Source organism: Phodopus roborovskii, unplaced genomic scaffold, assembly GCF_943737965.1.
Source record: "Phodopus roborovskii unplaced genomic scaffold, PHOROB, whole genome shotgun sequence".
NCBI classification, from domain to species: domain Eukaryota; kingdom Metazoa; phylum Chordata; class Mammalia; order Rodentia; family Cricetidae; genus Phodopus; species Phodopus roborovskii.
In genome coordinates this window covers 4,042,871-4,114,959 of record NW_026125554.1, presented here as the reverse complement: position 1 = coordinate 4,114,959, position 72,089 = coordinate 4,042,871, and the positions used below count along the sequence as shown (strand labels likewise).

General features: G+C 38.7%; 4 protein-coding genes across 4 annotated transcripts in view; 3 read left to right on the top strand and 1 right to left on the bottom strand.

Annotated features, from left to right (window-relative positions):
- Positions 1-1,587, top strand: part of LOC127216741 (zinc finger protein 124-like) — an 11,030-nt gene extending 9,443 nt beyond the window's left edge. Inside the window, exons 2-3 of the mRNA XM_051177557.1 lie at positions 1,149-1,275; positions 1,473-1,587. Of these exons, the coding sequence (XP_051033514.1) occupies positions 1,149-1,275; positions 1,473-1,534 (189 nt within the window). The 3' untranslated portion in view covers positions 1,535-1,587. The remainder of the gene's footprint in view (positions 1-1,148; positions 1,276-1,472) is intronic.
- A 434-nt stretch (positions 1,588-2,021) lies between these two features.
- LOC127216533 (zinc finger protein OZF-like) lies at positions 2,022-3,604 on the top strand. Its single transcript, XM_051177235.1, has 2 exons — positions 2,022-2,029; positions 2,298-3,604. Exons 1-2 carry the CDS (start codon positions 2,022-2,024, stop codon positions 3,544-3,546), a joined length of 1,257 nt encoding a protein of 418 aa, XP_051033192.1. The 3' UTR covers positions 3,547-3,604.
- Positions 3,605-28,777: 25,173 nt separating this feature from the next.
- On the bottom strand, positions 28,778-46,118 carry LOC127216724 (zinc finger protein 670-like). Its single transcript, XM_051177541.1, is given in 5 exon segments — positions 28,778-29,505; positions 29,507-30,479; positions 31,352-31,409; positions 31,608-31,734; positions 45,981-46,118. Coding segments are annotated over 5 exon segments (1,698 nt in total). The 5' UTR covers positions 45,984-46,118; the 3' UTR covers positions 28,778-28,968.
- A 9,327-nt stretch (positions 46,119-55,445) lies between these two features.
- Positions 55,446-62,649, top strand: LOC127216531 (zinc finger protein 14-like). The gene is made up of 4 exons (XM_051177234.1): positions 55,446-55,517; positions 58,370-58,496; positions 58,685-58,742; positions 59,884-62,649. Exons 1-4 carry the CDS (start codon positions 55,515-55,517, stop codon positions 61,985-61,987), a joined length of 2,292 nt encoding a protein of 763 aa, XP_051033191.1. The 5' UTR covers positions 55,446-55,514; the 3' UTR covers positions 61,988-62,649.
- The last annotated feature ends 9,440 nt before the right edge of the window (positions 62,650-72,089 follow it).

The following is a 72,089-nucleotide window of genomic DNA, read 5'->3' as shown; positions in this document are numbered from 1 at the left end:
ACTAATATTTTACAATAGTCCCAGAGGACAAAGGACTGCTTCTGGATAGAGGAGACAGACATGACTCATAGCCAGATGGCAGTTAATAAAGCTAAATGGGAGACCCATGTTAGGATGAGATGTTTAGTTTTGATTGGGCATGTTAATTAGGTGAGCCAAAGGGGGCTTTCGATTGCTGAATGTCAACATATTAATAGCTGAGCCTTTGTAGTCAGCCTCAGGAGGAGGAAGTGGGCAAATAAGGGAATAGAACTTGGCAGCTAGTTTTAGGAGTGTAATCAAATGGTTTTTAACCTGACAAAGGGAGTGGGGGTGGGGGGGCAAGGTTGGCTAGAATACCTTTATTTCTACTGTAGGAAATGGGAGTGATGTGAATTGAGTGATCCTTTGTTTATGTGTAAATATTGGTATTCAGTGACTCTCAAAACTATACATTAACTTGTCAAAGTCCTCACTAAGAGCTATGGACCTTACTTCCTGTATTTTGTTTTAAGTGGATCTTTTAAGCCATGTGTTGTTCACTTATTCATGTTTTGTGTACATTGTATCTACTGCAAATACTGTTGTTTTATTGCCTTTTACTTCCATTTCTTTTTGTGTATTGTATTCCTTCATACATTCTATAGAAATAACTTTTTTTCTCTCTTGCAAAAGGAAGTTCATTGTTTAAGAAATATGCTAAGAATGACAATGATAATTACAGAATACTGTTTTATGTTGTTGTAAACTGCTGAATGGCAGTGAGCCCCTCCTTATAGTTTAGCTTGTTAAACCCATTTAATGTAAAATTCCCAGGCTCTAGAAGTGGATGAAGTGTACTAACAGACATATATAACTGTACATGCTCAGCAGAGCTGATGCTCACTGTGGGTTCTAAGTTGTTGAAGCTTGTGGTATGCAGTACAAAGAATAATTGAAACCAGCATCACAACAAAGCACTGGGATCTATATTACCTTTATTATATAGGCATACACTACCCTTAGAATTGTGTGCCAAGATGAGAGAATGATTAGTAAGTTTGTGCTATCCATGATATAAAGTGAACATATTAAGAAAGCATGGAGAGAACTTATCAAGTAACTAATGTGTCTCCACTTTTATCTTTCTTCTAATAATTACATTTTAGTAATGCTCTGAATTATTTTAGGAGCCAGTGAGCTTTGATGATGTGGCTGTGAAGTTCACTCTAGGAGAGTGGGCTCTATTGGATTCAAGTCAAAAGGAGCTCTACAGAGATGTGATGAAGGAAACATTTATGAACCTGATCTCCATAGGTAACAACAAAACAGTATGATTTTTTTTTCCTTATTCAATTGGAGAAAAACTGTTTTTTGGTCATCTGTATAATTATATGGCTTGAAATATTCAAAGGGAATATTCTTGTCATAGCATGACTGGTCATGTTATACAAGAGAAAAAGCTGGAAAATAAGGTTGAATAACATAATGATTTCTTGCTTTTTAATTTCTAGGGAAAACAGAGAAAGAAAATATTGATGTGGACTATCAAAAACTCCAGAGAAATCTGAGGTAATTTATACTTACAGAAAAGGGAAGTTGCATCAGATATTTGAGAAGGAGCGAAAATCTGAGAAATAAGGAAGCCATCACAATAGATCAAATTGTAAATTGACTTTATCTCAAACTTTCTGTAAAACTTCACCAAGCTTGAGACTTCATAAATAGATGAATACTTTAATTCAGTACTCATGTAGATTTTGTGCCCTACACCTGTAACAAAATGTGGTGTACCCTTTAGCTAAGATATTCTCTAGTGGTCCCTTACATAAAATTGCCTGTTGTCTACAGAAACATTTGATGTATTTTTAGAAGGGTTACTTTGGACCTTATAGTGTTTATGTGTGAACTAAAGGTGAGTTTGGGGTTTAGGTTGAGACCCATCTTCGAAAAATTGCCTGAAAGATATTCAGCTATTTAAAATTTGAGAATGTCGGATTCACATTGTATTGTGCTATGAATATTCAGCTTTGTTAACTGTGCCATAGACAGTGTTTATCAAAATGGCACTGTAGAACCTTTTATGGTTGGATGCTGTCCTGAGACCTTGCTGAATGTTCAGTTCTTTTATGTTCATAAATTCTATTGGAAATATACTCAGTACATTTGTTTCCTTCTCAGGACAGGGTCTTTCTCTGTGGCCTTGTTTGCCCTCAGCTTGATCACTATCTGCCACTACCTCCTGAATATTGCACTAACAGGCAGAGACCACAAAATCCATCATCTAGTATTTACCTAGTTATAAAACAGGAATAATGCCTCCCCCCCCTTTTTTTCAGCATTCAGGTCATTGAGCGATTCTGTGATTATGAATATGGTAGTCAGTATGGAAAGACCCACCAGGAGATACCAGAGAATATTGTTAGTGTGGACAATCATCCTGCAATCACAGTTTCTGAAAGCAGTATGTATGTGGAAGACATCAATGGTCGCTCGTCCTCTGATATGCTCAGTAGAAGTCAAACTGAAGAGAAATCTTATGGGTGTCAGGAACATGTGGAGAAGGTTATTAAACATGAAAAATGTTGGAAAGATTTCACTTATCCTGAGTCTTTTCAGACACTTAAGAGTACTCCTGCTACAGAGAACATCTTCGAAAACAAACAATGTAATGAATCTTATAGTAATCTCACTTCTCATCAAGACTGTGAGAGAACTCACACTGGAGATGAACTACATGAATGTAAGCAATTTGAGAAATCCTTGAAGGAAGAAAGTTATGTTCAAATATGTGAAAGGATCCATACTGGAGAAAAACCATTTGCATGTAAACAATGTGGAGAAACCTTCATTAATTCCAGTCACTTGGCCCACCATCAGAGAATTCACACAAGAGAGAAAACTTATTCCTGTAGACATTGCAGTGAAACTTTCATGTATTCCATGGCCCGTCAAAATCATGAAAAGACTCACAAGAGAGAGCGTAGTTACATATGTAAACATTGTGGGAAAGTATGTATTCATTCTTACCAACTTCTCCAGCATGAAAGGCGTCACACTCGAGAGAAACGTTATGCATGTAATCAATGTGGCAAAGCATTCAGAAGGTCCTCAAACCTTCACAAACATGAAAGAATTCACAGTGAAGAGAAGCTTTATGCATGTAAGCAATGTGGAAAAGCCTTCATCAGTGCAGGCAACTGTTACAACCATGAAAGAATTCACACTGCAGAGAAAACCTACATTTGCAAGCAGTGTGGGAAAGCATTTACATTTTCCTCATACCTTAGAAAACATGCAAGAATTCACACTGGTGAGAAACCCTATGGATGTAAATATTGTGGAAAAACCTTCACCCATTCTAGTGCTTATTATAGGCATGAGAAAATTCACACTAGAGAGAAACCATATGTATGTGTGGAATGTGGGCAAGCATTCTCTTTCTCCAGATCCCTCCAAATACATGAAAAAACTCACACTACTAGACAGAAATTTCACAAGTGTAATCAGTGTGGGAAAGAATTTGCATATTTCTCATTCCTTCAAAGACATGAAAGATCTCACAGTGAAAAGAAACCCAGTGGGTAGAACTTATATTTGTGTAAGCCATGTGTAACTGTGCTCAACCTGCTTTTGAAAATATTTATTAATCTTTTATTTATTTGTTTATTTATCTATTTGCATGGGGTTTCAGGCAAGAATACACCCATGCCCTGGTGTACATGTGGAGATTAGCAAAAACTTGCTGGAATCTGTTCTCTTTCCATTGTGTGAATCTCAGGGATGGAGCTCAGGTCCTTAAGCTTGTTAGTGGTCCTTTCCCTTCTGACCATTCCAGCAGTCATTTCTCGCTTTTCTTATGACTGGAGCTTCTTATGTTCTTTTCTGTGGATACTTTCTCCAAAAACAAATGGAGAGTTTGGGCTTGAGAGATAGCTCAGTGATTAAGAGTACCCACTGTGCTTGCAGAAGACCTGGGTTCAATTTATAACACCCACATGGTGGCTCCCAGCTGTCAGAGCTATAGCTGCTGGTGATTTAATGCTCTCTTCTGACCTTTGAATTGTACACACATGCACAAAAATATACATATATTTAGGATTATATATATATATATATATATATATATATATATATATATATGATACACACATAGACTTTTAAATAAAAAGATAGGGATAATATAAAATCTGCAAAAGTGTAACTTCTCCCATGTGTGCAAGTGTACATAGGATGAAAACCTGCTCTTGCATCAGGCATCATAAAATGCCCTTTATTCAAACACTGGGGCTAATAGTGCCTAGAAAATTGCAACACTGAATACAGGGGGTACAAATACTTTTGAAACTTAAGAAAAACAAGTTCCAACCAATTTAAGTTGTCATTAAAAATATGAGCGATCCAGGGGTGGTAGCACACATCTTCAATCCCAGCACTTGGGATACAGGGGCAGGCAGATCTGTCTGAGGTCCAGGCCATTTAGGGATACTCAGATCCTGTCTCAAAAAAGGAAAGAAGGGTGGGGGGTAATGTAGATAGTTCAAGGTCAGCCTGAGTTACACAAAACTCAGAAAAGAAAAGAATGTTGTGTTTTTCTTATGTAATTGAATCTTATAAAAATGAAAAAGGTGAATATCTTGAGCCAATTAAATCTGTAAATAAACTATTCCTGAAAATACCCTGAAAGAAATTAAGTAAAAGTCATGCATGTCTACAATATTTGCCTATTCTTACTGAAGACTTCTTGACTTTGCTTTACTTCTTTTTTCATTGAAAGTATAATTTAGTGAATAATTTAGTATGATTGCACATGCCTATTATCCCTGCTGCTCAGAGCTGAGTAAACTTGAGTTTGCATTTAAAGACCATAAAGACAACTCCTTAAGGAGCAAAACATAAACTGTCTGTCTGGATTGTAGTGGTGATGGAACTTTGCCAAATCAATTGCATTTTAGTCAATTAATGAGTATTTTTTATGGGTATTGTTTTGAAATCATGAGGTGATGCTTTACCCTTTACTATAAAGCTATATTGGACTTACTGAATTGCAGTTATGTGTTGTGCACATATGTGTTTGGGCATGAGTGTTCTGAGTGTACATTTGGATATCAGAGGACACTCCTTATTACACAAGTCCAGAAGTTGGAACTCAGTTTGTCAGGCTTACAGGCATGCTGTTAAACCATCCTACCAGCCCTTTAAGACGTTTTGATTAGTATTTTCTGACCCATCATTACACAGTAGTTTCTTAAAAAAAGAAGAAGATCTTTTCATTGTTAATTCCTTGACAGTTTCCATGTTTGAGTGGGCACTCCAGTTTTCTCAAACTTAGATTTGATGGTTTGTATTTTGTGATATATACTATCTCGAAATAAGAAATTTTTTTGTGTTTCCCTATTAGTGTATGTGTGTCTGTCTGTATGTGTGTGTTTATTGCAGATATTCAGAAGTAGAGGTCAGAAGACAGCCTTCAAGAGTTGGTCCTTTGACAGGCTGTAGTATCAAGTCATTTACCTCCTGAGCCCTGCCCAACCTACATAAGATTTTTTAAATGTTTTTATGTGCTATAAATAATTATAACTATAATTAAGCACTGTAACTATTTCTAGTACTAAGGAATGTTGCACACTGAGATGGTGCAACTGCTAAAAGAATATGCATTGATGTTCAATAGGATCTGAGTTTAGTTCCTAGGACCCATGTCCAGCAGCTAACAGCCCCCTCTAACTCCTGTTCCACTAAATCCAATCCATATGACCTCTAAGAACACATGTACTCACATGCACATACTCACACAAATGCACGTAAATTGATTACAATTAAGTGTGGCTTTGTTTTGTTATTGTTGAACAGTATTTTGATATTGCTTATTCAACTGAGGGGTTGAATAAAATTCTATCACTTTAATTTTCTCACTTGGCTGTAGTAATGTAGCAAGAAGAAGTAATTCATGCTTACAAGTTACTTTCATTTTAAAGATGCCAATGGCAGGATGTGGTGGCACACACCTTGATCCCAGCACTCAGCAGATCTCGGAGTTCAAGTCCTGCCTAGTCTACATAAGAAGTTCCAGAAGATTGGCTTTTATAGGAGTTAAGTCCTAGTTGTGTAGACTTGCTTTTCTCCCTTATTCAGTGTTTCACAAAATATATTGGACTCTGTTCTCTATCACTGTCAATACTTCTTAGCAGCACAAGATTTATAAAGTATGATAAAGGAAAATGTAAATGAGATGTGTGTTTAATACAGCCAAAGTAGTGAACACTAACTTCTACCTTACACTGCTAAAAAACACTTCAATCATTTATTGTAAAGTTGGTTAAAAAAAAAAAAAAAAAACTTGATTCTTAAATAAACTATTCATTGTGTGTAATCTGTATAGTACTAGTTTTGTGCAAGGGAACACATGATTGTCACACAACAGAGATCTCTTGCTTTCCATACTCAACAGAAAGTACAATTCAGTATATTACCCAACCCAAAAAAAAAAAAAAAAATCCAGCTTTAAAAGACCCAGCTTCCCTTGTCTTTTTATCATTTTACCCCCTTTTATTAAAAATAGATCCTTTTCTCATACAATGTATCCTGGTTGAAGTCCCCCCCCCACCCCACTTTCCTACCAGATCCTTCCCACCTCCCCTCCCTTCAGTAGAAAAGAATGGTTTTCTAAGAGATAAAAGTCAAACATGGAGGCAGGACATGGCATTCCAACAGAAGGAAAAGTGCCCAAGAATAAGCACAAAAATCAGAGGTCCATTCTTTCACACACTCAGGAGTCCCATAAAGACACTAAGGTGGAAGCTATGGGGTGCAGACTGATGTAGGCCATATCCCTGCTTCTTCAGTCTCTTTGAGTTCATATGAGCTTTGCTCAGTTGAGTTAGACAGCCTTGTTCTGGTGACCTCTGTTCCCTCTAGTGCTATATATATTCTTTGTGCTTCCTCTTCTTTGAGGTTCTCTTCCTCAGCTCTGAGGGAAGGGATTTGATGGTGACATCCTATTTAGAGTTCTGTGTTCCAAGTTCTCTGTGTATAATGTCTGGCTGTGGGTTTCTGTTTTTTGTTTGTCTTTAAAGACAGCTTCTCACTATGGAGTCTTGGCTGGCCTGTACCTCTTTGTTTAGACCAGACTGTCCTTGAGCTCACAGATCTGCCTACCCCTGCATCCCTAGTGCTGGTACTAAAGGTACCACACTCATCTTTCATGTTTGCTTTTCAACTATCATTAAAAACATACAAACATGCCAAGTCAGACCTTGGTAAGTCATTTTTCTTAGGTCAGTAGAAATACATCTTTTTACATAGCATACAATCTTCGTGTCATTTATGACTAAACAAAAAGTTGAGTTCTCTTGGTTTAAGCCGAGTAATGGCCAGAGACAGCACCACTTGTGTTAGATACTAGTTTTAAATCATCCTTCATATTGTTTGTGTAGCATTTGGTTAATACTTCTTTAAAGATATAGAATTCGGAATGAGTAGCCAGTTTCCAACAGTCTAACCTATCCCCAGCCTTGGAAGTTTTGATGTTACAATCTCACTGTCATTGATTGTTATAGATGTGCTTCAGTTGTTTATCTTTAAGCTTAATTTGGTGGATTATATGCATCTAGAAATGAACAAATTCTTTTTAAGAGTTTCCAATTCAGTGGAATATGCATTTTAAAGGTATGTCATAATGATTTTCTGAATTTTGTTGGTGTCCTTTTTACCTATATAGAACGTGGGTGTTCTATTTTGGTTAGTTTGACTAAGAGTTTGTTAAAGTGGTTTAAGTCTTGACAGCACCAACTCTGCTGTAACAGTACTTGGTGTCTAGCTTATTTCCTCTTCTTATTTCTTTTTAAAACTATTACTTTATATCTCTCCCTCACTCTCTCTCTCTCTGACACTATGTGTGCATGTGTATGCTATGCGTGTGTAACCACTCACCACAGGGCTGGAAGTCTGTTGTTTGAACTATAAAATGCTGTATATAGGTTTTTGTCCCCCATGACATTTCCTGTATTCTTGGACTATTCTTTCAAGACTTCATCTAATTCATTCTTTTTATCCCACTGAGTGAAAGTAAAGAGCATTACTAAGCTAGAGTCAATGAATCAAGCTTTATTTTACTTACAGGACTGACTCTCCAAAGCAGGATTTGGGAGGACTGTATGGATGAACTTTTCGGGCCTCTCTATAGAGGAGAACAAGGTTCAGACTTGGGATTTCCAAAGGAATTTGGTATTTAAGGACCTGACAAGTGAATTACAGAAGCAAATAGCAGATAAGATTATTTGATAGAACATCTTGGAAGAATATCTCAAGATTGCTTGGCAGAGTACTTTATATTATTAGAGCAGAGTTGAGGGTCCAGTCAAATACCATACAGTGCAGAACATGTCCAATTCCAGGAATAGGTTAGAGACCTGAGTTTTGCAGTAAAGAAAAATGAACTTATTTTGACCTTGTAACAACATGGCTTCTAATGTTACAGTTAGAAGGCTGGTCTATCAATTCTCATTGTGATTATTTACTTTGGATTTGATACTTCACAAAGTGGTCATTCTGCCTTGGATTTTAATATTTTTTGTTTATTCATTGGGGATTCTACATCTCAGGTTATTTTGTTAGTTGGATTTTTCTTTCCATACCTGTTGTATTTTTTTCAGGTAAGATTTTTGTAATATTCAAAGAGAGCCAGTCTATAGAAAGTTTTAGGTTATGTTCTTTCTCAGTGGACAGAGAAAATATTAATTGCAAGAATGACACAGCATCTAACTATAGTAGTTAAAAACAATGTCTTCAACTTTTAATATCTATTGAGGTGTTGGCTAAGTAGGATATAATGTATATGAGATAAGAGTTTCTAAGTTAACCCACTGCACAGACAGGACCAAGAGGTGAGTGAGAGCCTCCCATCTGGACCAAACAGCCTCTAGGCCTTAGGCCCTGGAGCAAGACCCTGGGCCCCTCCCACACCCATATCAGCCACACTAGATGGTCAGCAGAAAAGCCTGCACTAACACCCCCCCCATCAGACCCTGTAATCTATAAAACCACCTCCTCCAAACTCACACACAACCCCTTAGATGTCAGAGGTGCCCTTAGACACAGACAGTGACTGTACAGAGATGACCAAGTGCAGCTTCCTATCCTATCTTGAACAGATCACTGAGACATAGACAATGACTGCAAGGATTGGACTAAGTGGCTAAGAAACTGCCTTCACAGACTGGAGGAAGAGATTGGTAGACTCCAATGCAAGAATCTATTTAACAGCCTAAAGAGAACCTAGTGTCTCTATAACAGGAAGCCCTGGACACCCTAATATAGAAGAAGCAGAAGAAAATGACATTAAAAATAACTTTATGGTGATTACAGAGATCCTTAAAGAGAAAATGAAAAAATTCCCTTAAAGAAATCGAGGATAAGACAAACAAAAAATTGGAAGAAATCAGTAAATCTCTCAAACAGAGCCAAGAAAAATCAAACAGGTGAAAGAAACAGTTCAAGATTTGAAAATTGAAATAGAGGCCATAAAGAAAACAAAAACTAGCCAGGTGGTGGTGGCTTACACCTTTAATCCCAGCACTTAGGAGGCAGAGGCAGGTGGATCTCTGTGAGTTCGAGGCCAGCCTGGTCTGCTGAGCAAGTTCTAGGACAGCTTCCAAAGCTACAGAGAAACCCTGTTTCAAAAAAATAACAAAAAACAAAACAAAACAAAATCCACAAAAATAACAAAACAAAAAACACAGAAGGAATTCTGGAAATGGAAAATTTGGGTAAATGAACAGGAACTACAGATGCAACAGAATGTAACAAATGGCAGAGAGAATCTCAGGCTTAGAAGATACAATAGAGAGCTTCCCCTCAGCCTTGGCTCTGTTGGACCCACTGATCAGGATGAGTATTTGGCCAGAGCATCCTCCCCGTGGAACTTCCTGGGTGGGTTCTGCACTGGACCTAACCCATCTGGAGCCTGCCCTAACTGACCTTTGGGACCCTTTGCCTGCCTTCTGCCTTAGTGCTTGAGACCACCCAGACCCTCTATTCCCCACATCATTGGCCCTGCTTGAGAGACCTCCAAGAGAGCTAGGAAAATCCACAGTTACTTAAATGGAACTCCTGATCCTCCTACACCTACTTGGAGAGCAGGGTAGAGAGAGAGAGAGACTCTACCTGTACCCACTGAAAGAAGCAATGGGAAGGTGGCAATACAAGAAAACACCCAATAATAGAAAGACAAGCATGACACCACCAGAATCTAGGGACTCTACACCTAGACCTGAACACATCAAAGCAGATGAAGCAGAAGAAAATGACCTAAAAAATAACTTCATGAAAATGATAGAGGCCCTCAAAGATGGTGTGAGAAAATCCCTTAAAGAAATGGAAGAAAAAAAACAAACAAAAAATTGGAAGAAGTAGAGGAAAAGACCAAGCAAAAAATGCAAGAAATGAACAAATCTCTTAAAGAAAGTAAGGACAGCCAAGAAAAAAAAAAAAAAAAAAAAAAAAAGAAGGCAACAATTCACACAGTTAAAGACCTGAAAACTGAAATAGAGACAATAAAGAAAACACAGACCAAGGAAATGCTGGAAATAGAAAAACTGGGTAAATAATCAGGAACTACAGATGCAAGCATAACCAAAAGCATACAAGAGATTAAAGAGAGAATCTCAGGTGCTGAAGATAAACTAAAAATAAATTCATCAACCAAAGAAAATCTTAAATCCAACAAATATTTAACACAAAAATCCAAGAAATGTGGGACACTGTGAAAAGGACAAACCTAAGAATAATAGGCATAGAAGAAGGTGAAGAAGCCCAACTCAAAGGTGCAGAAAACATGTTCAACAAAATCATTGAAGAACAAACTTTCCTAATCTAAAGACGGACATGCCTATGAAAGTACAAGAAGCATACTGAACACCAAATAGACTGGACCAAAAAGAAGGAGCAGCGTCACGTCTACCTCGGCCAGCAAGGAAACACAACCATGACTCTTCTTCAAGCAGCTTATTCAGGAACCTTGTACATCAGCTTCTCTCTCTCCCAGCCCCAGCAAGCCCTTAAATGTGTGCTCACTGCCCAATCAGCTCATGCCACCTGGCAATCCTGGATAGGCCACAGAAGGAGGAAGCGCACCAGATCCATCAAGCACTTCCAAATAAGGCTTGTTTACAGCTAAGCTCAGACTACCTGGCATCCAGCCAGGAGCCATCTTGGGGCTATGGCTTCCCACAGAGGAGGAGGAGAAGAAGAAGTTGCTGCATAAAGGAAACTTAGCTCAACTTTGAAGACAGATATTATCTCAGAGTAAAAGGTTGGGTCAGACATCTATAGAACATTCCACCCAAACACAAAATAACATACCTTCTCAACACCTCATGGAACCTTCGCTAAAATTGACCACATACTCAGTCATAAAGGAAATCTCAATAAACACACATAAAAAAATGGAATAACACCCTGTATCTTATCAGATCACCATTACTTAAAGTTATAGTTCAACCAACAAGAACACAAATTCTAGAAAGCCTACACACTCGTGGAAATTGAATAATTCTCAACTGAATCATAACTGGGCCAAGAAAGAAATAAAGAAATTGAAGACTTCCTAGAATTCATTGAAAATAAACACACAACCTACCCAAACTTATGGGATACTATGAAAACAGTACAAAGAGGGAACACTAAATGCCTACATAAAAACGTTGGAAAAATCCTACCCTATTGAATTAATAGAACACCTGATAGCTCTATAACAACAACAACAACAAAGCAAACTCAGGAGTAGATACCAGGAAATAATCAAATTGAGAGCTGAAATCCATAAAATACAAACAAAGAAAACAATACAAAGAGTCAATGAAACAGAGTTGGTTCTTCAAGAAAATTAACAAGATAGTTTATCCAAACTAACCAAAAGTCAGAGAGAGTATACAAATTAACAAATCAGAAATGAAAACGGGGACATAAAAACAGACACCGAGGAAGTCCAGAGAATCATTAGATCATACTTCAAAAACCTGTACTCTATATAAGTGGAAAATCTAAAAGAAATGAACAACTTTTTGGGATAGGTACCACATATCAAAATTAAAATAAGACCAGATAAACAATTTACATAGACCTATTACTTCCAAGGAAATAGAAGCAAAAAAAAAAAAAAAAAAATCCCAGGACCATGTCTTCAGCACAGAATTCTACCAGAATTTCAAAGAAGAGCTAACTCCAATACTCCTCAAATTGTTACACACAGTAGAAACAGAAAGAACAATGCCACCGCCTATCTCTGCAGGTCCACTCTGAGTTCCTGTGGGCAAGATCCTTGACCCCCAAATCCTGGCCTCTGCCAAAGAAGGAGGTCTCAGCTGGAAAGCGCCAGTTTCCAGTGAAATCTGACTATCCTGCAAAACCTTCTCAAGTTCCAGCTCAGCCCTTGTCCTCTTCCGCCAGCTATTGGCCAGAGGTGAGTCTGGGCCCAATTGGGGCTGCCTGTCCCCTACAACCTCTTTTCCCCCATCCCCCGCTCAAACTCCCTGGGTTGGCCCCTGATCCTGCTGCTCCTGTCTCTGGTCCCCATCAAGAGCACCTTTGGAGCTCTGATACACCCCCACCCATCCCCACCGCCAGCCTACCCCCCCTACCCTGTGCCCTACCCCACCCAAGGTCCTGCCACTCTGGTTGAGCACTGGGACAGAGGGTGGAGCCAACAGTCCACCCTACTTCAGAGACTTTTCAGAGCAACTCTGAACAAAGGAGACATGACTATCCACGCAGGACCACCCGTAATTTCCACCTGCTTGGTCTCTGACCCCACCTCCAGTCCTCTGCTGGAGTCCTGGTCCCTCCCAGAGATCCACCTATCTCTGCAGGTCCACTCTGAGTTCCTGTGGGCAAGATCCTTGACCCTCAAATCCGGACCTCTGACAAAGAAAGAGGTCTCAGCTGGAGAGCTTCAGTTGCCAGTGAGATCCGACTATCCTGCAAAACCTTCTCAAGTTCCAGCTCATCCCTTGCCCTCTTCCGCCAGCTATTGGCCAGAGCTATTGGCCAGAGGACCACTGTGAGTACCTGCTGGCATCTTCTTCTGGATCCTCATTCTTGACCCCATCCCTGGATCCCTGTCTGCAGAGAAACCTCCTAGAGAGCTTGGACCACACAGAGCTACAGATATTGAATCTCAGACCCACATAAGCCCATCGGGGAAGTACCATAAAGAGAGGGGGGAGACCCCACCAACACCTACTGGAAGAAGCTATGGGAAGAAGGCAATACAAGAAAACACCTAACAACAGAAAGACAAACATGACACCACCAGAATCTAGGGAATCTACACCAACTAGAACAGAACACAACAACAAAGCAGAGGAAGCAGAAGGGTACAACTTAAAAATTACCATCATAAAAATGATAGAGGCCCTCAAAGAAGATGTGAGAAAAATCCCTTAAAGAAATGGAGGAAAAAACAAACAAAAAAAGTGGAAGAAATGAACAAAATCCTTAAGGAAAGTACAGAAAGCCAAGAAAAAACAATTAAGCAGGTGAAGGAAACAGTTCAAGACTTGAAAACTGAAATAGAGAAAATAAAGGCAACACAAACTGAAGAAATGCTGGAAATTGAAAAGCTGGGCAAAAAATCTGCAACTGCGGACACAAGCATAACCAATTGAATTCAAGAGATGGAAGAGAGAATCTCAGGTGCAGAAGATAAAATAGAAGAAATAGATTCATCGACCAAAGAAAATCATAAATCCAACAAATCCTTAACACAAAACATCCAGGAAAAGTGGGACTCCATGAAAAAGCCAAACCTAAGAATAATAGGCACAGAGGAAGGTGAGGAAGCCCAGCTCAAAGGTGCCAAAAACATATTCAACAAAATCATCGAGGAAAACTTTCCAAATCTGAAGAAGGATGTGTCCATGAAAGTATAAGAAGCATACTGAACCCCAAATAGGCTGGACCAAAGAAAAAAAAACCCCTCGACATATAATAATCAAAACACCTAGCATACAGAATAAAGAAAGAATATTAAGAGCAGCGAAGGAAAAAGGACAGGTAACATATAAAGGCAGACCTATCAAAATTACACCCGACTTCTCCATGGAAACCCTCAAGGCCAGAAGGTCCTGGATAGATGTTCTAAAAGTATTAAGAGAACACGGATGCCAGCCTAGGCTACTATATCCAGCAAAACTCTCAATCACTATAGATGGAGAAAACAAGATATTTAATAACAAAACCAGATTTTCCCAATATGTATCTACAAATCCAGCCCTACAGAAAGTATTGGAAGGAAAACTCCAACCCAAGGAAGGTAACTACTCCCACAAAAATGTAGGCAACAGTTAATCCAACTACACCAGAAACCAAGGGTGAAGTAGAACTAATATATTCACAATACCACTGCCAACAACAAACCTAAATCAAACAAGCATGAACAATCAATGGTCCTTACTCATCCTCAACATTAATGGTCTTAACTCACCTATAAAAAGACACAGGATAACAGAATGGATACGAAGACAGAATCCATCCTTCTGCTGCATACAAGAAACACATCTTAGCTTCAAAGATAGACAATACCTCAGGGTAAAGGGTTGGGAAAAATTTTTCCAATCAAATGGGAATAAGAAGCAAGCAGGTGAAGCTATCCTAATATCTAACAAGTTAGATTTCAAACTAAAATTAGTCAAAAGAGATGAAGATGGTCATTTCATATTCATCACAGGAGAAATCCATCAACACAAAATCTCAGTTCTGAACATCTATGCCACTAATACAAAGTCACCCACATTCGTAAAAGAAACACTTCTAAAACTCAAAGCTCATATAAAACCTCACACACTTATAGTGGGAGACTTCAATACACCACTCTCAACACTAGACAGGACCACAAATCAGAAACTCAACAAAGAAACAAAAGAATTAACAGAAGTTATGTCTCAACTGGGGTTAACAGACATCTATAGAACATTCCATCCAAAAACAAAAGAATATACCTTCTTCTCTGCTCCACATGGAACCTTCTCTAAAATCGACCACATATTAGGTGACATAACAAACCTCAACAGATACAAGAGAATAGGAATAGTCCCCTGTATCTTATCGGACCACCATGCTTTAAAATTGGAATTCAACAACAACACAAATAACAGAAAACCTGCAATGAACAATGTGCAATTGCACCACGCCTGGGTCAAAGAATAAATAAAGAAAGAAATTAGGGACTTTCTAATATTCAACGATAATGAGGATACAACATACCCGAACTTATGGGACACCTTGAAAGCAGTGATACGAGGGAAGTTCATTGCACTAAGTGCCCATATGAAGAAAACAGAGGATAGTCACATAAGAGAATTAACAGTGCAACTGAAAGCCTTAGAATAGAGAGAAGCAAACTCACCCTGTAGGACTAGATGCCAGGAAATAATCAACTTGAGGGCTGAAATCAACAAAATAGACACCAGGAAAATAATACAAAAAAAAAAATCAATGCAATGAAGAGTTGGTTTTTTGAGAAAATCAATAAGATAGACAAACCTTTACCCAAATTAATGAAAAAGCAGAGAGAACATGCAAATTAACAAAATCAGAAACGAAATGGGGAACATAACAACAGACACAGAGGAAATCCAGACAATTTTCAGGTCATACTTTGAAAATCTGTATTCCACAAAAATTGAAAATTCAAAGGAAATGGACAAGTTTCTGGATAACTATCACTTACCAAAATTAAATCAAGAACAGACAAACAACTTAAATAGACTTATAACCCACAATGAAATAGAAGCAGTCATCGAAAGCCGTCCAACCAAAAAAAGTCCAGGGCCAGATGGATTCAATGCAGAATTCTACCAGACATTCAAGGAAGAACTAATACCACTACTCCTCAAACTGTTCCACAAGATAGAAACAGAAGGTTCATTGCCAAACTCTTTTTATGAGGCCACACTAACTTTGGTACCCAAACCTCACAAAGACACAACTAAGAAAGAAAACTACAGACCAATATCCCTGATGAACATCGATGCAAAAATACTCAATAAAATACTGGCAAATAGAATTCAAGAATACATCAGAGAAGTCATCCACCATGACCAAGTAGGCTTCATCCCTGGAATGCAGGGATGGTTTAACAGGGATCTATCAACGTGATCCACCATATAAACAAACAGAAAAAGAAAAACCATATGATTATCTCCCTAGATGCTGAAAAAGCCTTTGATAAAATTCAACACCCTTTCATGATAAAGGTATTGGAGAGGTCAGGGATAACAGGAACATACCTAAACATAATAAGAGCAATATACAGCAAACCAACTCCAACATCAAACTGAATGGAGAGGAACTTAAGCCAATTCCTCTAAAATCAGGAACAAGGCAAGGCTGTCCTCTCTCTCCATATCTCTTCAATATCATACTAGAAGTTCTAGCTAATGCTATAAGACAACAAAAGGAGATCAAGGGGATCCAAATTGGAAAGAAAGAAGTCAAACTGTCTCTATTTGCAGATGATATGATAGTTTACATAAGAGACCCAATAAACTCTATCAGGGAACTCCTACAGCTGATAAACACCTTCAGCAAACTAGCAGGATACAAGATAAACTCAAAAAATCAGTAGCCCTACTTTTTTCAGACAACAAAGAGACAGAGAAAGAAATCAGAGAAACATCACCCTTTGCAATAGACACAAGCAACATAAAGTATCTTGGTGTAATGCTTACCAAACAAGTAAAAGACCTATATAATAAGAACTTCGTGACTCTAAAGAAAGAAATTAAAGAAGATACCAGAAAATGGAAAGATCTCCCATGCTCTTGGATAGGTAGGATAAACATAGTAAAAATAGCAATCTTACCAAAAGCAATCTACAGATTCAATGCAATCCCCATTAAAATCCCACCACAATTCTTCGCCGACCTTGAAAGGATAATAATCAACTTTATATGGAAAAACAAAAGACCCAGGATAGCCAAAACAACCCTATACAATAAAAGAACTTCAGGAGGCATCACCATTCCTGACTTTAAGCTCTACTACAGGGCTATAGTTCTGAAAACAGCCTGGTATTGGCATAAAAACAGACAGGTAGACCAATGGAATCGAATTGAAAATCCTGATATTAATCCACGCACCTATGAACATCTGATTTTCGACAAAACAGCTACAATTATACAATGGGGCAAAGACAGCATCTTCAACAAATGGTGCTGGCACAATTGGATGAGGGTGTGTAGAAGACTGCAGATAGACCCATGTCGATCGCCATGCACAAAACTCAAGTCCAAATGGATCAAAGGCCTCAACATCAATCCAGCCACATTGAACCTCTTAGAAGAGAAAGTAGGAGGTACCCTTGAACAAATTGGTATAGGAGACCGCTTCGTGAATATAACTCCAGGGGCACAAACACTGAAAGAAACAATTAATAAATGGGACCTCTTCAAACTTAGAAGATTTGTAAGGCAAAGGACACATTCGACAAGACCAAATGGCAGCCCACAGACTGGGAAAAGATTTTCACCAATCCTATATCCGACAAAAGGCTGATCTCCAAAATACACAAAGAACTCAAGAAACTAGTCAACACAACACCAAATAACCCTATTTAAAAAATGGGGTACAGAACTGAAGAAAGAATTCTCAGTAGAGGAAATCAAAAAGGCTGAAAGACAATTAAGAAAATGATCCACACCCTTAGCTATCAGGGAAATGCAAATCAAAACAACTTTGAGATACCATCTTACCCCTGCCAGAATGGCTAAAATTAGAAACACCAGTGATGACTTATGTTGGAGAGGATGTGGAGAAAGTGGAACACTCCTCCACTGCTGGTGGGAGTGCAAACTCCTACAGACATTTTGGAGATCAGTATGGCGGTTCCTCAGGAAAATGGGAATTAGTTTACCACAGGACCCGGCAATCCCCCTCTTAGGCATATACCCAAAGGATTCACATCCATGCAACAAAGACATCTGTTCAACTATGTTCATAGCAGCACTATTTGTAATAGCAAGAACCTGGAAGCAACCTAGATGCCCCTCAATTGAATAATGGTTAATGAAGATGTGGCACATCTACACAATGGAATACTACTCTGCAGAAAAAAATAATGGTATCTTGAAACTCGCAGGCAAGTGGATGGCACTTGAAGAAACCATCCTGAATGAGGTAACCCAGTCACAGAAAGAGGAACACAGTATGTACTCACTCATATATGGATTTTAGACCTAGAGCAAAGGCTCACCAGCCTATAATTCACATCACCAGAGGAACTAGGATACAAGGTGTATTCTAAGAGATTCATATAAAGTCCCTCACAGAACTGGGAAGGGACAAGTCCCCCAGCGATCAGGTGAAGTGGGGGGGCAGCGAATGGAGAGAGAAGTAGGAGAAAATGAGGGGGAGGAAAGGAAAACATGTGCGACCAAGAAGATTGAGCCTGCTTAGGAATAGAAGATAGGAAAGAGAGAGACAGAGAGAGGGAACATAAATGAGGGAGCCAATATTGGTTTGAAGATAAAATTGAACACAAAGAAAGGTCTAGAGAAGTCCCAGACTAATGTGGTTTGATCACACCAGACTGCCTGAAACAGAGTACAAGCTGATCCTACATTCAAAACAGCTGGACAAAACAACCCTACAGACTACAGCCAGGATATCTGAATCTTCTTTGAATCCCCCAAGACAGCGCCCCTTACCAGCAGGAAGTAGTTTGGAAGGAACGACGCCCAAATTCCCAAATATTGTGTATAAATGTTTGTTTTCATTTAATTGGACTATTATATAAAATTAAATAAAATAAAAAAAAAAGAAAGAAATGTCTGGAGAACTACAAAACTGCTCCCAACTAACAATTTGATCTTCCGTGGAAAGGCCATCATAAATGCCCTTCCTGGAGAGTGAGATCAACAACTAACTTCTCCATGGGGCCCTCAACTAATGCCTGTTGAAAACAGGATCAAACACCCATACATAAACACTGAGTTGAACTAGAACCCAGATGCAGATGGAGAGGACAAGACCATGCGGCAGAAACACATAAAGACAGCTTACCTGAACAAGGAGGATCTAACAGCCACTAGACTGATAGCTGGGAAGCCAGCATGGGACTGACTCAGGCCCCCCTGAATATGGGTCTCAGCCAGAAGGACTGAGCAGTCTAAGAGACCTCAGACAGTGGAGTCAGGATGTATCCCTGGTGCACAAAAGGACTTTGTGAACATATCCCCCATGGAGGGATAACTGCCTTAATCTAGAGACAGGAGAGAAGCCCTAGTCCCTACTTCACATGACCTGTCAGATCTACATGACCCCAACTGGATGGCATTCCCCTACATATGGAATTGGGGTGGTGGGATGGGAGGGGAGGGTGGTTGGAGTGCATGTGAGAGGGCAGAGAGGATAAAAGGTAGGGAGGGAGGGATGGAGGGATGGAAGGATGGTGGGAGGGAGGGAGAGGGAACTGGGATCGACATGTAAATTAATAAATTAAATTAAAAAAATGCTTTGACTCCAAAATTTAAGTTGAAGGACAAGTTACTGGGGGAAAGGATTTCTATTTTTGTTTCCACAGAAAATGAAAAGATGTGGATTCCTTCCAGACTAATGTGGTTTGATCAAGCCAGACCGCCTGAAACAGAGTACAAGGTGATCCTACATTCAAAACAGCTGGACAAAGCAGCCCTACAGACTACAGCCAGGATTTCTGAATCTTCTTCGAATCCCCGATGACAGCGCCCCTTACCAGCAGGAAGTAGTTTGGAAGGAACAACGCCCAAATTCCCAAATATTGTGTATAAATGTTTGTTTTCATTTAATTGGACTTTGTTATATAAAATAAAATAAAATAAAATAATAAGAAAGAACAATGCCAAACTCCTTTAATGATGCTACAATTACCCTAATACGCAAACCACACAAAGATACATCAAAGAAAGAGAATCATAGAACAATCTCCCTCATGAACTAATGCAAAAATAATCAATAAAATTCTGACAAACTTAATCCAAGAACACATTAAAAAAAATCACCATAACTAAATAGGCTTCATACCAATGTTGCAGGGTTGGTTCAACATATAGAAATCTGTCAAAGTAATTCACCATGTAAACAAACTGAAAAAAAAAACAACAACAACACATGATCATTTCATTAGATGCTTTAAAACGCCTTTAACAAATCCAGGACTCCATGATAAAGGTCTTGAAGAAATCAGGGATATAAGGAATGTACCTAAATATAGTAAAAGCAATATGCAACAAGCCAACAGCCAACATCAAATTAAATGGAGAGAAACTCAAAGCAATTCCACTAATCAGGAACAAGACACTGATGTCCACTCTTTTGATATCTTTTCAATATAGTACTAGAAGTTCTAGCTAGAACAATAGGACAACAAAAGGAGATCAAGAAGATACAAACTGGATAGGAAGAAGTCAAACTATCACTATTCATAGATGATATGATAGTTTACATACATGACTCCCAAAACTCTGCCTGGGCACTCCTACAGCTGATAAACCTTCAGTATTGTGTCCAGATACAAGATCATCTAAAAAAAAAATCTGTAGCCCTCCTATATACAAATAATAAATGGGCTGAGAAATAAATCAGAGAAACATAACCCCTCACATTAGCCACAAACAACATAAAATATCTTGGGGGTAACTCTAACCAAACAAGTGAAATACCTGAATGAAAAATACATTAAGTCCCTAAAGAAAGAAACTGAACAAAATATCAGAAAATAGAAAAATCTCCCATGATTTTGGATAGGAGGGGTCAACATAGTAAAAATGTCAATCTTACCAGAAACAATCCACAGATTCAATGCAATCCCTATTAAAATTCCAACACAAAATTTCAAAAACCTGGAAAGAACAATACAAAACATCATATGGAAAAACAAAACAAAATAAAAACCAAAATAGCTAAAACAATCCAATAAAGGAACTTCAGGAGGTATCACCATCCCTGACTTCAAACTCTACTATAGAGCTAAAAGCAGCTTGGTATGGGCATAAAAACACACAGGTGGATCCATGGAATTAAATCAAAGACCCTGACATTAATCCACACACCAGTAAACACCTGATTTTTGACAAAGAAGCCAAAATGATACAATTGAAAAAAGAAAGCATCTTTAATAGTGCTGGCATCTCTGTGGGTTCTAGGCCAGATTGGTCTACAGAGCTAGTTCCAGGACAGGCTCCAAAACAATACAGAGAAACCTTGTATTGAAAAAAAAAACAAAACAAATAAAAACAAAAACAAAAAAAAAACAACAAAAAACCCACACAAATAGTGCTGATGTAACTGCATGTCAACATATAGAAGATTGCAAATAGATTCATATTTATTGCCATGCACAAAACTCAAGTCCAAATGGATCAAGGACCTCAACAAAAATCAATCTACATTGAACCTGATAGAAGAAAAAGTGGAAAGTAGCCTTGAATGCACTGGCATGGAGACCACTTTGTAAATATAACACCAGTAGCACAGACACTGAAATTAACAATCAATAAATGGAACCTCTTAAAACTGAAAAGCATCTTTAAGACAAAGGACATCATCAATAACGCAAAATGGCTGCCTACAAAATGGGAAAACATCTTCACCAGCCCCACATCTGATAAGAGTGCTGGTCTCCAAAATATACAAAGAACTCAAGAAACTAGACATCAAATTCCAAAATAACACAACTGAAAAATGGGGTACACAGTTAAGCAACGAATTCTCACCAGAAGAATCTCAAATGCCTAAAGGGCATTTAAAGGAATTTCTTAACATCCTTAGGTAGCAGGGAATTGAAAATCAAAATGACTCTGAGGTAACATCTTATACCTGCCAGAATGGTTAAAATGAGAAACACTGATGACAGCTTATGTTGGAGAGGATGTGGAGTAAGGGGAACACTCCTCCACTGCTGGTGGGAGTGCAATCTTGTACAGCCATTTTGGAAATCAATATGACTATTTCTCAAAAAATTGGGAATCAATCTACCTCAAGATCCAGCAATACCCATTCTTGGGCATATACCCAAAGTATACTCAATCACACTACAAGAACACTTGCTCAAAAAATTTCATAGCAGCATTATTTGTAATAGCCAGAACCTGGAAACAATCTAGATGCCCCTTAACTGATGAATGGATAATGTGGTACATTTACACGATGGATTATTACTCAGCAGTAAAAAACAATGACAGCTTGAAAAAAGCCATCCCGTGTGAGGTAACCCAGACCAGGAAAGACAAACACAGTATAAGTGTATATTAATGAAAGCAAAGGATTACCAAGCTACAATCAACAACCCTAGAAAAGCTAGGTAAAAAGGAGGACCTTAAGAGGGGCCCTGGAGGGCCCAGGAATAGGAAATAGTTCAGATCTCCTGGCTAAACTGGGAAGGGTTATAGAAAGGAGAGGATGGGGGATGGGAACATGAGGAGTGCAGACATGGAGATGTAGATGGGGATCAATGAAAGAGATATCTTGATAGAGGGACCCTTTAAGGGGTTAGGGAACAACCAGCTGCTAGGGAAATTCCCATGAATCCACAAGGATGACCCCAGCTAAGACTTCTAGCAATAGTGGAGATGGTGACTGAACTGGCCTTTTTCTTTAATGTGATTAGTGACTACCCTAATTGGCATCATAGAACCTACATCCAGTAACTGATAGAAGCAAATGCTGTGATCCACAGTCAAGCACTGGGCTGAGCTTCTAGAGCTTAGTTGAAGAGAGGGAGGAGGGATCATATGAGCAACAGGTGGGGTCAAGATCATGATTGGAAAAACCACAAGCAGCTGCCCTGAGCTAGTGGTAGCTCATGTACTCGGACTGACAGCTGGAGATCCTTCATGGGAACAGGACCTTATTCAGGTGTGTAGGGTACATGCTCCAGTTAAAGATGGCACTGAGGGGAAGACAAGAGGGCAAGTCCTGTGATGTATACAAAAAAAAAAAAAAAATGATTGGTTACCTAGAGTGAACTAGATGAGGTCACTGTATGAACAGCTCATGATTACTAGGTAAAGCATAAGACTGCCTAGGCTCATGATATACTGATCTTTAAAACCATTGGCTGATTGTTTTCCCTGCTCTGTGTTTTTTTTTTTTTTTTTTTTTTTTCCTTTAAAAGATGCCTGCTATGGGACAATGAGTTCCTGTTTGACTAGACTCCCTGCTGTGTCTGATTGTCTCCGTGAATCTTGGAGGCTGGGGAACTGGCGAACATCACATCTTTCTCCGACCCAGTTCAACCTTCCATGGTTAGGCTAAGACCCTGCACAGGTGCATGGGTTTTTGGAGCCCATTCCCTATGGTGGGATACTTTGCTCAGCTTGAATTCAGGGGCTTGGAGCAAAATCCTGCCACATCTTGGTATACCAGATCTTGTTGGCTCCCAAGGGAAGCCCTCTGAGGAGTGGATCGGGGGGGGGGGGGTGGATAGATGGATCCTAACAAGTCACTGAAAAATCTATGAAATGTCTTGGGAACCTGTAGATCGTATTTAGATCAGCTGTTCTCCACCCTTTCAGGGTCAAACTACCTTTATACAGGGGCCACATATTAGATATCCTGCATGTCAGATATTTACATTCATAACAGTAGCAAAATTACAGCTATGAAGTAGCAACAAAATAAGTTTATGGGTCACTACAGCATGAACTATATTAAATGGTTGAAGCATTAGGAAGGTTGAGAAACATTGATCTGAACTTTGGGAACTTCTGCTTCACAATATCTAGGAAATCAGATCAAATCTTAAAAAAACTCAAGAACAGTTTTAAGTTCTAAATAGAGATTGGAGTTTTCTTTCTCATGATATAATATGAATACGAAAATCACACAATTTCCCTTAAAATTGTAATTCACCTCAATCTGTAAAACCTCCTTAGCTAAATGGCTTATGTAGACATGACAACTATTATTATTTATTGCTTAAACTCAGGTTCTAATGAGAACATCTGCTAATGATACTTATGCAGGACTAGACCCATGGTTATGTCATTAATAATTGCAGGTTTTGTACAGGATCTGAAACATGAAAAAAGAACCCAGGCTTGCGCAAAAAAGATAATCCCACAGAGCACTAACTCCATCTTTTCTCTGAGATCAAGAGCAAAGTACCACTGCTCTTTTAGTGTACACTGGCATTCCTGTTATACTATCTTAGAAATATTATTATTATTATTATGTAGTATTGAAAACTGTTTTGTGGGGGCTTGGGAGATGGCTGAATTCAACTTCCAGCAACCACATGGTGGCTCATGACCATCTAAAATGGGATTTGAGGCCTTTTTCTGGTCTGGAGGTAGACATAGAAATGGGGTATTCATATACATAAAATACATACAGAATGTTACACAGAAAAAAACTGTAAGGTAGTAAATCATTTTTAAAAGCATTGTGTGAAATTTTTCTGTTTCTTCACATGGACAGTGGGCAAAGATTTCAAAGCATGAACTGAAAGGATGGCTGAGTAGGTAAAGGTACTTGACTCCAAGTTTAACAGTTGGGTTCAGTTGTGAGACCCATATGATGGAATCAGTTAGCAACTCCAGCAAGTTCTCATTGGCTTTCATATACACCCTCTCTCTCTGTCTCCCTTTCTCTCTCTGACACACTCACACACACACACACACACACAGATGAACACATACAAATGCATGTAAAAACAAAATCACAAAAAGGTGCCAGGCATAATGATATATGCCTTTATTCTAGTACTGGGGAGGCAGAGGCAAGTGGATCTGTGAGTTTGAGGCCAGCCTGGTCTGCATAGAGTTCCAGGGCCACCAGGGCTAATTGCAAGAAGTTGGCAAGATAGGTTAGACTACACACACACACACACACACACACACACACACACACACACACAACAATAATTCTTTAAAAGACTCAGAGCAGAGTCAGCAAGTATTCTAGCCTGGCTTGAGCTCTGGAGGGGCTGAGGGAGAGTCCCACTTGTCCCCATGTCCTTTTGGTCAGAAAGGATGACAGTATTTACATTTGGTCTACTAATTCAGCTCAGAACTATACTCCAGGTGAGCTTGACAAATCTTTCAAAGCCTGGAAATATGGAAAGTTACCGATTTGTTTTTTGTTAAATCCTACTCTCTCTCTCTCTCTCTCTCTCTCTCTCTCTCTCTCTCTTTCTCCAAGTACTTAGGAAATAGTGCCAAGTATTAAAATACAGAATTTCATTAAAAAGTTGCACTACAGAAAAGAAACATTTTAGTGAAAGGCCTACAGAGTAGATATTTGTTGATAGAGAATCCATATGCATAGCCCACAGAGGACTAATATGTATGCAAACAATTAAATTCATATGCAAACAACTAAATTCTGGGATGCAGAAATAGCTTAAGGGTTAGGAGGACTTATGGCGCTTGCAGAGGACATGGGTTCAATTCCCAGTACACATGGTAAATCATACCACCTGCAACTCAAGTTCTGACCTCTTCAGACTTCTGTGGGCTCCTCCATATTTGTGGTGCCTGCAAACTCTCTCTTACATACACAAAGAAATGAAAATGGACAAATAAAAATTAAAAGAACCCCTAAATCAAAAGAGATGATGAAATGAAAAAATTCTAAGCAAAGAGCTCCAACTAATCAGTAATGTCTGAAAGTTACTGTCCTTATACCAACTCTCAAAAATTAAATTTACTTTCTAATGTGGTGTTCAACACTTATAGACAGTTTTATGTAATTCTTTCACCAGTTTATAATACATAAGTTTCCCAAAAGCCTAGACAATTTAGAGACCAACAGAAATAAAATGAGACAATGCAACCAAATACTTTTTAAAAATGTGTTATACTAAATGAAAAGTTATCTGATGAGATAAACGAAGAACAAGTTTGCTATGAGTAAATCATATTTACAAAGTTTAATTTCATCAACAACCTTTATTTTGATATTTGCTTTCTCTTGTTTTGGTAGTAGTGGGGATCAAAGCCAAGGTAAAAAATGTTGGACAAGTATTCTAAAACAGAATTCTAACCTTAGCTTTACTTCCATGTCATAAATATTTGCTCAATATTTGTATATAACTTCACATTTTTCAAATTATCAACACCAGGCATTGCAACAATAAGTTTTTTTCACAACTGTGGAGAGCAAAGGGTACCTCTATATTTCTTATGCTTAATTCTGAAAGTTTCTAATCTACCATGCTGACATGTGAAATAAATTTGAAAAGTACAGTCTAATACATATTTTCTGAAAATCACAAACTTGTTTGAAACAATGGTGCTCTCTCTGTCCATTACTAGGCATCTACTGGGAAAACTCATATATACATACTTCTGGTTTTGTAGTCACAAAGGAAACTAGGAGATTTTAAGACATCTAACTGAATGGACTTATCTATGCCCACTGACATAAGAAAGATATCTGACACATTATGTTTTTGTTTGTTTGCTTGCTTGTTTTTTTCTCATGAGAAGGGGAAAGCAAAAGAGCAAAGATAAATGGGCATATGCTCTTAATGGCTAATCTCATGCTTGGTAGCAATATGCTGAATTATATTTTCTGGTATTGTGATTAAGGGCAGTGGTAGTGATGCACTGTGATGAGCATGTATACAAATACACTTAACAAGAATTCCATAGCCCATTAAATCCAAATGAAATACACATGGTTTGATGGTTTAACGAACTCTACACTAACTAAAAGTAACATGGCTAAGTAGGCTAAAGGTTAATATTCACCAGTTTAGATGTATTAAATATAAATCTTCATTTTTTACCACTTGCCATGATTGAAAAGGATGCAATCTTGTAGAATCTAAGAAGCATTGATATTAATGGAAAAGAGTTCAATATATTTTAATGAAATATTGAGTAGATAGCAAGTGAAATAGGGAAAAGCAATGCCTAGAAAAGTGATTCTTGCAAAAATAGAAAATTCTCCTCAGTAATTAGGATATATTAAAAATAGTAACATTCCAGATATCTGCTGAAAAATTCAAACATAATCTGAATCATAAAAATGAACAAAATTGCCACCCTTTTAAAATGAGCTTAACTCATACTCTTGAATTCCTACTTCCTCTCATTATATCACAATTTCCTAGATGACACCATTATTACAATTACAAAAGACAGAATTATATTCAATCACAAAGTACTTTTAACAAATAGAAACCCCAAACTCCATTCATTTAAAGTGTATTCAATTCATTTAAAATAAGTATCAAGTAGGTTAGAAATTGTATCTAATGAGGAATAACACTATCATTAATCTTAATTGAAAAGGTTCACTAGAATTCACTATCTTTTATTGAGATAAATGATATGGTCTTGCTCATTTTTTGGTCAAAGAACCACTTACATCAGCATAGTACAGGTCTTGTTTTGATGAGCACAGGAAAACATAATAAAAGCTTACCAATGTAGGTATAAATAAATTTTAGATGTTAAAAACCACTTTCATATTTATGAACATGGCAATGGGTTTTAACTTGTAAAGATAGAATTTTAAACTGGGTGTGGTGGATCTTTGTGAATTTGAAGCTAGCCTGATCTACAAAGTAAGTTCCAAGACAGCCAGGGCTGTTATACAGAAAAATCCTGTTTCAAAGAAGCCCAAAACAAAACAAACAAACAAATAAACAAACAAACAAAAATCCATACAATTTTAAACTATGTTAAATATGAAGGTGCCTTCTGAGTAAACGGGAAAGTTAACATTTTTTAAAATACTTATTAGAAAAAAAAATGTACAAAAGTCAGGCAGGAATGGTGTCACATCTTTAATCCCAGCATTTGGGAGTCAGAAGCAGGCAGATTTCAGTTTGAAGCCAGCCTGGTCTCCACAGTGAGTTCACAGAGAGACAGAACTATGTAGAATGCCTCAATAAACAAAACAATTTTGTATTTGGGGCTGGTGAGGAGATTCAATGAGTAAATGTGCTTGCTGAGTAAGTCTGGTAGGGAAGAAAATCTCGAATCTTGTCCACTGAGCTCCACACTTGTGCTAATGGCACAGTCTCTCTCTCTCTCTCTCTCTCTCTCTCTCTCTCACACACACACACACACACACACACACAAACCACATGCACGCACACACACGCTAAATAACAAAACGTCAAAAACTTTTTGGAAGAAAATATACACTAAAAATACAAAATATAAAATCTATGTAAGAATGTTGCTGTGACAAAATCTAAATATGTACCTAAATGTAAGGAAACTGCCAAGCAATTAATCATAACAGTTTTAAAAAGAACATGCTCTAAAATGACAGAAAATACTAACAATTAAAAAGTGTGTGTTTTCAACTTTACATGAAACATTATTATTCAAAATATAACTTAAAATTAAGCATACTGAATGATTACAAATGCATCTGAACTAAACAAACTGAATACAGTTTTCTACCAAAGGAAACTGTATCACTTGATTTAAAAACAGCCATGAAATTCAATTTTAATTTACCAAACAGACTTTTATTACTCGAATTCAAGTAGTTTCTTTATACAGTTGCTATTGTTCCTTGCAGAGTATCCTACTGGCTTTCAACTGTGTGCTAAAGTTCTTGTCTTGCCCCCAATTTCCAGTCATTGAGGAAACAGGCAGGTGAAATAGTGTTAAAATTATTTTACTTGCCAAATCAGATTTCAAAAGTTTTTTTTTTAAGTCAAGAGGTCTTATAGATGCATAAAAATTGAAAAATTAAAATATTTATTAAATTTTTTAGTGTATTTCAGGTTTTCAGTAATATTCTATAAAAATTTCTTGTAATTCTTCATGTTTTTTGCTTAAACAATAATCAACCACATGATAAAATTTAATGACTCTTATTTGAAACAGAATTTTCATTTATTTTTTACAATGACAACTTTATTTGGTTAGAAATGGTTCTTAAATCTCCCAGAGTTCAAACCCACTATGTAGCCTGAGGTTTACTCCATGTGCAGTCATCTAACCCTCCACTGTGTTGGAATAAAAGGCATATGCCAACAGGCCTGGTACAAGAAATGGTTTCATCCTATGTACACTTGCATATGTAAGCAAAAATTACATAACTGCTGGCCTCATATTCTCTTGGTTTTTCTCCATTCTTTTCATTCCTTACAATAAATAACAGCAAGCTGGCTATAAATATTCTCACATGATTCACATTGCTGTAACTTCTATCCACTGGATTTCTTGTCATTGTGAGTTCTTTCATGTTGGTGAAGATATGTAGAACATGTGAAGGCTTTCCCACATTGCTTACATACATATGGTTTCTCTCCAGTGTGGTTTCTTTCATGTATTTGAAGGGACTTTGAAAAAGTGAATGCATGCCCACATTGTACACATACATATGGTTTCTCTCCAGTATGAATTCTTTCATGATTGTAACAAGCCCTATGTTGGATGAAGGCTTTCCCACATTGCTTGCATGAATAAGGTTTCTCTCCAGTATGAATCCTTTCATGTTTATGGAGGTATGTGGAACATGTAAATGCTTTCCCACACTGCTTACAAACATAGGGTTTCTCTCCAGTGTGAATTCTTTCATGAATATAACAGGCACTGGAATAAGTGAAGGCTTTCCCACAATGTTTGCATGAGTAAGGCTTCTCTCCAGTGTGAATTCTTTCGTGGATCAGAAGCTGAGAGGAACGAATGAAGGCTTTCCCACACTGTTTACAAACATAGTGTTTCTCTCCAGTGTGAGTTCTTTCATGATTGTTCCGGGTTGTGGGATCACTGAAGGCTTTCCCACAATGCTTACATAAATAAGGTTTCTCTCCAGTGTGAATTCTTTCATGTTTGCGAAGGTATGAAGAACGTCCAAATACTTTCCCACACTGCTTACATGCATAAAGTTTTTCTCGGGTGTGACTTCTTTCATGTTGCAGAAGGTGGTAAGAATGAATACATGCTTTCCCACATTGTTTACAAACATAAGGTCTGTCTCCAGTGTGAGTTCTTTCATGATTATAACAGGCCCTTGGATGGATGAAAGCTTTTCCACAATACTTACATGCAAAAGTCTTCTCTCTGGTATGAATTTTATGATGTTTGATAAGGTAAGTGGAATTAATGAAGGCTTCTCCACACTGCTTACACACAAATGGTTTTTCTCCAGTTTGGAGTTTTTCATATGACTGAACATAACTACATGTCATAAGAGTTGTTTCAAACTGTTTATATTCATGGAGATTATCTCCACTATGAGTTGTCTCATAATCTTGTTCAGAAATGAGACTCCTACAGTGCTCATTAGATAGTTTATTTTCATAGGGTTTCTCTCTGGAAGGATTCTCAAGGGTAAGAAAGGACTTAGAATATGCAAAATTTTCCCAAAATTTTTTATGTTTAAAAGGCTTTTCCATATGTTTCTCTATAGTTGGACCTCTGAGGTGTACATTTGACTGTGAAAGACCAATGACATCATTTTCACACACACTGTTTTCATATACTACTATATGCTCTCGAATTTGTTGGTAGGCTTCTCCATATTGAATGGCATGTTGGAATTCACAGACTCCTTTAACCACATGAGTGCTGGAAAAAAAAAAAAAGAAAAAGAAAAGAAAATTACTATGGTTTTATGGCTAGTCCAGAGAAGTGTTTGGAGGCTGAGTATTTTGGTGCACACTTGTTACTGCAGTATTTAGAAGACAAGGGAAGAAGGACTGCAAGAGCAGAGGGATTGCAAGTTCAAAGCCAACATAGGCCATATAGAAAGACCTCATCCTAAGGGAAGAGTGTTGACTATAGCTACAAGAATTTATGAACCTAAAAGGAATGAACATTGAGCCACAGGACTTGAGAACAACATATAATCTTCTTTGTTTCTCTAATATCAAGTTGTCTCCTAAAATAATCCACATATATTACAAAAAGAATGGGGAAAAAACATTGCAGATACACAGTAACGTTTTGTTCTTTAACTATTCTTATTTCATGGTTGGCTCATATGTGACAAACATGGTCTTTATGAAAGTAACCAAAATTGAGTATTTCTTATGCAAAATGGTGTGGGTCAGGCTTTATGGAATTGAGATAGCTGAATAGTTTTAATGCAGCTATAGACGGTATGTTCCAGTATACCTTAAATGCACTTTTAATTCACATATATCTTATATTCAAAATCTAAAGGTAACTTGATAAAAATATTTAAAATAATTTTGTGCACAAAGGAAAGTTTTTGTATAATGAAAGAAGTGGGAAAATGCCCCTGTAGTTTAAGGTTGCATGGTACTGTGCAACATTACATTGCAGAGTTGAGGTCCTTCAATTCTGAACACTCAAGTTCAATGCATTTTTAGAGTAAATTGATTTACATTTAGCTGTACTTAGATTATTTACTTGGGTCTATGATTTCCTATCACTCTCATATTCAAAGTAAATTCTTCTTTCTTAGTATAAATTACCTCAGATTTCTCCAAATATTTTGGTAATCCTCTCCAATATTTTCTTCTTCGGTTTTCCCTGAAAGGTAAACCCAAGGAAAGTATTATTCAATATTAGATTTTATATTCTAGCTGCCCCCATGATATAACATAACAAAATATATAATATTCACCAATGTATTGCCTTTTAATATTTCAAATTAGGCAACTATAGAGAAGAGCAAGAAACAGTTATTTCTCTGAATGAACAAGGAAAAGAATCATGCTGTATTTTTACCTATGGAGATCAGGTTGCAAAAGGTCTCCTTCATCACATCTCTGTAGAGTTCCTTTTGATAAGAATCCAACAAAGCCCACTCTCCTAGGGTGAAGTTCACAGCCACATCCTCAAAGGTCACTGGCTCCTAAAATAATTCACATACAAGACTAATGGTGAAAAAACACTGGCAATACAGACTGACTTGATCCCTCCACTTCATGCCTTGTTCTTCATCTATTCTTTATACATCACAGCTGGCACTGCTTTTTACTACTTAGACATAGTAAATACATATTTACTAATCATTCCAACCCTCACATTATCACATAATTCTCATGCTTTTATGGAACTGTATGAAAAATGAACACCAGAACATGATCACCTGTTGTAATATTTGCCTCAATACTCTTTGTACACTGCATCTTTAGTAATTTGGTACCCACCAGAGTAGATACTAGTTCTAGGGAAACTGTATAGTTTTTAGACATGTCTACTTGCCAATAGAAGTTAATTATGAACCCTGAAGACATCCACTGAAATAGAAACAAGCAGTGTACCTGTAAAGGGAACTACTACCATACAATGCTTTATAACAACATAGTATTTTATATATTTCTAGTAACTTTCCAACTTTTCACCTAGTTCTAATGTACTAAGAGATTAAAACCCCAATGAACTTTGGATGAATTCTCTCTTATCAATACTATAAATGTGCCAGGCATGGTGGTACACACATTTAATTCCAACATACAGGAGGCAGAGGAAGATGGATCTCTTGTGAATTTGGGGCCACCCTAGTCAACACAGCAAATTCTAGAACAGCCAGAGCTACATATGTAGTGAAATCCTGACTCAAAAAAAAAAAAAAAAAAAAACAGAAAAATTGTATCAGTGCTCCCATGCCCAAGGCTAAGGAAACATCACAGAAAAGATGAAAACAATTTTATAGCCAGAGGAAGAGAGGAGTGCTATACAATGCTGACTTCCGTAACTAATCATCGTTAAACATATAAGAACTAATATCCATAGTCCTCAGTAAAGAAATCAACACGCAAAATGTATTTCTTCTTAAAAAATTGACATGGTTGTGTGCACACTTCTGATGCTAGAAGAGGGTGTTAGATCTGTTGTGCGACAGCAATTCTGAAGAGACATGAGCAAATATCTACTCACCCCAGATAGGAAACTGATGACTGACCAAAGGATCTCACCAAAGTCAAACTTGATAAATCAATGTGTGTGTGTGTGTGTGTGTGTGTGTGTGCGTGCGTGCGTGGTTTTTTTTTGGGGGGGGGGGAGACACAGGAATGTGTGAGCAGAAATGCCTGAAAGACCTTTGCATCACCAAAGGCCTACCCCAGCATGGGTGATGGCTCAAAAAAGTTGGAAACCAGTAGTATACTGCACATGGCACAGGCAGCTCAACAGTATCTTTTCTGGGCACCCACTAGTTGGTCTGAGCCTCTATCAGGCAGCTCTGTTGGACTAAGTATTTTTCTGCAGTCTTTACTGTTTATATAATCTTGGGAGAACAAGGGGCCTAGTGAATCTGGTCAGTTTAAGGAAGTTCCTGAGGCTTTAGAGCTGTTTGTTTTAATGGGCTTTCCAGGGGGATGAAATGTTTTTCCTCTTTCCAAAACATCCTGTGTCTTAATAAGCTTCCTTCCATCCAAGATGAAGTGTTTTGTGTCACAGAAAAGTGCTACACATTAGCATTCCCTTAAGTAACCTGATCTGGGCACTGAGAACCAAACTTGGATCTTCTGGATAAGCAACAGGCACTCTTAACTGCTGACCTATCTATCCTGCACCTAAAGTGGTTTATTTTGAAAACTAATGGACAGAAAAAAATCTACACATGTATAAAATTTACACCACTGTCATTTCCTGTAATGTGAACTTCAGTGCAAACTATGGTTGATTCATATTTCTCCATTGTAGCCAGAGAACCAAAGCAGGTAGGCTAACTGCAGATCTTCACTTCTCTCTATGCTCCTCCAAATCCAGTCCCCTCATCTCATTCCCAACTCTGCAGCAGACAGCTCATCAAGGTCTCCTCTTTCCTTTCTACCCTCTTCTGCAGGGGATCACATAGATCTTTCTCTCTACACTTCCTTCCTCTAATTCATTGCTTTATCCCAGGACCCAAATCTAACAGACATTCCCTGGACACCAGCAGGCCACTTCAGCCAGCAATGCAGGTAGGATAAATGCAGATATTCACTTGTCCTTTTGTTCCTCCAAGTCCAACTCCCCATTCTTATTCCCAGATCTGGAGCAGACATTTTGCTAGGGCCTCTCCCCACTCTGTGCTCCCATTCCCAGAGGACTAAGCAGACCTAGCAGAACACTCTGTTTCTCTCCTTCCTGTGGACCCCTTAGCCTCCCTTCTTCTAGCTCACCCCACTACTGTCAGATCACAAAACCTAGAAACACACATTACCTGGCATCCCAATTGGCCATGCCTATCAGGATCCTAGAAGAATTTCCTATCAGGCAACATATAGCCATCATGCTCTCCTAAGAACCAGAGAGGAAACAGAAACCAAGAAACAAAACACCCATCCAAGAAAAATAGGACCAGATATCAGCCCCTAGAATTACAATCTTCCCAAACCCAATTGCCTAGATGCCAGCATAAAAGCACAGTCAATAACAGCCAGGACAATATATCTTCACTAGAGCCCAGCAACCCTACCAAGGAAAACTTTGACTATTGCAACATAGCTGAAGCACCAGGAAAAGACTTTAAAATATCCATTATGAATATGATAGAGGACCTTAAAGAGAAAATAAATACCTTAAAGAAATCTATAAAAACATAGAAGGAAGTGAGCAAAACAGTTCAAGACCCGAAAGTGAAAATAGAATCAATAAAGAAAAAGCAAACAAGATAAAATCTGGAAATAGAAACTTTAGGAGCTGGAACAGGAACTTCAGAGGTAAGGGTCACCAACAGAATACAAGAGATGCAAGAGAGAATCTTGGGCACTGAGGACACAATAAAAGAAATGGATACCTTGATGAAAGAAAATGTTAAATCTAAAAAACTGATACAAACATCCAGGAAATCTGGGACACCAATGAAATGTCTAAGTCTCAGAATAACAGGAATAAAAGAAGCATAAGGAACCCAGGTCAAAACCAGAAAATATTTTCAACAAAATTTCCCTAACCAAAAGGAGATACCTGTAATGGTACAAGAAGAATACAGAATACCATGGGTCAACTGGAACAGAAAAGGAAGCCCCCTTGGGACATAATAATCATAGCAGTAATGTATAGAACAAAGAAAGAATATGAAAAGTTGCAAAGGAAAAAGACCAAGTAACATATAAAGGCAGACCTATTAAAATAATGTCTAACTTTGAGACTCTAAAAGACTGAGAGGTCTAGACAGATATTCTATGGACTCTAAGAGATCACAGATGGCAGCCCGGCAACTCTATCTAGTAAAACTCTCAATCATAATACATGGAGAAAGGAAGACGTTGCAATGATAAAACCAAATTTAAGCAATATCTAATCTACAAATCCAGGCCTACAGAAGGTACTAGAAGGCAAACTCCAAAATAAAGAAGATAATCACATCCAAGAAAACACAGGAATAAATTCCAGACCATCAAACAATACATACACACACCCCGTCGCCGCCACCACCACAAAAAAAAACAAAAAACAAAAAACAAACAAAAAACAAAACAAAACAAAAAAAAAAAAAAACCAGGAATCAACAAATACTTTTCACTGATATCTCTTAACACAAATGCTCAATATATCACCCCACCCCCCAAACAAACAGACTAACAGACTGGATTTGAAAACAGGATCTGTCCTGTTTTAACATCAAGGATAGACATCACCTCTGGGTAAAAGGAAGCAACAAGATATCCCAAGCAAATGGAACCAAGAAGCAAGCAGATGTAACCATTTTAATATTTGACAAAATAGACTTCAAATCAAAACTAATCAGAAGAGATGGTTACAGACACTGCATACTCATCAGAGGGGGGAAAAACATCCACCAAGAGGATATGGTAATTCTTAACATCTACACCCAAACTACAAGCTACCCAAGTTTTTAAAAGAAACACTACTACAAGTTTAATCACACATTGAACCTCATGTTGGTGGAAGTCTCTGTCCCACCCACTAGTTCCCAAATAACTGACACAGAAGCTTAATATTAATTATACATGTTCATCCAACAACTCAGTCTTGTTACTACCCAACTCTTACATTTAAATTAACCCATATTTCTTATCTATGCTTTGCCATGTGGCTCCTGGCTTGTTACTTCATTTTATACACATCCTACTTCCTCAGGGGCTGGTTGGTGTTTCCTCTGATTGTGCCTCTCTACCTCCCAACATTCTGGTTGGCTGTTATGCCTATACTTTTTTCCCTGGCTACTGGCCAATTATGGTTTTATTAAACCAATTAGAGTGACAAATCTTTACAGTGTACAAAGGGAGTATCCTCCAGCATTTCCCCCTTTTTGTCTAATTAAAATGAAGGTTTTAACTTAAGTAAGAATTAGTTACACTATCTAGTTTATTTGTATTTGACAAAATTAAAGAAAATTATTACCTATTTTATCTTTGTGAGTCTAATTTTTTTTTTTTTTTTTCCAGATAGCATTTCTCTATAGCTTTGGAGCCTGTCCTGGAACTCGCTCTGTAGAACAGGCTGGCCTTGAACTCACAGAGATCCACCTGCCTCTGCCTCTTTAGTGTTGGGATTAAAGGTATGTGGCACTATCTCCTGGCCCAAAGTTTGTTTTTTGTTTTTTTTTTTTAAATCTAATTTACCTTTTATCATAACTAAGGAAAACAATAACTGTAACTATCTAGTCTTCAACTCCATTAAAGATTCCAGAAGGGTGAAATGTTACCTAATAACAAGAACATCAGGCTGTCTAAACAGTTACCTCAAATTCCTCTGTAATGTTGGGGCATCAATCTTTGGCCTGCAGGCCTAGTGTCATACATAGACTTTTTTGAGAGCAGGGAACTTTAGAACTGTCCTAGCTTGTCTTGGCAAAGTTTGGTAGTTGCTTTCTTTTGCATCTTCCTGGTTTAGTTTGGACAGAAACTATGAGTAATTGAGGCGAGGGCAGTTTCTTTGCCCAAAAAGGCTACCTTTTGCCATAAAGAAGGAAAATTCCATATAGAGTTTCCTCGATGTCCATTATCTCCTCTGAAGTAGATTGGTATTGCCAGGAGCAGGCATATTTCACTCTCAAGAAAGGTCTTAGCTTATTAAACATATGAAATGCCATATTCTGTAGGTGTTTGAAGACCACATCTCTACCTAAATATCTGTTTAACCTTGGAAACATATCTAACATGACAATAAGCTTGACTATTATAGATGACTACTAACCTTAATTATACATTACATTTTTAAGCCATTTGTATAACACAATAACGTAAAGAAAAATAGATATACATACAACCTAATAAAATAAACTTTAAATTTGTGTCAATATACCCAAATCAGTACCTGTAAAATATTTAAGAACAGTAATTGCTTCTTTGTCTTAAAAGTAGATTCAATAATCTACCCTTTTAATCTCATTTTATATGCCCCCCTTTTTAGAATGAGATCCCAAAATCAGATCTGTTTTGTTTAGTTTTTTTCCCTAACTACTCCCAATAACAACTTGTAACCCACCTCCCTTAAATGATAATAAACAACCATAACCCATTTTTTGGGGGAATGTGGACATAGTTCTCTTAGATAACTTTCTGTTGATTGGGAGTGCTAATAATCTTGTGGGACCCTCAGAAAATTTAGGATTATGGTCAAGTCCTGATGGGCATATTCTGTGAGGCTGGATCATCTCAGGCAGCAGCCTTGTAACTGTTCTATATGCAGAATTTTGAGACTGTAACATAGGCATTTTGAAATGCTGATCACCTGAACCACACATTTTCACTGGTGTTTGGTCTCCTTGCTCTGAAAATATATAAACTCTTACAGTTTATATATATAGTTATAGTTTGAGCAGGCAAAATATTCACCACATGTAGTTCTTCTAGGTTTATTTCTTTATGTTTGTAGTCAAAATTTTCAGGGTGGGGGTTATTCCTCATTCAACCCTGATTTTCCTTAACCTGGAACGAATCCATCACCTCTCATTTCTTTTGAGAATAAAATCAAAATCTCTTCTCCAAAATAACACATCTTTTGACTTAAATGTTGGAGTCAAGATATTTTTAAAAATATATAGGTTGGCTGAATCTAGCAGTTTTTATAATCCAGTGTCTCTTAGCAGCCAAAACATCCAAAGACAACAAAACATACAAGATCCAGGCTCTCTGTGTATTTTTCAACTTTATGTGTCTTGTTTCTTTTATATTACTTTATTTCCTTTTAAAAGACTATATATACATATATATCTATATCTATATCTATATATATATATCCCAAGCCTAGGTATATTTACTTTTCAAAGACTTTGTCTTATTTTAAAACTCTCTCTCAAGCCTGTGTATATTTTTAAACACACTATATCTTGTTCAGTTTTTTGTTTTTTCTTTTTTAAAATTTCCATCTGAATCTGTCCTTTTCTTGTCTGCATGAGCAAAACTTAAACTGCTATGTAACTTAGATCACTGTTTACTGGTGGCTGCCTCCTCCTCCTCAGTTCCTTGAGAGCCTAGTTTCAAGGCAGAGAGGTATGTTCACTCCCAGCTCTGGGAGCTATGTTTACTGCCCCAACTCTGGGACATTTCTGGGTTTATTTCATCATTGAGCAGCATGTCATCTGCCACCCACAAACAACATTGAAGTGTTCGGCAGCAAGGTCTTCTGGGACGTTTCTGGGTCTATTTCATCATTGAGCAGCATGTCATCTGCCGCCCACAAACAACATTGAAGTGTTCGGCAGCAGGGTCTTCAAAGGAGTGGCCCATTTTTGCTGCTAGCACTGAGTCAAGATGCCATCTTTTAAAGGAGCTATGCCTCCACTCAATACCAGACAACAGAATCCACCTGAGAAAATGCAGCTATCAAGAATCTTTGCTTGACTCTGTTCCTGTGTGTCTAGAAACCTTTCTTCAGCTTTATCAGGTTTTATATGGAAATTTTGGCCACAAGTTTGAATGCCATTTGTAAGTGGAAGATTTCCTGTACCATCTGCCAATTTCCAAGTAACCACCACAGAGGCATAATGCTAATTACTCATGCTCAGTTGATAGCTCAGGTTTGTTACTAGCTAACTCTTACACTTAAATTAGCCAATATTTCTTATTTATGCTTTGTCTTGTGTCTTGGTACCTTCCCTCAGTACGATCTTGCTCTTTTTGTGTCTGCCAGCGACTCCTCTAGCTCTGCCCTTATTTTCCCCAGCATTCTCAGTATGGCTGTCCTATAGTTTTTGCCTGGCTACTGGCCAGCCTGCATTTTATTAAACCAATTAGAATGACAAATCTTTAAAGTTTACAAAGGGAGTAAGTATTCCATAGCAGCCTCACACACAGAGAGTGGGAGATCTCTTGTCAACAGAGATAAGAAACAAGAACTAAACAGAGAAAAATAAGGAAGTTAACTGAAGTTATAAACCAAATGTACTGAACAGATATAAAAAAGATTCATCCAAACACAAAAGAATATACTTTCTCAGCATTTCTTAGAAGAATCTCCAAAACTGACCACATCTTGAACACAAAGCAAGTCTCATTGGGTATAAGAAAACTGAAATAACTCTTTGCATCCTATCTGACCATACCAACAACAGAACAACACAACAGAAACAACTGGAATGTTTATGGAACTTAATGGAAACGGAACAACTCTCTACTTACAGAAAAATGAGTCAAGATAGAAACTAAAGACTTTCTAGAATTGAATGAAAATGAATACATCACATATCTAAACTTAAGGGACACATTAGAGGTGGTTCTAAGAGGCAGGTTCATAGTACTAAGTGCCTACATAAAAAAACTTGGATAGGGCTGGGAGGTGATGGCCCACCCCTTTAATTCCAGTACTTGGGAGGCAGAGGCAGGCAGATCTCTGTGAGTTCAAGGCCACCCTGGTCTACAGAGTGAGTTCCAGGACAGGCTCCAAAGCTACAGAGAAACAAACAAAAAACTTGAATAGATGTTATACTAGTAGCTTATCAGCTCACATACATGCATGCACGCGCGCGCACACACACACACACACACACACACACACACACACACACACACACGGAAATAATCAAACTCAGGGCTGAAAACAATAAACAATCCCCCTGGGAGGGGAAAAACAAAAAGAATCAATAAATCAGAGTTGGTTATAGCAATACTTTTCATCAGGATAGCCAACCCACAAACAATGACATGGAAACTTACTAATTATGAAAACTCTGCCTTTGCTTAGGCTTGTTCTTAACCAGTTCTTAGATCTTGAATTAACTCACATTTAAAAATCTATGTTCTTTCATGTAGCTCGTTACTTCATCTTAGTACTGTTTGTTTCCCAGAGTTCTCTTCCTGCTTGGAAGTCCCAGCTATACTCTCTCTCTAGCTATTGGCCATTCACCTTTTTATTACAGCAATCACGTCAATATATCTTCATACAGTGTACAAATATCTTACAACAGTTGGTTCTTTGAACAAAAAAATCAGAAAGATTGCCAAATTTGTATCCAAATTAAGTAAAAAGCAGAAAGAAGATCCAAATTAACAAAATTAGACATGAAAATGAGGAAACAACAGCAGACATTGAGGAAATTCAGAAAATTATAAGGACATACTTCAAAAAACCTGTATTCCACCAAACTGTAACATCTAAAGGTGGATAAGTTTCTGGATATATACCACTTACCAATGTTAAATCAGATATGCAACTTAAACAGGCAAATAACTTCTATTGAAACAGAAGCTGCTATTAAAAGTCTCCCAAACAAATAATTAAACACCCAGGCCCTGGTGGTTTTCGTAAAGAGTTCTACTAGACATTAAAAGCAGAATTAATGACAATGATCCTCCAATTACTCCACAAAATACATACAGAAGGAACGCTGCCTAATTCTTTTTACCAGACCACAATTACCCTGATGCCTAAACCTTATAAAATGCCAATAAAGAAAGTTACAGACCAATTTATCTTGTGAACAATGATGTAAAAATTCTTAACAAAGTACTTGCAAGCCACATCCAAGAACACATTAAAAAGATCATCCACCATGATCATGTAGGCTTCATCCCAGAGATGCAGCAACGGTTCAACATACATAAATCAATAAATATAATTATCCCACCATACAAACTGAAAGATTAAAAACCACACTATCATCTCAATAGATACAGAAATGGACTTTGACAAAATCCAACACCCCTTCAGGATAAAAATTCTGGAAAAATAATGGATTAAAGGAAAATGTTTCAAAATAATAAAGGTAGTTTACAACAAGCCCATAGCCAACATCAACATAAATGGAGAGGAACTCAAAGCAATTTCACTAATATCAGGAACAAAATAAGGTTGTCTACTATCTCCAAACCTATTAAATATAGTACTTAAAGGCTTAGCTAGAGCACCCAGACAACTAAAGGAGATCAAGGGAATACAAGTAGAAAATGAAGAAACCCAAGTGTCCCTATTTGCAGACAATATGATAGTATATGTAACTAACCTTAAAAATTCCACTGGGAACTTCTACAGCTGGTAAACATTTTCAGCAAAGTAGCAAGCTACAAAATTTATTCACAAAAATTAGTAGCCCTTATATACAAATGAAAAAAATGATTTGAGAAAGAATCAGGGAAACAACACCCTTCACAAAAGCCTGAAATAATAGAAAATTATCTTCAGGTAACTCTAAACAAACATGAAAGATAATAAAAACTTTAATTAAAGAAAACATTAGAGGTTGGGAAGGCCTACCATGTTCAAGGATTAGCAGGATTAATAATGTTCATCTTACCAAAAGGAATCCTCGGATTCAATTCAATGGCCATCAAAAGTTCAACACAATTATTTACAGATCTTCAAAGGACAATTCTCAACTTCATATGAAAACACAAAAACCCAGGATAGCTAAAACAACTGCAGGAGGTATCATTTCAAGTTGTGCTACAGAGCTGTAGTAATAAAAACAGCATGATATTAGGAGAGACTTGTTGATCAATGAAGGCTCAGAAATAAACTCACACACCTGGTGACACCTTTTTTTTTTTTAAATAAAGAAGCCAGAAACACACATTGGAAAAAACAAAAACAAAACAAACAAACAAACAAACAAAACCCAGCACCTTCAACAAATAGTGCTAGTCAAGCTGGACAAACACATCCATAGTTATCACTCTGCACAAAATTCAATTCCAAATGGATCAAGGACCTCAACATAAATCCAGATATACTGAACTTGATAGAAAAAAAATATGGTTAAATTCCTTTAACTCATCAGTACAGGAAAAAACAAACAAACAAAAACTTTCTGAATAGACATCATTAGCACAGGCACTAAAATCAACAATTAACAAATGGAACCTCATGAAACTAAGAAGCTTCTCCACAGCAAAGAACAGTAACATTCAGACAGCTGTATCTTGAATATGGGAAAAGATTTTTACCAACTCCAAGTCTGATAGAGGACTAATATCGAAAATATATAAAGAACTCAAAACACTATATATCATGAAAAAACAAAACAAAACAAAACAAAAAAAAAAAAAAAAAAAAAAAACAACCCAACTAAAAATCAGGTACAGCTCAAAACAGAGAAAACTCAGAAAGCTGAGAAACACTTAAAGAAATGTTCAACATCCTTAGCCATCAGGGAAATACAAATGAAAACTACTTTGCTATTCTATCTTATGCCTCTCAGAATGGCTAAGATAAATAAAAGAAGTGACAGCTCATGCTGAGGACATGTGGAGTAAGGGGAACGCTCATCCATTGCTGTTGGGAAGGCAAACTTGGACAGCCACTATGGAAAACAATGTGGTGGTTCCTCTCTTGGGCATATATTCAATGGATGCTCTATCCTATACAAGGACACTTCCTCAACCATGTTCTTTGCCAGAAATTCAAAACAACTTAGATGTCCCTCAACAAAAGGATGGATAAAAAGAATTGTAATACTTTGACAAAATAAGAGTTTTACTCCTCAATCATTAAGAAAAAAAGAATCGATAGTGATGCAAGCCAGGTAGTGGCAGTGCATGCCTTTAATCCCAGTACTCAGGAGGCAGAGGCAGGTGGATCTCTGTGAGTTCGAGGGCAGCCTGGTCTACAGAGTGAGTTTCAGAACAGACTCCAAAGCTACAGAGAAACCCTATCTCAAAATGTCAAAAATAAACAATGAAATTCACAGGCAAATGGATGGAACTAGAAAGAAAACAAAATTATCCTGAGTGAGGTATCCCAGACCCAGAAAGAGATATGTGATCACTGCCTTGCTTAGCCATCATTAGAGTAGCTTACTTCTGCAGCATATGGGAGCAAATGGAGACCCACAGCCAAACATCGTTCAGAGAACAAGTCCTTGTAGCACTCAACCCTAAATGGAATGTCTCCATAAAATCCCTCCCCTGAGTTCAGAGAAGCAGAACCATTTGGAAGAGGAGGTTGAAAGAATATAGAACACAGTGGAGATGGAGAACACAAAGAAAACAGAACCTTCTAAAATCAACCGAAGCAAAGCTCTTATGGAGGAACTTGAAGAGTCTGAAGCAGCATGTAAAGGGCCTGTACAGGACCTCTGGCTTCCAGTTTAGTTCCACCACTACCCTCCCACCCCCATTTTTCAAGATAGGGTTTCTTTTGTAGCCTTAGCTGTCCTAGAACTAGTTCTATAGAGAGGCTGGCCTCAAACTCATAGAAATCCACTTACCTCTGTCTTCTGAGTATTAAAGGTATGCATCACCAACACCCAGATTTTTTTAAAATGGGTTTCCTGAGTGTGTGAATGAGTGGATCTCTGACTCTTGGGCCTTCTCTTGAGTTCTTTTTGTTTTGTCCAATTCGGATGTATTGATTTCTGTTTTATCTCATTTTATTATTATCTCCTAGAGCCCTGTTTGTTTTCTAATGAGATACAGAAAGGGAGTAGATAGGGATGGAAAGGGATATGGGGAGGAAATGGGAGGGGTAGAGGGAGAAGAAACCATAACCAGCATATACTGTGTATGTGGTGGGGAATCTATTTTTAATGCAAGTGGGAAAAAAAGATAGTAGCAAGAGGTAAGTTTATAGCTACAAATGTTTATATGCAAAATAGGGGCTGAAAACAGCTACATGAAGATTACTATATGGAAGAAGCCAGTCTGCAAAGGAAGTTCAGAAGACCTTTGTTACTGGGACTTTTACTAAGGAACAGAGCATGCTCAAGAAAAACTTCTGGTATATAAACCATGGAGAGGCAGATGTTCTGCAAATGTTTCACAGTGTCATGGACCACACTTCCTCAGTCTTTGGGGCTCCTTCCTCACCTCAATATTAACTCTCTTATTCTTGGAAATGCCTTCCCTTTCTCAGTAAGCCACCTATACTGTTTCTAACCATGTGTCTCTAGTGTAATCCTTTGCTTTGGGAAACCAGATCTTAGAATCGGGTCCCCTCTGAACTCAGATCCAAGTCTCAACATTTAGAACATATGCTTTTTTTTTTTTTTTTAACACCCTGGGATTCCTCACTGTTTCTCTGACATCCATATCAAAATTAAAAGGCATGGTTTTTGTCCTCTGCTAGCTCATGACAAATGCCAATATTTAAAGCTTGCCTGTCCTGTTGGGTTTTCTTTTCTCTTTCAATCTCTTAGATTGTCCTCTGGTTACCTTCTAAGTCTATCATTATTTTATTTTTTAATTAAAGAAACTAAAGAGCAAAAATAAGTAAATAAAAACAAAAACAAACCAAGAAACCAACCAACTAACCAACCAACCAACAACAAAAACACCAAAAAAAAAAAAAAACAAAAAAACAAAAAACAAAACCAAAATCAAACCTCAGCTTCCAGGGAGACATATTGAGAACTCAGAGACAAACAATTCAACATAATGATGCAAGTACAAGGTCTTAGGAAAACAAGAATAAGCCATAAGCCAGATTCAAAAGCAAAGACAGCAAGAAATAGAAAAGATATGGGGAGAAATGTATAATACAATCAGACTTAAATTTCATAGGTGGTTTTCTAAAAAACGGTAAAATAGGCAAAACTCTAGTCAAATTAATAAAAAAGGGAAGGGGCAGGCCTGGAGAGATGGCTCAGAGTTTAAGAGCACTGCCTGTTCTTCTAGAGGTCCTGGATTCAATTCCCAGCACCCACATGGTGGCTCAAACCATCTATAATGAGATCTGATGCCTTCTTTGGGCATGCATGCATATATATACATATATATATATATGTATATGTATATATAATAAATAAGTCTTTAAGAAGGGGGAAGGAGGATACAAATTAATAAAATGAGTCATAAATTAGGGGAGGTTACAAGAGATTCCAGTGAAATGCAGAGGCCCATTTGGTAATATTTGAGCACATACCAAAATAAATAAAAGAAAAAGCATAATGTGTTAAATTAAGTAGTTAATTTAACTCACATACAACATGCTAAAATTAAATCAAGTGGACATAAACAACTTAAGCATATTCATAATAAAAAATAAACATTGAGACTGAAACATACATAAGAAAAATTCCCACCTCACAATCCTTTCTGTTTGTTCAAGTCTAGAGCAACACACACACACACACACACACACACACACACTCCCCTCATCTCATGCTCTTTTTTTCCACAGCCAGCAATGCTGGAAATATTTTCCACTTTTGTCTAGACAACTAACTGCCAAATTGATAGGTGAAAACAAACAAAATGAAAATCCCCTCTTCCTTGAAAGCCTGGGCATTTTTCTCCCACTCTCAGTCAGAAGGTGCAAACAAATCCAACCTCATTAACAACTAAACAAACAGCAAAAACCCCAGGATGTGGGACGGGGTTATGGTTCAGAGGTAAAAGGTTTGCTTAGAACGAGCAAAGCCTAATGTTCAGTGCCCAGTACTTTAAAAAAGGGTAACAGGGCTCATCACTGAAGTGCCTTCAGAGCAGTTTGGACTCTGCAGAGCATCAGCACCAACTGGCCTGTGACGCGAAGTCGGGGGAAGGCGCAGTCTCATCCTGAGAGCACTGAGAACTAGATAACACAGCTTCAGACGCGCAGGGCAGGGCAGGGCGGGGCGGAGCCTGCCCGAAGGGACTAGACCCCAGGCTCACCGTTGCCTGCTGTACCATCAATTAAAATGCACGTGGGTTTGAGGGCGACGGTGACAGACTCCACCTCAGACTCTGCAGCACAGCGCCAGGGGACCTTGTGGGCGGCGGCGCCACATAGTGACAAAGCCTCCGCAGTGTCACAAACCCGCCACGCACAACTGCAGGATCCACTCACCATTTTCCGCTTCGGGCGTGTCCTGCTGTCCTTCCTAAAGCGCCTTCAGAGAGCAGAAGGCACAAGCACCCAGGACAATCAACCACCGGCCTCCCTGCAGCTACACAGGACTCAAACAGGGCGGCAATGGCGGCACCCTCTGACTATCCGTGATCCTCATTGGGCACTTAGTGCAGGAGAGTAACAGCATCTCTGATTGGTGAATGATACCGACCCTTATATCGATCAGCACGTTGTCTTTCCTGCTCAAAAGGCGATCAGCTGATAAGCTCTGACTACCGAACCTCCCTAAATCTAGCTTCTTTTCCCTGGAGTAAACCCGGGATATACTGGGATGTCATTCTATTTAAAGAGAATATACTCCGGTAGTTTTTGAATACACGCTTGCTTCCTCGTGTACTCAGTGAATTCCTCTTGCCCTTTTCATCACACACACACACACACACACACACACACACACACACACACACACACACACACACACACACACAGCCCTACTGTTTCTGAACAGTGAGGGCTCAGTGGCAAGCAAAAAGCCGATGACATCCCTAGAGATAGAGGCTTGCCCTGCTTTTAATGTGGGTCATTGGTATGCAAACGCAGAGAGAGAGAGAGAGAGAGAGAGAGAGAGAGAGAGAGAGAGAGAGAGAGAGTTCAAGACAGCACAGCTGGTTAGCAGAGTACAAAGTTTGGGAAGAGGATGCATTCTTGAATATGTATTTAAGAAGTGCTGAGCCTGGAGGAATTTGAATTTCTTTCATGGGCTTCTTTAAATTTTTAAAGGGTTTTTTTTTTTTTTTTTTCAAGGCAGGGTTTCTCTATATAACAGCACTGATTGTCGTGGAACTTGTTTTGTAGACCAAGCTGGCCCCAAACTCACCGAGGTCTGCCCAACTCTGCCTCCTAAGTGCATGTGTGCAACCACATTGGGCACAGTTTTTGAAAAAGGAGCAGAGAGGATGGGAAACATGATGGAAAAAAATGGAAAAAACGCAGACATTGACGGCTGCCATCTACTATGTCTGCTGTCACAAAACCAGGTCCAGCCAGAGGTCTGGGGAAGAGTTAGAGGAAGAAGGTATTGCCCAAGGTCTTCTTTCTTCTCCCCTCTACCTTGTTGTGAATAAGATAGGATGGAGGACATGAGCACCACACCAATAAAGTGTTTCCTTCCAGACAGTGGTGATATCTTGCCTGTACAAATAAAGCCTGTCTGAGGGTCAGAGAATGGAGCTTAACACTAGCTAACCATAGAGGTCTGGAGGTCTGTACAGACAGACAGGAAGTAAGGTAGCTGGGCAGAAATGGATATAAGCTGGGACAAGCAGGAAATCACTCTCTGATCTGCTGAGACACTAAGGAGTAAGTTGTGCTGTGGCTGGCTCCTTCCCTCTTATCTCTCAGCATCTCTCTATCTGACTCTGGTTTTTTATTATCTAGACTAATTAAGAACTCCATTTACAGGATTATGACACTTGAATTACATAACAGGGAAAGAGTTAGAGTCCAAGGTCACAGCACTATGGTGAAAATATTAGAAAAGGCTTCATGGGGGACTGGAGAGATGGTTCAGAGGTTAAGAGCACTGGCAGCTCTTCTAAAAGTCCTGAGTTCCATTCTTAGCAACTGTAAGACCCTCAGAATGAGGAGTCTTCCAGGTTCGGTCGATACCCCAAGAACTCAATGTCCAGTCCAGTTGCTGCAAAACGCAAGAGGCTTTAATGAACAGGAAACGTTTGCGCAAACGGGCTCCTCCAGCATGCAGGCTAGGGAGAAGCCCCCTCCCTTGGGCCCAGGTGTTTTTAAAGGCAAACCCACAAGCTTAGGGAGGGGGTGGGACTCTCTGTCCATTCGTGACCCTTGGAGGCCGGATGGTCTCGCTATTAGGGTCAGCAGACCTTAGGGCTTCAGGTGTGCTAATTAATCTTGTCTGGGCAAACCAGAGTTACAGCTATCTCTTGACCCTATTTACCACCTGTTGACTCACAGGAAATGGGGGGCAGTGTGAATTCTTATCTCAGGGCCTTGTGAGAGGAAGCTAGCAAATTCCAAGGAACAGATATTGGTTTCTAGGTTAGTCCATCATTAACATTACTTTTTAGGTCTTTCACAACCACATGGTGGCTCACAACCATCTGCAATGTGTTTTGAGCACTTTCCCACCAGCCTGGTCCCACAGTCGTATCAGCCCCAAATAACACACAGAAATGCTGTATTAATTATGAAACTGTTGGTCAATAGGCTATGACTAGAGCTTCTTATTGGCTAGCTCTGTCTTAATTATTAGTTCATTTCTATCAACCTAAGAATTTCCACATGTTATTGGCTTACTGGAAATGCCCGACCTGCATCTCCTTTGCCTGCTACAGTAGTGAGGTCTGGTGCCCTCTTCTGGTGTGCAGAAATATATGCAGGCAGAACACTGTATACATAATAAATAAATAAATCTTTAAAGAAAGGTTTTCTGTTAGCCTGAACTGAATACAGTTGAATTAATATAAATTTCATGTATACATTCAAAATCATGGAGATGTATACACAGTTTTCCCACATATAAAGTGCTAAAAGTAAGGCAATGAACTATTGTCCCATATATAAGCACAATATTCTGTATGGAGAGAGAATTTTGGACAAAGGGATAAGGATTGGCTCTTTGAGAGTCTGTGCTGTTAAACTTCTTGATGAAGAGGATGAGGTCATGTAGTTAATTTGAATATATTCATTAATAAATACATTTCCAGGGCTAGAGAGATGACTTAGCTGTTTAGAACACTTGTTGCTCTCACAGAGGACCTGGGATTGATTCCAATGGTGGTTCACAACTATCCTAAATCCAAGATGTCCATCATTTAATATCACTGGCACCAGGTATTTATATGGTGTGCATGAATACATGGAGGTAAAGTGTTCATACACACATATAATAAAATAACCTTAAAACTTAAAAAAGGAGTACATTTGAACCTAGGTATGGTGACATGGATCTGTACTTCCATCTGCTTAAGAAACTGAGTCAGGGAGACTGAGTGGCTCCCATGTTTGAAACCCATTTGAATAACATGTTGAAACTATGTCCCAATAAAAATAACAACAGAAAGTGCATTTGAAAAATACCTGCATGTTCTTTTGTAACTAATGCCTTCATTCAAAATAACTGTGAATGCTGCATGTACAGCCTACTTCTAAAACCCAGGATAACGTAAAGTCACTTATGTGGATCATTAATGTGAAAGGGGTGCTGGTTGCCTGGCTCAGTGTGTAAACTTGCCACCAGTACTGACAGTTGGAGTCTAATCACCTCTACTCAACTACCTGGTGGAAGGAAAGAAGGTCTTCCAATTGTCCATCAACCTGTGCATGTACTATAGCACATGTGTGCACGTTTACACACATACACAATGAAAATATTTTTTAATTACAAATACTTAATGTTGGGAATATGTTGGGGAAGATGGTCAACCATCTTCCTTATTTACCAACCTTATTTACCAACAAGAACACTGAAACCAAAGCTATATTCAGAGTCCATTTCATCCTTCTTACAGTGGCTATTATTTTAATACATAAGAAATGCTAACCAAGATACAGGAAAAAAGGAACAATTACAAATTGTTAGTAATAATGTAAACTAGCACAAGCATTATGAAAATAAAGTATGGCAGTTGCTCAATAAAACAAACAAACAAAAACACCTCAAAATTGAACCACCTAAGGAACTAGAAATAGCCCTCTTTGCTATATAAGGAAAAGAATTAAGTATACATAAGAAATGTATGCACATTCATGTTTATTGTAGCACTGCTCAAAAATATCTTAGATGTGGAGTCATCCGAGATCTCATCAACATATGAACAAATGGAGAGAATATGGTGTATGTACTATACTATATGTCTATAGACAGATATTGACATGCATGCATACATACTTACATACAAACAATTGATTATTACTCGCCCATAAGGAAGAGCAATCATTTTTAGGAAAATGGATTATACTATGGCAGTTCTAAGTGAAATCATCCAGACAAAGAAAATTGTCCTGTGCTTTTATTCATATGTGGAAAGTACAATACAGGCACAATTCAACAACAACAATTCATGACAAGAGGACATGGGGATGTTTTGTGGAAGAAAAGATGTGTCAATAAAACAGTATCTGGAAGGGTGAATATGATGAAAGCATAGTATGTCATCATAAAATTCATTAATATGTACGACAAACATTCACTGTTAATTTTATTAAATATTATTTTTAATATTTTTTGTTTGTTAGTTTCTTATTTTTGTTGTAACTGGCCATGAAGTTGTGAGAAAGACCAAATTGGCTTGGCTTCAAGTTTGTTGGGATTCTCCTGCCTCAAATCCTGAGTTTGGTGATATATTGTTTATGATTTAATAAAGCTTGCTGAGGGTACAGAAAGCGAAGCTAGCCAGAAGCTACAGAGTCAGTCTGTGGTGATACAAACCCTGAATCCCAGCAGCCATACTAGCAAGCCATAGAGCCAGGCAGTGGTGCCACACACCTTTAATTCCAAAAGGCAGGAAACAGAGGCAGATATATCTGTTAGTTCAAGGCCACACTGAGCTACAGGAAATTGATCCAGTCTTAAAGAGAAACAGCTCACACAAAAGTGAACTCAGCACTTGGGATCACATGCCTTTAATCCCAGGATTTGAGAGGTATAAAAGGAAGAAGCAAAGTCAGTCTTGGGAATTAGTCTCCAGCCACGTTGAAAAAAGGCAGCACTCTAGGATTGCAGTCTGAGGATTTGTGGAGCTAGCCAGCTCACCCTTTCAATCTGAGGTAGAGGTAAGAGCTAGAGACCATCTGATTTGCTCATCTGACTCTCAGCTTGAACCCCAATATCTCTCTGGGTTTTTATTAGTTGTGTTATACCTGAGTGTTGGGATTATAGGCATGTGCCATAATATCTGGATAATATTTATCAATTTTTTTTTAAATAGTAAAATGGATTTCCTTAGAAGTGGAGGCAAATTCCATAACCTGTTTCTTCTATCCTTAACTCTAGAGCCGAAACCATGTGACCTAGCTGACTTGTTCTGCTGCTTGCTGGGGCTAGAACATGGTTCCCTAGTTCAATTCATCTTCACCAGCTTTCTGTTTTCGATTTCTACCTTCACTGCATAAGCTTGGCTTTCCTAGAACTTGTTCTGTAGACCAAGCTAGCCTAAAATGCACAGATCTGGCAACCTCTGCCTCCCAAGTGCTAGGATTGAAGGTGTGCACCACCACACCTGGCTCCAAGCTTTTCTTTAATTTCTTTTTACTTGTTGGAAATTTAGCTGGGTGGGATCTTGCCCTGAGATTATCACTCACTTTATTTCATATCTTCTATTTTGTTTGGTTTCTGTGTAGCTTTGGAGGCTAACCTCCAAGTCACAGAGATCTGCCAGCCTCTGCCTCTCAAGTGCTGGAATTAATTCCATTCCATAATTCCATTCCATATCTTAATCTGTTTATCTCCTTTAACACACGATTTTACTTCCTGGTGCCCCTTTTCTCAATCTGTGCACTTTGTATTTATATTTGCTCAGCTTGCTTCTTTTCACTATAAATCTTTATAAGCATGAACAATAGGAACCACACAGCACAGTCTATACTAGGCTGTCTTGAAATTTCCTCTGCCAGCTGAGTTAACCCAAATCCCTTCACTTTAGCCTCAGGCAGACTTCTTCAGACAAGGGCAAAAGGCAGTCACATTCTTATCCAAAATATAACAAGATCCATCTCTAGGCCATGCATTAATAGTCTTTCCCTCTGAAGCCTTTTGAGCCAGCCCCCATAGTTTAAATAATTATTAGTACCACTGTCTTATATACTACCACTACTACGGCCCATTAAGCAGTGCTGAACACATTCTAACTGCTTTCCTAATGCAAAGTACTTAAGTCCAAATTCTTCCAAACAAAAACAAGCTCAGGCCTATCACAACAATATCCCAATCCCTGGTACCAACTTCTGTCTTAGTTATGGTTTCAGTTTCTGAAGAGACACCATGAACATGGCAAACGCTTACAAAGCATAATACAAGCACAGAGGACCTGTGCAGACCTGTACAGTCCCTGTGCATGCTGCTTCAGCCTCTGGGAGTTTATGTGAGTTTTGCTCATGATGATTTAGAGAACCCTGTTTTCTTTGTGCCTTCTACTCCTCTGGCTCTTACATTCTTGATGAGGCATGGTAGCCAAACTTATCTGTGGGTATAAGGAGATTCCACAAGTATTATTCCTGCTAAGACCCTAAGCATTAGTGGAAGGGTGGATTTCCCCTGTAATCAGATTGATAACTACCTTAATTGTTATCATAGAACCTTCATCTAGAAACTGATGGATGCGGATGTCAATGCAGAGATTTACAGTTAAGCACTGGGCTGAGCTCCTGGAGTCCAGTCAAAGAGAGGAAGGAGAAATAATATGAGCACATGGGACAAGACTATGTGGGAGAAACCCACAGAAACAGCAAACCTGAGCTAATGGGATCTCATTGACTCTGGGCTGACAGCACGGGAACCTCCATAGGCTAAGCTATGCCCTCTGAATGTGGGTGACAGTTGTATGGATTGTGTAGTCTGTGGAGCCACTAGTAGTGGGACCAGGATTTATTTCTAGTGCTTGAACTGGCTTTTTTGTAGCCCATTCTTTTTGGAGGGATACCTTGCTCAACCTAAATATAGTGGGGAGGGCCTTGATCCTGCCTCAAAATGATGTGCCTGACTTTGTTGACTCCCCATGGGAAGTCTTAACCTCTCTAAGGAGTGGAAGGGGGTTTGGGAGAAGGGGGAAACAGGAGGAGGGGAGGGAATGGGAACTGGGATTGGTATGCAAAATGAGAAAAGAGTGCTTAAAAACTAAAAAAGAAATCATTCCACAAAATTTCAACAATTGGCAATTTTTAAACACCACCTTGACTTTTGAAATTAGTTATCCATCAACAAAATAACACAAAATCTCATTATCTCAAAACAAAAAAGATTTAGAATATAGTAAGGAATAATTGTGGTCTTGCAAAGCAGTGGTAGTAGATTCTTTATTAACACTCATAATGTCACTAGCCCTAGGAAAATGGCTAGGTTTTCATTACCAGGCGTGGCTTCACTCCTATTGAGTGGGCCTTAACTCTAGACATGGCTACCACCAACAAATAATATTGGTGAAATACTTGTTCAATTAATAAATTAAAAGGCTAAGAAAGAAAAAGTATTTATTGGAGTGGAGGCTTACAGTTTCAGGGTTTAGTATCAGGTTCCCTGATAATTCAGAAAAGACACTTAATTCTTATCAGAGAGCCCAGGGTGTGAAGGCAAAGCCATGTGTCTCCAGGTTGCAGACCTGGTTTCTGGTTTTTGTTTTGTTTTGTTTTGTTTTTTTGGGGGGTGGGGGGCCGGAGTTTAAGAAAGGGTTTCCCTGTGTAGTTTTGAAGCCTGTCCTGGAACTCGATCTTGTAGACCAGACAGGTCTCAAACTCACAAAAATCCACCTGCCTCAGCCTCCCAAGTCCTGGGATTAAAGGTGTGTGTCACCACCGCCCAAGAGACCTGGTTTCTTATTAGTGAGTTACATCTTAAAAGTCACTTTCTTCACTATCAGCAAGGCTGGGAAAAGCTTCCCCAAAATCTCACTTAATGCCTCAGAGAGTAAGAGCTACACTGAAACAGTTCTAAAGCAAGTTTAAATTTCTTTCCTTCCTACAAACCAGTAAATTTTGACCCATCCTCAGCCAGGAGCTTCTTGCGCTATTATCAAAAGCAAAGCAAAGCAAAAAACAAAAGCCAGAAAATGTTATGATCCAAGGGAAATACCACAGGGGAGAATGAGCAACAGCACTCACAGCCTTCACAGTACAGCCTGGGGTCGGTGCAGGACTAAGCAGTCCGTCCACTGCAAAGTCTTTCGCTGTTCAAGTTCACAACCCCGAGGCATCCCGACAGGAACTGGACTGGAGTGAAACAGCTTCAAAGAGACAGGGCAGGTTCCCGGACTCTCTGCTGCTTGCTCCGCTCACACTTTAAGAGCAGGAGGGGCGACAGCGCAGGGGCTGCATCTCAGACTCAGCATCCCGACAGGAACTGGACTGGAGTGAAACAGCTTCAAAGAGACAGGGCAGGTTCCCGGACTCTCTGCTGCTTGCTCCGCTCACACTTTAAGAGCAGGAGGGGCGACAGCGCAGGGGCTGCATCTCAGACTCAGCTGCTCAGCGCCAGGGAAACGTCAGGACTGCGGTGCCACATTACGCCAAAGCCGCAGCAGTGTCACAACGCACTCACCATTTCCTGTTTCTGATGCACCCCAGGTCCCCCTCGTAAAGGGCCTACCATCAGCTGGAGGCATGGTCAACAAGGTCGGGGGACCTCTCAACCGCTTCTGGAACTCAAACATGGCGGTAACGGCCACACCTTCCAAATATCCGTGCTTCTCATTGGACAGTTAATGCAAAGTCACAACAGAGTCCCTGGTTGGCGAATGATATGCGCAGTGAAGGGGGATGGTAAGGAGAGGCGATGGGGATTTGGGAGGGTTGGGGGATTGTAGGATGGGTATGGGTTGTGGGTGGGGAACCATTTTATAACCTAGAAAACACGCCTTCCTGCAGGGGTACAACTGTAACGACAGGTTTCCCCCGTGGCCTGTTCTACCCTGTTTCCTTCCTGGAATAAACCTGGTCCAACCTGGGGTAACCTTGCATTTAAGGAAACACATGTTTGGGTTTTTAGAGACTCTTCCCTGGTGTATTTAGTGGGCCACGATGGGTTCTTCACTTAGAAATAGTGCCAGCAACCACATTCAGTACCTTAGGAGTACAAGGCATGAAATCAGGGGAGAAGAGGTCCCTAGGTCAGTCTAGACACAGGTTTGGGAAGAATCGTCTGGTGTGTACGCTCAAGGATGATGCATGCGAACCAAAGCTGAACCTTCTGTAAGGCCCGTTAACAGATGAGAACATCAAACATAGGAGACACTTTGGAGTGTTACAGGTCCATTACTTTGGGCCCTTCTTAGCCCTCCGAATAGCCATCTGTGGCCATCTTCTGTACCTGACCTAACAACTTTCTATTATGTAAGTCGTTTGGAATGTACAATAGAACAGTACTCTCCTTTGGAATGTACAGAGCACGAATTTTCTAACCACCCAAAAAGACGAGAATGTCTGAAATTTTTGTTTGGTTTTTAGTTAGGGTCTCACCATCTATTCCTGAATGACTATTTCACAAAGGTCTGCCTTCTATTAAAGGCTTGAACCTGGTATTTCCTAAAAGTTTTAGGAGCTTAAGACTGAGGGGGGCGGAGTGAGTAGATATGACCGATCAGGAACAACATTACTAGAAGGAATGAACTGTCCACTAGAAGGAATGAACTGTCCAATGAGTAGTACAGATAGTCTCAGTGCTATTTCCAGGAAACCTTTGTAAAGTTCCCTTAGCTGAGGGATTCCTTCTGAAGACCTGTTTTGGTGGACATGTGCTTTTGCTGACTGCAAGACTCTTTGGGAGACACCCAGACACATCAGGACCAAAAAATGGTGAGTGTGCCCTGGGCTGCTGGTGTCCTGAGAGGTGGGTGTGGGGTATTAGCTCTTTTTCAGCACCAGCAGCTGCATTTTCTCCTGGAGCTGTGCATTCCAGTGGAAGGTGGAGTCTGGCCCAGGAGCATGCCCTTGCCCACTTGCCCTTGAAGTGAGCACTCCACAGGCCGCAGCCTGGAGCCTCTTGTACCCCACTTTTCTACCCTGATGAAACTGCTTCCAGGCAATCCCTAGCCTCCTTGGTTTAGTCCTTGCAGTGAATCTTTGGGTACACAGATTTCCCAGCACTGGTGGGTTGGTGATTCCAAGTCCAGACTGTCCTGTAGGTTCATGCATTTCCCCTTAGTTTCCCGTCTCCTTTTGTGCTTCTGTTTGGGGTGACTTAGGTTTTTCTCATTATCACCTTGGAGTTCTTTCCTCTCTCCTGCATTCCCCTCCGCCATCTGGTGTGCCTGAGAATTGATTTCCATGTTTCCTGGAGTTAGAGAGGTTTGTCACAGAGCTGTGTCTTTACCACTTATCACCACATCCTGCATGATTTTTTGTTTGTTTGTTTGGTTTGTTTTGTTTTTCAGTTTTTCCTTTTTTTTTTTTTGTAATATTGTAGATGACTTTTTCTAGTTCTCTTGACTGCAGTTGTTCAAAGTTACCAGTCAGAAAAAAAAAAAAAAAAAAAAAAAAAAAAGAGAGAGAAAAAAAAAGAGAGAGAGAGAGAAATTTAAATTTGTTTCATATTTTGTTTGCAGTGATTTTTTTTGATATCCCAATTAGAATTTTGAAAAGTGTTGGGCATTGGTGACACACGCCTTTAATCCCAGCTCTCAGGAAGCAGAGACTGGCAGATCTCTGTGAGTTCGAAGCCAACCTGGTCAACAGCGAGTTCCAGAAAAGGCTCCAAAGCAATACAGAGAAGAAAAAAAAATTGGCTTTGTGTTTTTGTTGTTGCTGCTTGTTGGCTTCTTTAGACAGAAGGGATTGGGAGTGTCCATTCTGCAAAAAGTACTTCTTAGTGTTGCAGGCCTTTGGGAAAATATTAATATTTAATCTCTTCCCTTTGGCCTCCAGATAGGTGGTTTTGGTAGACAGTATGATTTCTCTTGGGAAACTTTAGAATGTTCATGTGAAAGTCAAGTGTGCTTTGTACCTGATGGAAAAATGTTTTTAGTTGAAAGTTTACTTGAAGAAAAATTTATAATATATTTATTATCTCGTGTGTGTGGTTAAATTTTCATTTCAGTTTTTAATTTGTACTTAATATAGCATTATTACTTTCCTTGATTTTTGTTTTGTTTGTTTGCTTGTTTGTATATTTTTGGTGACAGGTTTTCTGTGTGTACCCCTGGAAATTCTTTGACCAGGCTAGCCCTGAACTCAGAGATCACTCTTATGGCTACAGGAGATTGAATCAGTCTAAAAGAGTAACAGAATTCAAACCATTAATTCCAGAACTAGAGAGATATAAAAGATAGGAGCAGGATCTTCAGTGGTCAGTCTCAGGGTTTTCCAGCCACATCAAGGAGAGCATAGCAGTCTGGGATTGCAATCTGAGGTTTGGTGGAGCTGGGATCTCCTTTCAGTCTGAGGTAAAGGTAAGAGCTAGTGGCTTTTCTGGTCTTCAGCTTGAAGCCTGATATGTGTCCCTGGGTCTTTTATTTTTCATGCTACAGAGAGCCATTATTATTTATTACAGCAATAGCAATTAATATTATAGGTATAAACCCACCAGAATCGAATTCTGATGAGAAAACTTGCCTTGTAAAGTCTGTAGGAAATACAGACTCCAGAATATTTGTTGCTATGAATTTGCCTGTATAATCTTCATATATAGAATACATGCTGGGTACTTTACAGTCTCAGCAAGGCCCAGAGAAAGGAAATTCCTTTTCACTGGGGCATCAGTGGTAAGAGCTTCAGCCTCTGGGTCTCACCTTGTCCCTTACTCCATTTAACTCTCCCCTACTTCTTAAGTTTGCCACATATTTTACAAGTTAGGGCCCCTCTGAGGAAAGTGACTGTAGTCAGGGTAAAGGGTATGTATGGTTTATAAAATACAGAACTATGAAGCTGCTAGTCACAGTGCACACAGTCAGGAAGAGAGTATTGTGTAGTTGTTATGGGTCTCGGCTCCATCCTTCCACTAATATAATCCCTATAGAGTTTTAAAAAAATGTGCCTAACAAGTGTGTTGTTTTGAATGTATTCCATCCAACTCCATAGCAGTCTGCTTCCCAGAATGTAATCTGTTACATGCCAGCCCAAATAATACACAGAGACATTATATTAGATATAAATGCTGTTGGCCAGTTACTAGTTCCTTATCGGCTAGCTCTGTCTTAATTATTAACCCATTTCTATTAATCTAAGTATTTCCACGTGGTCTCATCTTACCGGAGAGTGGGCCCGGACCACTGTTCTTTCCAGTCTCTCCATGCTGACTCCTCCCTACTACTTCCTCTTTCCTTCTTGTCTCCTAGTCCCTCCTATCTTCCTTTCATATTGGCCAACAGTGCTTTATATTCTTTAACAAATAAGAGAAACATATTTACAGAATGACATCTCCCATCAGTAGTATTCATTGACTAACCCCATAAAAATGTACACAAGCCCCAATTAAATGCTTTCTTTTATAGGAGTTGCTTGGTCATGATATTTCCTAAGGCCAATTGGATAGTAACTAAGGGGTCTTCCTTCATTACCTCAAGTAATCAAGCTAGCATCCCACAGATATTCTTCAGTTAATCCTATTTGTATAGTCAGTCAGTGGTTTTTCAGATACATATATACTAGATGATTCTGTAGCCTGACAGTCTGTCAGAAACAATAAACCATCCTAATATATGTACTCCTAGGAGCCAGTGACCTTTGAGGATGTGACTGTGGCCTTCACTGTAGAAGAATGGGCTTTGTTGGATTCTAGTCAAAAGAAGCTCTACAGAGATGTGATGAATGAGACATTTTTGAACCTGATCTACATAGGTAAAAAAAAAATTGCTCCCATTTCTTATTCAGAAAACAACTGCATGATGCTTATGTGTATAGTGTTGGTATTTGAAGTAAATATGTGATGAATATAATGTGAGAGCCCATATCATAAAACCTAGGTTGTCATAATTTTTATGTTGAATATGACCATGTCATAATGCATTCTTTGGGTTTTCTTCCAGAGGAAGCACTACAAGAAAATATTGAAGAGGACTGCAAAGATCTCAGTAGAAATATGGGGTAATTTATATTCAGTAGAACAGAATTTATATCAAACATTTGGGAATCATGGGACAACTGAGAACCTACCAATGGCTCCAAATATACCTGAGTGAAAAAATGATTCTTCACAAATTCCTGTAATGGAGAATTAAATTGTCATTCAATATGTGAGCTGATCTATATAATCTATTGATATCACAAATGTGTCATGCAGCATTTAGCTCTGAAAGAGCTTTTACAGTTTTTTATTACATAAGACTCATATCCAAACGAGTTTACCATATGTCTATGTATTATTTTTGAGACTTTGAACATAAGTGCTGTGTTTTATTTGCTTTCTTGCAACAAAATAACTCTGGGGTGGAGCCCAATTTTACTTATACTTCCTTGTCTCAGTCCTATCGTAAAGGAAAGCCAGGGCCAGAACTCAAGCCTGGCAAGAATCTCGAAGCAGGAACTGAACCAGAGGTGATGGAGAAATGCTATTTACTGGTGTGTTCTTCACCCCTAACTCAGATACCTGCCTTATTAAACCCTCACCCACATCTGTAGGGAGACCCCACTCACAGTGGGCTGAGGCATTCTACTTCAATCAGTGATCAGGAAAATGCCCCTGAGGACATTCCTAAATTTCAATCTGATGGAGCCATTCTCTCCTTTAGTTCCCTGTTTTCAGATGTGTCCTAGTTTGTGTCAACTTTCCACAACTATCCAGCAGGTGCCTATCTGACACAACTCATGCACTCTTAACCATAGCAACAATACACATCATAATTTAAACCATTATTCATCAATCAGGAATGTGAAATGCTTCCAGAGACTTGTTTACAGGCCAACCTATGTCCTTTTCTCCTTTGAAGATCCCTGTTCTCCAATATCCCTCAACTGATCTAGTTGATAACTAACTCACCAACACATGCTTAGTATATAGAATGCCAGAGACCACAGTGTTTCACCTCCTTATGTGATTATTGTGATTGTCTACCAGAACTTTGGCTTTCTTGTCCACTCCTTTTATGCCTCATAATTATTTTACCTGTTTGTTATGTGTATGTATTCTTGTGTACACAGACTGAGCTAATAACATTTGGGGAAGGGATAAGAGAGCAAGAGATCAATATTTTCCTTGGATACACTAATCTTTTTTCATTTTTTATAGAACTCCAATGGTTGAGGAAGACTGTGATACTGAGTATGATAAAAACCAGGAACCTATTTCAGAAAATATCACCAGTAAAGATATGCCTCCTCAAGTAAGAGTTCATGAAAGACCATTGCTTTTAAGAAACATCATTGGCCATTCATCCTCACATGAAAAAACTATACAGATACCATCTGTGTATACGGAAGCTATGGCAAAACTTTATAGATATCAAAGATATTGGAAAGATATCAGTCATTCTGAATCACATCAGTTTCTTGAGGATTCTAGCGGGGAACCCCGGAAATGTCAACAATGTAATGAAGTCTGTAGGAGTCTTTCTTCTGATCATCCTCAGGAGAGAAGTCACGGAGATAAACTCAATGAGAATGATTCTATGAGAGACACACATGACCAGAATGATAAAAGGATCCTTGAAGAAGTGAAACCCTTTGTGTATAAGCTCTGTAAAGAATCCTTCATTAATCCCAGTGATATTTTCAACCTCGAAAAAAGTCATATTGTACAAAATATATTCAATTGTAGGCAATATGACAAAACATTTAAGTATGCAGAATATTTTGGGAGTCATAAAGTAACTCATACAGAAGAGAAGCCTTATGCTTGTAGGCACTGTGGAAAAGCATTTACCGGCTCCAGTATTCTGAATGTTCATGAAAGGATTCACAGTGGAGAGAAACCTTTTACTTGTAGGCATTGTGGAAAAGCCTTCAGTCACTCCAGTAGCCGTACCAAACATGAAAGAAGGCACACTGGGGAAAGACCTTATGCATGTAGACATTGTGGAAAAACCTTCATTGACATCAGTAGTCAAAAAAGACATGAAAGTGTTCACACTGGAGAGAAGCCTTTTGTATGTAAGCATTGTGGAAAAGAATTTACTCGCTCCAGTACTCTCATCATTCATGGAAGAATTCATACTAGAGAAAAGCCTTACACATGCAAGCATTGCAGCAAAGCTTTCAGGGACTCCAGTAGTCGTAACAGACATGAACAGAGACACACTGGAGAGAAACCTTATTCATGTAAGCATTGCAGCAAAGCTTTCAAGGACTCCAATAGTCGTAACCGACATCAAAGTAAGCACACTGGAGAGAAGCCTTTTCCATGTAAAAATTGTGGAAAAGCTTTTGTTGACTCTAAGAGTCTTAAGAGACATGAAAGTCTTCACACCAGACAGAAGCTATATGTGTGTAAGCATTGTGGAGAAACTTTCAGGGACTCCAGTAGTTGTAGCAAACATGAACGGAGTCACACTGGAGAGAAGCCTTATGCATGTAAGCATTGTGGCAAAGCTTTCAGGGACTCTGGTAATTGTAAAACACATGAACGCACTCACACTGGAGAGAAGCCTTATACATGTAAGCATTGTGGAGAAGCTTTTAGGAACTCCAGGAGTCGTAACACACATGAAAGAAAGCACACTGGAGAGAAGCCTTATGCATGTAGGCATTGTGGAAAAGGCTTCACTGACCCCAGTAGTCAAAAAAGACATGAGAGTGTTCACACTGGAGAGAAGCCTTATGCATGTAAGCAGTGTGGAAAAGCATTTACACGCTCCAGTGACCTCATCATTCATGGAAGAATTCATACTAGAGAAAAGCCTTATGCATGCAAGCATTGCAGCAAAGCTTTCAGGGACTCCAATAGTCGAAACAGACATGAAAGAAGGCACACTGGAGTGAAGCTGTATGCATGCCAGCATTGTGGCAAAGCTTTCAGTGAGTCCTGTAATTGTAAAAGGCATGAAAGAAAGCACATTGGAGAGAAGCCTCATCCATGTAAATATTGTGGAAAAGCTTTTATTGACTCTAGGAACCTTAAGAGACACGAAAGTCTTCACACAGGAGAGAAGCTGTATATATGTACACATTGTGGAAAAGAATTTACACGCTCCAGTTCTCTGATCATTCATGGAAGAATTCATACTGGAGAAAAGCCTTATGCATGTAAGCACTGCGGCAAATCTTTCAGCGACTCCAGTAATCGTAACAAACATGAACGTAGTCACACTGGAGAGAAGCATTATGCATGTAGGCATTGTGGCAAAGCTTTCAGGGACTCCTGTGGTCGTAACAGACATGAAAGAAAGCACACTTGAGAGAAGCCTTATGCATATAGACATTGTGGAAAAACCTTCAGCATTTCTACTTGTCCTCATCTTCCATGAAAAAAATCCCAGTGGAGAGATGCCCTTTGTATGTAAAGACAGGCCTTATGCATGGAAGCATTTGGAAGGCCTTCACCTGCTTTGCTGATCATAACAGACATGAAACAGTTCACACTAGTCAGTAGGCTAATGCTTGTTAGCATTGTGGGAATGCCTTCAGTAGTCCCCCTTGGCACTAGACTAATTAAAACATTCACAATGGAGAGAAAACCCTTTGTAAACATTTGGGAAACTTTATTCTTGTCATTTTATCAAGCATAATGGGAAAGCCTTGACCACTTCTAGTTTCTGTAATCCTCATGTAAGAATTTGTACTGAAAAGAAGCCCAATGCATGTATGCATTTATGTATTATTCAAAATCCTTCACTAGTTGCTGCTGCCATGAGGTCTCAAGAATTCACCCTGGAGAGAGTCCTTACATGTGTGTGTGTTAAATTCTTTAGCAGCTATAGTTACTATTATACTCACCCCTCCACCCCCACTGGTGAAAGCCTTTACATTTGGAATAAATGAGGAAAAATATTCAAAGTGTTTAGGATGAATATTTTTTGTTATTGTTTTTTGAGACAGTTTCTCTACTGTTTTTGGAGCCTGTCCTGGAACTCACTCTGTAGACCAGGCTGGCCTCGAACTCACAGAGATTCACCTGCCTCTGCCTCTGAATGCTGGGATTAAAAGTGTATGCCACCATCACCTGGCTTAGAGTGAATAAAATTTAAACTGTTGGTCAATTTAAGCATTGTGTTTCTCAATTTCTACATTTCTCATTTGGCTTAAACCCACAATGATCTCACAGTGAAAATTACAGTGTCTGAAACTCTTACCAGTATTAACTGAGTGATAGTGCATTGGTTAAATTGCTTCTGTTGTGAGGTAAGAAAGATTAATGTGATTGGACAGTGAAATGCATCAGCTAGTAGTGCTTTATTGCTAGAAAACATATCTCAGTTACCTTTCTGGATCTTACATGGTGGCAATAGAGGACCTATTCCTGAAAGCAGTCTTCTGACAGTCACATGCACACTTCCACAAGAATACACACACAGGAATACCAGTGAGTAAAGTATGTTCATAAGAGTAGACTTTAAGGAACCGGTATAGTGTTTTAAAGTAGAAAGAAACATTATGAGTTCTGCTGAAGTGTTCTTTTAACTTCTAATATTTTACTATATAAAGGATGAAAATCCTTTGCAGTATGTGCAATAATACCTGTTTTTGTTTATTGTAGCTGGGGCTAGAACAGTAGTGTTGTAAACAACTATAGTTATGATCCATGTGAATATTGGCCCAAATAGGCTGTTGGAAACTGTTCCCATTGGTGGAATGGTTGAGAATGATTAGGAGGTATGGTCTATGGTGAATGACTATCACACTGGGGAAATTTAAGAATTCAAAAGACACTGACCCTCCCCATGTATTCTCTCTGCCTCCTGATTATAGATTATCATGTGAGCCCTTTGCTGTTCCTGTCACCATGCCTTCACTCCCCCATCACAGAGTGTATCCTTCTGTATCTTCAATATAAAACTTCCTTTAAAAGGATGGCTTATATAGTTGTGACTTGTCACAGATATACAAAAGAAACTCTGGTAACTGCCTTGCGGCTTTCAGAAGAACCTAATCCAGTCAAAAATGTTTACTGCAAAACTATGAAAAAGCTGGTGTCATTTTAAAAGATATAATAGTTTTTTGGAGTATAGTTTCTCACAGGGTTCTCTATGCAACAAGTCTCACTGTCTTGGAACTAGCTCTGTAGACAAGATTGCCTGCCTCTTCCTCCTGAGTGCTGGGATCAAAGGTGTGTGCCAGAGGAAAGCTGCTCCATGTGTAACCTACAGCAAATACTGTAACCTACAAATCCCACTTAGCCCCCACCCCCGTTCTCAGTGGCCCTTGAGATGCAGACTGCAACTACACAGACAGGACCAAGATGGGAGTGACCAGCCCCACTGCTGGACAGCCCAGTCTCTATACCCTGGGCCCTCTCAGCCACACTTGCAGAGCAGCTGGCAAATCTGCAGGCAGGCTGCCCCAGTGTCACCCCATCAGATCCTGCAGTTTACAAATAAAAGGATATATCTTCTTCTCAGCACCTCGTGGAGCCTTCTCTAAAATTAACCACATGCTCATTCACAAAGCAAATGTCAATAGATATGAAAAAATTGGAATAACCCCCTGTATCTTATTAGATTGCCATGGCCTAAAGTTAGAATTCAACAACAAAGCGAATTACAGAAAGCCTACAACTCATGGCAATTGAACAATGCTCAACTTAATCATCACTGTGCAAGGAAGAAATAAAGAAAGAAATTAAATACTTCCTACAATCCAAATAAAATAAAAGCACAACATATCCAAACCTTTGGGATACTATGAAAGCAGAGCTAAGAGGGAAGTTGATAGCACCAAGTGCCCACATAAAAAAAAAGTAGATAAATATCCCACAAGCAATTTAACAACACACCCAAAAGCTCTAGAAGAAAAGAAGCAAATTACCAAACTACTCAGTAAAACATGCCAAGAAATAATCAGAGGACTGAAATTAAACAAACAAACAAAAAAGCAAAACAAGACAAAACAATTAAAACAATGCAAAGAATCAGTGAAACAAAGATATGGTTCTTTGGGAAAGTCAACAAGATTCTAAAACCTTTATCCAAAATTAACCAAAAGGCAGAGAGAGAATATCCAAATTGATAATATCAGAAATGAAAAGGTGGGGCATAACAATAGACACTGAGGAAATCCAGAGAATCATCAGGTCACACTTTGAAAATATGCACTCCACAAAATTGAAAAATCTAAAAGAAATGAACAATTTTCTTGATAGGTACCCATATCAAAGTCAACAACATTTTAAATACACCTAAAATCCATAATGAAATAAAAGCAGTTATTGAAAGATCCCAACAAAGAAAGCCCATGGCTTTATTTTTCAGGGCAGAATTTTACCAGAACTTCAAAGAAGAGCTAATCCCTATATCCATCAAGTAGTTCCACACAATAGACACAGAAGGAACATTGCTGAATTCCTTTTATGAGGCTACAATTACCCTGATGCCCAAACCACACAAAGACTCAACTAAGAAAGAGAATTACAGGCTAATCTCCTACATGAGTATGATGCAAAACTACTCAATGAAATACAGGCAAACCTAATAGAAGAACACGTCAAAATTAATCATCCACTGTGATCAAGTAGGCTTCATCCTAGAGATACAGAGATGGTTCAACATATGAAAACTGTCTAGTTAATCTACCATATAAATAAACTGAAAGAAAAAATAACCATATGATCATCTCATTAGATGCTGAAAAAAGCCTTTGAGAAAATACAACACTTCTTCATGATAAAGGTCTTGGAGAGATCAGGGATACATCTACACATAATAGAAGCAATATACAACAAGTTGACAGCCAACATCAAATTAAATGGAGAGAAACCCAAAGTGATTCCACTAAAATCAGGAAGAAGACAAGGCTGTCCACTCTCCATATCTACTTAATATAGTATTCAAAGTTCTAGCAAGAGCAATAAGACAACAAATGGTGATCAAGGGGATACAAATTGGAAAGGAAGAAGTCAAATTTTGCTATTTGGAGACAAAATGATAATATACATAAGTGATCCCCAAAATTCTACCAGAGAACTCTTACAGCTGATAAACACCTTCAGTAATGGGTTCGGATACAAGAACTGAAAAAAAAAAAATCAGTAGCCCTCCTGTATACAAATAATAAAAGGGCTGAAAAAGAAATCAGAGAAACATCGCCCTTCACAAAAGTCACAAATAACAAAATATCTTGGAGTAGTTCTAACCAAAGAAGTGAAATAGCTGTACAACATTAATTTTAAGTCTTTGAAGGAAGAAATTAAAGAAGATATCAGAAAATGATAAGATCCCCCATGCTCTTGGATAGGGAGGTACAACAAAATGAAAATTGCAATTTTACCAAAAGCAATCTGCAGATTCAATTCAATTCTCATCACAATTCCAGCACAATTCTTCTCAGATCTTGAAAGAATAATACTCAACTTCATATGGAAAACAAAAAAAACCCAGGATATCCAAAAATAATCTTGTAGAATAAAGGAACTTCCAGAGGCATCACCATCCCTGAGTTCAACCTCTACTACAGAGCTTAGTAATGGAAACAGCTTGTTATTGTCATAAACACAGACAGTTGAACCAATGAAATTGAGTCAAAGACCCTGATATTAATCCACACACCTATGAATGCTTGCTTTTTGACAAGTAAACTAAAATTATACAATGGAGAAAAGCAAGCAAGCATCTTCAACAAATGGTGCTGGCAAAACTGGATGTCAACATGTATGAGAATGCAAATAGATCCATATCAATCCTCATGCACAAAATTAAAGACCTCAACATAAATCCAGCCACACTGAACCTCATAGAAGAGAAAGTGGGAAGTAGTCTTGAATGAAACAGGAGAACATTTCCTCAGAGTTCTCAGAGACTGAGAACAACAATTAGTAAATGGGACCTCCTGAAAATGCGAACCTTCTGTATGGCAAAGAACACAGCCAAAAAAGCAAACTGGCAGCCTTCAGAATAGGAAAAGATCTCCACCAATTCCATACTTTACAGAAGACTGATGTCCAAAATAACAAAGAACTCAAGAATGTAGACATCAAAATGTCAAATATTCCAGATCTAAACAAAGAATTCTCAGCAGAAGAATCCCTCATGGCCAAAAAGACGTGTAAGGAATTGCTCAACATTTTTAGCCATTAGGGAAATGCAAATCAAATTGCCTCTGAGATACCATCATATACAAGTCAGAAGAATGGATCACATCAAATAACATCAATACTAGCATATGTAGGAGAGGATGTGCTGGTGGGAGTGCAAATTTGAACAGCCACTGTGGAAATCAGTATGTTGGTTTCTCAGAAAGTTGGCAATCAATCTATATCAATACCAAGCAATACCACTGTTGGACATATACACAATAGATGCCCTCTCATATCACATGGACATTTGCGGGCAAATGGATGGAACTAAAAGTAACCATCCTGAGTTTGGTATCCCATACCCAGAAAGTTAAACATGGTATGTACTCACTCATAAGTGTATATTAAATGCACAGCAAAGGATAACCATCCTACAGCTCATGACCCCAGTGAACCTAGGTAACAAGCAAAACCCCAAGAAAGACATACATGTTTCCCCTTGAGAAAGGGAAATGCACAAGATGGGAGCATAGTTGGGGGGGGAGGAGATGGGAAATCAGAAGTGTGGGGAGAGAGGAGAAAGAGATAGGGGAGGAGAACATGGGATAACTGGGTGGTGGATATGGGGGGAAGGACAGAGAGGGGGAGCAAAGAGAGATATCTTGTTTCAGGAAGTTATTATTGAGCCAATGAGAAACCTGACAATAGGGTAATTCCCAGGAATCCACAAGATGACCCCAACTAAGACCCTAAGCATTAGAAGGGAGGGTACTGTAACTGACCTTCCCCTGTAATCAGATTGATGACTACCTGAATTATTATCATAGAACTTTCATCAAGCAACTGATAGAGACAGATGTGGACATCCACAGGTAAGCACTGGATAGAGCTTCCAGAGTCTAACTGAAGAGAGGTAGGAGCAATAATATAAGCAAAGAGGTCAAGACCATGTTGGGGATACCCACAGAGACAGCTGACCTGAGCTAGTGGGAGGGAGCTCACTGACTTCAGACTGACAGCTTGGGAACTTGCATGGAGCCAAACTGGACTCTCTTCATGTGGGTATCAGTTTTGTGGCTTGGGCATTTTGTGAGGCCACTGGCAGTGGAGCCAGGATTTATCCCTAGTACTTGAACTGGCTTTCTGGAGAATATTCTTGTTGGAGCGATACCTTGCTCAGACTAGAGGTAGGGGTAGGGCCTTGGTTCTGCCTCAAAGTAAGGTGCCAGCCTTTGTTAACTCTCCATGGGAAGCCTTACCCACTCAGATGAGTGAATGGAGTAGGGTGGAGGGAAGGTAGGGAGAGCAGGAGGAAGGGAGGTAGTGGGAACTGGAATTGGTATGTAAAATGAGAAAAGATTGTTTTAAAATAAAAAAAATGTAAAAAAAAAAATCGAATGACACCACCACCTAACAAGATGGTGAGTTTTGAATCTTTTTCAAATACTTGTACCTTGTGTCAGTAATGAGTTAAATATTTTCTGGAAGTTATTTCCAAATTTTTGCAAACAGCTTGAAGGAAGTATGTTCAAAATTTGAGCATTCTTATTACTGGCTCATTCTTACACATGAAATTTACTTTGCATTTTATGTTTATTAGGAAAGCAAGGCATTGTTTCTCTGGTTATTCCATGCTATCTTCTCATGTCTCAAGTTTTGGAGGTGAGAACTGCAAAAGAGAAAAAAGATTTTTCTGTCTCAGTTTGGGTTACCACACTTCCATTTATTAATTTCATGTGCCAAACCACTTTTTAATTGAAATTTTCTGTGTTCCTGGATAATTTTCCATTGGTAAGTAGGGGAGAGGGTAAAGAAGGGAATCACTGGAAGTGACTGAGAATGTGGGGAAAAATGAAAAGTATGGAGGAGATGTCTAATTAGGCATGAAATGAGAATGGTCTACCTAGGAGAGGATAGAGGAATAAATGTCATAGTTGTTAATGGTTAATGGTTAAGAAGTGGTTATTTTATAAATACCAGAAGTTTTATATTGTATATGGAGTGGTTAATATATATATGTAATATCTGTTATAATGCACAATATATTTTAATAATGGCGTATTATTAAAATGCAGGTGTAAATATGAGAATTGGTACACACACACATATTGACGTGTCTGTATTAAATGATGCTATGTCACTTGGCTTGGCAGTCCCTACCCTCAAGAAATCTACAATAATAAAACACCACTATTAGGCATGCAAAATATTCATTTAAGTTGCTCATGATAGTCTATGTAATTCCACAGTTGATTTATGCTATCACTGTTTCCTTTGGTCATATGTACTACATTGAAGGCAAGTTGTATTGGCTGGAACCATTGCACACTTTGGATGCTGCATCTAACCCTAAAACCACCTTCATTTAGTCTAACAGTCATAGTAATAGATACAGTGCAAGTAGCCAAGTGAGAGAAGCAGTCAATAGCCCTTCCCAACTGTGACATCTGTGTTGGTGTGAATGAGAATAGACCCCATATATTCTAGTATTTGAAGGCTTAGTTCAGTTGGCAGTTGGCATAACTGTTGAGAAGTATTAAAAGATGTGGTTATTACAGAGGATTAGTCATGGCCTAGTGGAGAATTCCTGGGCATTCTAACTTCCCACTAACTCCATGGTCTCTCCTTTACTCTGCCCATTAGTTCTCTCTATTCCTGTTTGGATTTCCCACTTGGCTAAATCCTGCCTGTCTATTTTTAAAGGTTTATTTATTTATTTATTTGTACAGTGTTCTGTCTGCCTGTGTGCCTGCATGCCAGGACAAGGCATCAGATCACATTATAGATGGTTGCAAGCCACTATGTGGTTCTGGGAATTGAACTCAGTACCTCTGGAAGAGCAGCCAGTATTCTCAACCTCTGGGTCATCTCTTCAGCCCAGTTTTTATTCCCATTACAATGCTATCTGCTGCCAAGTATATACAATTAGTATCAGGGATTCAAGCAACTCTTAGGACTGAAATTCCCATGACTTTTCTTGAAACAAATAACCTAATGAATCTAGTTTTCCCTCTTAGGCAGTGATTATGCCCATCAACAAACAGGAAATAGTAGCTCAGGATGATAGATCATTATCTTCTGCAGCTTTTGGAAACTGCCTCATTCCAAGGTGAATTACTGGAGAAAAATTAGTAACTGCAGATGGTTCTAGGGATAAATGTATAAAAAGGCAGAGGCAGCTGAGATACAAGATGCCTTTAGCTAACTGAGCTTCATTCAGCAAAGTTAACACTGTGAGAAAACCCTATAATGAGATCTTGAAGATGAATACTACAGTAATGATCCATGAGAATCTTCTGTTGAACAACTCCCCCAACCTTGCTTTTGCCCCTAAGGAGCCATGGCACAACAAACCCTAACCCACCCCAAATGTTACTATTATGTTTACTGGCTGTATTTCATGTTAACACTCTTCTTGTCAATGCAGAATTTAAATACCCTTTGCTGGAAGGGGAGCAAAAGGCACACATGTTATAGGAAAGAGTATGATATTGTTTTGCCAGGATATGGATTGTCTTTATCCTTCAGGTCAAGTTGTTTGTGGAAAAGATGGCATACAAATATTTAGGCACATGAATGGGTGATACTTTGGTTGGATTAATCTAAACTGATCAGCCCAAATGCAATAATATGTATTTTTGCATAATTAATTATTCTTGAGAAAGTTCTAATAGCGGAAATTATAGTTGTGTGAAAAACCTTATGGAAAATACCTGAGGCATTGCTTACCAAAATCAATTTTATGGCCCCTAAAATAATGCTATCTTCAATGACTTGGAAAATTACATGTGCCTTCATATGCCACATGGCATTCAAGAGGAACAATATTTTGTATCAGAGGAGACCTGCCTGTTCCTGGACTCTGAAAAAGAAATTTGCTTGAAATAGGAGTCACTCATAAGTAATATGCACAAATGACTAGGAGCAATATAGAAATCCACCCATACTTGTGTTCTTTGGCCTTCCCCCCATAGATTGTCTTATCAATGTTTTTATTTAATCCCGCCGTTTATGCTTTGAATACACATATATCCATTTATAAACACCCCAAATCACACTTCACTTTGGTAGACAATGTCTTTGGAATGAATCATTTATTTGAAAATGCTACTTATAATGCCCTGCCTGCTGCCTATAAAGCTTTATATAGAATAGGTCATATTATAGCTATTTTGATCAGCAAGTCTTTGTAATCAATCAATAGAATTAAGAGATCTCTCTCTGGGGATCATAATGATTTTTTTATATCTATTACATCCTGTAATGGATGCCACCACAATGTCTTTTTATTGCCTATCCCAGAAACAGTTACTGGAATGCAATGAGAGGTTTCAAAAATGGCTTATATGATTAGTAAAACTAGTAATATTGCAATAAAGATGGACAAATTAGGACCACTGTTTTACCAAATAGAGTTACTATAGATTATTTCTTGATCAAACATAATCTTTGTTTTCAATAGTTCCCTGGCATGTGTTGCTCTACTGTGTCAGATTATCCTCACACTTTTAATGGTCAATAATGATTTACATAAGGAGATAGAAAGATCTCCCCAAAGTGAAAGTAGTGCTGGCCAAGTTTCATTCTTCTCCTCTTGTGTATCATTTTTCTTGCCACATGCAATGCTTGCAATGCGCTAAATATTTATGGAAATAGCAATTCATTTCTTGTGTGCATTTCTGTGGCCCAAATAGCTACTGACTCATAAAACTGATATCTCTATGGGCTACCTGGAAGAAGAGAAGGCTTTCCATAAGGTCCTGGCTACTGTACAGCCTACTCTACCACTTGAATCATATGATCCAGCAGACCCACTTGAAGTGCCAGTGGCAGATAGGGATGCTGTTTGTAACCTCTGGCAGACTCCTGAATGTGAGTCACAGACCTTTGGGATTTTGGAGCAAGGCTCTGCCATCTTCTGCAAAGAAATATTCTGCTTTTGAAAGACAGCTATTTGACTTGTTACTAGGCCTTGGTAAAAACTGAACACTCCACAATAGGTCACCAAGTTACAATGTGACCTGAGCTTTCCATAATGAGCTGGGTACTATCAGATCCACCAGTAGGATGTAAACATCAGCAATCTATTATCAAGTGGAAGTTATGTATACATGAGATATATATATATATATGTACATATATATATACATATGTATGATTTATTTATTATTTATATAATGTTCTGGCATGAAGGTCTAGATGCCAGAAGAGGGCACCAGATCTCATTATAGATGGTTGTGATCCACCATGGTTGGATGGTTGCTGGAAATTGAACTCAAGACCTCTGGAAAAGCAGCCAGTGCTCTTAACCTCTGAGCCATCTCTCTAGCCCC

Bases quoted from the DNA above. Each gene is read 5' to 3' on its own strand.
- LOC127216531 (XM_051177234.1), top strand. The intron at 58,497-58,684 runs GTAAAAAAAAAA...GTTTTCTTCCAG, and splicing joins TTTGAACCTGATCTACATAG to AGGAAGCACTACAAGAAAAT. The intron at 58,743-59,883 runs GTAATTTATATT...CATTTTTTATAG, and splicing joins GATCTCAGTAGAAATATGGG to AACTCCAATGGTTGAGGAAG.